The 66,123-nt window shown below is 38.3% G+C and overlaps 1 protein-coding gene across 1 annotated transcript; it reads left to right on the top strand.

The window, feature by feature from the left end:
- The first annotated feature begins 235 nt into the window (after nt 1-235).
- Nucleotides 236-49,808, top strand: LOC132130713 (ephrin-A5b-like). Its single transcript, XM_059542507.1, has 5 exons — nt 236-1,073; nt 38,678-38,970; nt 46,682-46,747; nt 46,900-46,971; nt 47,094-49,808. Exons 1-5 carry the CDS (start codon nt 949-951, stop codon nt 47,216-47,218), a joined length of 681 nt encoding a protein of 226 aa, XP_059398490.1. The 5' UTR covers nt 236-948; the 3' UTR covers nt 47,219-49,808.
- Nucleotides 49,809-66,123: the final 16,315 nt, after the last annotated feature.

The following is a 66,123-nucleotide window of genomic DNA, read 5'->3' on the forward strand; positions in this document are numbered from 1 at the left end:
AATGACATGTAGATTTTGGAAGGCACTTAAAACGTGAACCACACTTATTCCTGCCTGCTGCCTTTGACGAGAAAAGCAATAACATAACGTTAAACAGCTATCCGCTGAAAATGTGAGTATTTTCTTGAGAATTACACCAGCTTGGAGGCGGGATGTCGTTTTTGTGACCGGGACGCCCATCATCCGAAATACAGACCAATGAGAAAGAGAGCGAGCGCTGGAACTGTATCGTCTCTCTCTCTTTCTGAGACAGCATGGCTCATACACTCTGACCAACTCAGCTGCCTGGGAGTTTACAGTCGTGGACCATATCTTACCACTGAATCTTGAAAACGCTTGAACCTTTGTGCATTTCGTCCAGAAAGATAGTTTGGCTTCCTTATCCTAACCTAAAGACAGCGCTTCAGGAAGGGGTCTACATTCAGTTCATAAACGTCAAGGTCTGACCATACAACCAGAGCACAGGTCTTCATTCACATGTTGGAGAATGAGTGCCAGTGGACATACACTGTTGTTTTCATTCACTCAAACTTACTCGAGTAATCAACCGCGCAAGATCTGACGGGGTTTGGAATGAGAAGTGAACATTCAAAGGACCTGCAGTTTGTCTAATTGTTTTCTTTCCTGGTGGAAAAGTAAGTCGATAAAACGCAAGAAAAGATGTGCTTGAGATGAACGCTTTATCAGCCTGGACTACAGTCGGCGAGAGCATTAAACCGGATTCTTAGTGTTTCTTCTAATAGCCTAATTATGTACATGTAACTGTGACTCTTGAATGACTTTAGCATTCCTTGCACTGCGGTCGTATAGATCTGTCTTCATCTTTTGTACTGTAAAAGAAACATCCTTTAAAGAGAAGTGGGGCATTCAAGGGAAATCTGACGGGTCGCGTACTCCTTCATCCCCGCAACGCTGTATCCAAGGAGGCTGCGATTGAAACTTTCAGAAATGCCGCAGGTGGAGATGTTTTATTTTGTGTTGATCAGCCTGTGGATGTCTGTGTTGGGCCTGGAACCGGCGTCTAAGGTTGTGGCGGATCGCTACGCTGTCTACTGGAACCGAACAAACCCAAGGTGAGTTAGTTATTTGCGCAGTAAATATATTAAAACGCCGTTTCACTTCTGTCATTTAGAAGCGCAACAGTCCGCAGGATATCGAGCGAAATAAAACGCGGATGCGAACTGAACAGCTTCGTCAGGATCGTTTGAATGAGTTTGACTGATGATACAACAGTCATAACAAACATATTGTATGGGAGAAACTTCTTACAAAATATCATGCGCGATAGAGACTTGATAGCGTTGTTTTACACTAAACAGGCAACATTCGGAAGAGCATGGCAAGAAACGGCGCTCAGAAATCAACTGAAGCGAGAATTGTTCTAATATTCCATACGTTGTTTGTTTGTTCATTTTGTTGTAGGGGTTTCCACTGATGCCAAGCTAACAAAGGCCATGTTTTAGTCTGGTAGTTCTCAAAAAATTGCTTCCTATTGTAGCTGGCTTAGTAGAAATACACACACACACACACACAAATATATATATATATATATATATATATATATATATATATATATATATATATATATATATATATATATATATATATATATATATATATATATATATATATATATATATATATATATATTATTTTACACACACATATATATAAATCCTGATTTGTTACGGGACTTTTTACCCCCTTCCAATAACTACATAACTTTAGGCCAGATTTATATGAGAAGGATTTCTTTGTGATTTTGGGAGATTGACAGGCAAGCTCTCTGCTCTTTCAAACTAAGAAATCATTACCCTGTGCCACTAGCTTGTCCTAGACATTGCGCTCTAGAAACATCATTAGAAATATATATCATGGCTCAATGGTCAGGTTTTCTTTAAAATCAAATTTACCTCTCTGAATGTGATTTTGCTTGTTATCATAATTCTAAAAGGCCACAATTCTATCGATTCATATTTCTTTTGAGGCATTTATAAAATGTGTGACTGAAAATGGACTAGTAATGGATTTTAACAAAGGCTTTTTAATAAGGTAGTACAACCTTGCTGTGCAGTGAAGGGTGGTAATGAAAAATAGCATTAGGAGTTGAGTGGAAATAAGTGCTTTTCTGGCTGAATGTGAGATACATGATGAGTTGGTTTTCAATATTCATAATATATTATAATTAATGTGAAAAAAAATTAACATTTAACATACAAGAAATATATTTAAATTGAAATTACATCTGGCTTGCTGTCCCCTTCTCTTTGCCGCAAGTCTTGAGTTGCCTGAAAGCGATGCGTCCGGCTCATCCCCATTCTCAGTTGTTCCTCTTCAGTTGCCATGGGGCTCTCTCTCTGCCCTGCACCCCAGCCCCATGCTGGTTTTACACAATGGGTCAAACCCAGAGAGGCATTTCAGGAGAGGCTGATGCCCAGTTGGGTGCATGCTCATGAGAGAGGGTCACACGTTCAGTGATAGCAGCACAAGGCTGCAGTTAACCATCATCGGACAGTATTAAGCTCTAGTTAGGGTGAATCTGAGGGCGAGCCTGGTTGGCAGAAATGTGTGTTTGTGTGATCATGAATATCTGCGTGTGTGTGTTGGAGGCTCCCTGCCTAGGTTTTGCCTGGGCAAAATGAGGCCCTTCTAGCAAATAAATGAGTTAGTTCAAATGAGTATTCGCATTCACATTCATACACTCACCCAATGTCCTAATTCAAATCTGGCTGTGCTGTATAATGTAGCAGCACTTTTTGGCAAGACCTTGGGGCCCTGAATGTCACTCATAACCCATAAAACAAGAAAACTTTTGATCAGAATGTGTCTGTCTGTACATCAATCTGATGTCTGACTTTTTTATGTAGACATTTATTTAGGCTATTGGACCCTTGAAAGAACAGTTCTTCGTAGCTTTTAAGACATTTGATTGGTGCATTGTGTTGTTTCGCATCTTCCTCTCTTAATGTTGCTCATTAACATGGCTAAATTACGAACATTAGAGACAGCTACGCTGGAGTCCAAAGGTTTAGATAGCTGTGCCATGAAATATTAATTTGTCAGAAAGATTGCCTGCATTAGAGCTTTAATTGAAGTTTTTAATACGTAGCTCAACGGAATTTAGTGACAAACAACGTACTATAATAAAAAGAATCTCAACTGTTTATTAATTTTTTCTCAAAGCCTGCAGACAGGCTTATCTCTTAATCGTTATTTTGCAAGGGAAGGAGTTACACTTTAGAGCGGCAGCAAACATACTGAGTGATTGCTAGTATTTTCACATGAGTGAGTACAGAGGAGTCTATAGAGATTCTTTAGAGGATTTAAGGGGGAATGGCTCCTTTAGTTTTCGGCCTGAGATTTGCAGCGCACCCATTCATATGTAAGCCTCTGTCTTGCTCTACATATGGTGGTCTTACAAGCTTCACTGGGTTTCGGAGGCTCTTTTTTTCCCTCTCCAATGCAGTCCACGCCATTTGCAATTACAAATTCAATTCAAGTTGGCAGATTTCCTCTGAAGTTTCCCAGCTCGTTCTCAGATTAGTCATTTCTTAGTTTGAGACATGTTTTTTTCACAGGCATTACTGGATTGGCTTGAGATAGAGAGCTTATTGTTTCCTTCTCTATCCCGCCTTTCCTGTGTTTCTGAGAAAGTGGTGTTCGGGTAATCCAGAGATGCGATCTACATCGCAAATATATTAATTTGTCAGTATTATTTTTGTGCTAGTTTCTGGAATTTTAAACTAAAATAGGTCTTATGTTGAAAATGAAACCTGTTTATTTGTTGTTGATATGGAGGATCAGTCAGGAATCAGTATTGAATTCCTATCTTAATCTTCTGGCTGTTTGTGTATGTGGTGCCATGGAAGCCGATTCCACTGTCCATCAAAGAGGTCTGTCAAATGGACCTAACAGCTGGGGAGAGGGATTTCAGCATTCTGACGGAGTCCCGTTTTAATCACTGATAATGCCTCTCAAATCTCTCAATAACAGATGTGGGACTTTTCCTACAGTTTTTGAAGCCTTTTCAATCAGGTGGTGTAGTGAATAGTGCACTCGGCCTATTTAGGTTTTTTTTGTAACATTTTACACTTAAACGCATTCTCTGTAGTCTTTCCTTGCTCATTTCTTCATTACAGAAATGGGAAATGTCATGGATCTCCTGTAAAGCCATCTCTTTTTCACCTCTTAACTCTAGCCTGCGCAATTTGACCCTTAGATGGTTTACTTTTTGTACCGGCTCAGTTTTAATCCCCACTTTAAAAACAAAGCTCATGGTTTGAGGTTTGTGGCCAGCTGATATTGTGATAGCTGTTCGGTGGTATTGTGTGGGGTTCAGTTTGTATTGTTCTCCGTGTTTACCCTCCTTTTCCCTCATTGGCACTTCTGGCCTCCTGCTGCTTGATACCGCTTGGATTTTAAATGAGTGGGGGGGGGGGGTCATGTCCAAATATTGACTGGTCTGAAGACCTCGGTCTTCTCCCACCCCATGTGAAAGGGTGCCATTGTTCCTGTCTTAGTGGATCGTTGCCAGAGTTTAAAGTATTTAGGCTCTTACATGCAGGAAGTGAATACAACATGGCTTGTTGAAGGAAATACAGGCAGACTAAAGAATGGAAAGAGTTACAGATGGGAACCGCAGGCCTCTCGGTTTGAGTCCCACAATCGCACCCCATCCCGATTAACCCTCCAGGGCTATATGGCAGTGTGCTGGGACTCTCAAAAGATTTGGGGTATCAGAAGACTCATTCCAGCATAGAGAAAGTTCTCCTGCAGGGTAACTAGAACATCCTGCTGTTTGATGACCCCAAACACACTGAGAGGTGCTTGGCCCCCTTCTTTCTGCACTGAGCTCTTGCGTTCCGCTAATAAACTTTCATAATTGCATCTCAGCCAGAATTCTGGGAGTGTCTCTTTTTTTATTAAAGTCAAACCGGTTCTCTTTTCATTTTATGAAATCACGCTTGAGTCATCACAGCGATCGCTCTTCCTCTCTGAACTTTTAGATGATAACTGATGCATTTCAGGTCTCTGTGTTTGCTCGAGGTAAGCTCCTCATACACGCTTAGTTTGTGAGTGGTGAAATGTCTTCGGTGGCGTCTTTGAAGGCTTGGCTGAAGGTATTAACAGAGAGGCACTAAAGGGCTTAGGAGGTCATCGGCCCATTGTGTAACGATACAAAACACTTCCTCTGGACCCCTTCACCCTTCTGTGTCTCCCTCGGAGAGCCACGACCTTAACAACAATTCAGATTAATCAGCTTCAGACCTTAATGACCCGATAAAGCTGCTGAAAGGACCCTAAAGTTTGCTAAGCCTCCTTGATAAGAATTGAAGGAAAATGTAGCATGCGGTAATGACTACTTTACGCATTCTTTCACTGTGAAAGCACAGAGCGGTTTGCTCTCTGGGCCCTTCATTACGGCACATTGACAGTTTTTCTCAGTCACTGGGAATTCTATCCAGTCTCTTTCAATCAATATCCCACATACAGTAATATGTAAATTGCATACATAAGCATATGGCATACTGTTCAATACAGCAACTGTCATCCAAAATGTTGCCATAGTTTACATCATAACATCCCTCTGGAGTAGGCCTACACTGTTATATTGACAACATGACTAAGCAATTTGACTGTCTTATCCGTAAACTATGACACAAGGACTTGTCATTCGATGGCACTGACATGTTCATTGACACAGATATTTATTTTTGAGAGATGAACTACGGATATTGAGCAAGAGACTGGCTTTTGCAGGTAATCCATGGTGTTTTGCTATTTGTACGAGTTGTTTTGAGAAATGCACTTACTGTTTTGCAAATTGTGAGTTTGATTCGAGAAATGTACCAAAGCGACTGAGAAAAACTGTAATCGCAATAAGAAATAATGAAGGAAGCATTTGTTTGACAGGCTAAGCTAATAAAAATGGACTGAATCTGCAAGAGTTAGAATAAAAGGAAAACAAGAAAGAACAAGAAACTGAGAGGGACAGGGAAGAAGGCTTCATAGCTTGAAAAACTTGTCTCACTGATTTGAACTTGGTCTGTACCCTTAAAACTGCTTTCACCTGCAGTTGAGGGACTTTTGGCTGAAGAATGCCTTTATCTTTCTTTCTCATCCATAAAGAACATACAAGGATTCTTTGAAGCTGCCTACGATTAAATATTTCTCATTTATCTCATTCAAAGTATTTTAAAAAATTGGATGATGAATATTTTTGCGCTGTGGTGAAGGACATACATCTTTTAAAAAACATTATTTGCCATTAAGTGGCTTTGGCAGGATTATTACGAACATATTGCAATTATGGCAATGGTGGTGGTCCAACGAAATCAACAGATTGTTATTTAAAGATTGTAGAGAAAAACACAATGTTTTTAATTTACCAAACTTTTTATGAATGAAATTAAAATGCCAAAACAGCAAAACCTCCAAGGATAATGCAGTAAGTAATAGTTAATAGTTCATTTTCATGTATAAACCCAATAATACTATTAAAAAAGGAGACATTTTAATTAGGCTGCTACTTGCTTAAAATTATTTGGCTGATGCTTTTGAACGTTGCACATTCTTGGTTTGAGATTGCGGAGCATTTTATAGATGATCAGTCTGTGGTAAGTGGTAAAGCATTTCCTTGTTATAAATTTGAGTACATTCTGAGCATTGGGACGCATAAAATATTAAACGCTGTTTGCGATCTCAGAGTCAAAACTCTGGCTAACCACCCTTCACACGCAATGTTGAGAAAATGAGGTCAGTGTGACCATCATTGGAATCTAGAGGTCAATTTTTTGCTATATTGCAGTGGATTACTTTTTTGGTAGATTAATTTCTTCTCATTCACTATGAGTACTGTAGATTTTACCACAGATTATTAGATCTTAGACATTAAATCATTTTCGGTCTGTTTTAGTCATTTAATGACACTTTCATTACATTTGTCATTATCTACGAGTTAGTTTCCCGTCCTTTCTTGTCAGTATGAGTAGTCTACTAGTATTTTTTCTAGCAGACGTAGGAGTGGCCACACAGACATTTTCAACCTTGCTTCCATTTTGTGTTTTGAACGGAACAGCGGCAGATCTGGAAGAAGGTTTCCTTCTTTTGTTGCCCTTTTCAGCATTTTTAAGCCTTTTAATGCGTTACAATTGATTTCCTTCCAAACTGTGTTTAATTTAGGTCTCGCAGTCAATCAATGCAAAAGAATGAACAGTTTATTTATTTCTATCAGTTTCACTCTAGAATGTTGACCCCATTCCAGACAAGTAAACTAGTCCTAAAATGTTTGTTACACAACACAAATCTAAATTTACAGATTTAATTTACGCCACAGACATCATAAACCAGATTCGTAGTCTGGTGCTCTGGCACTAGTATCACTGGTAGGAGGAACATGCTAGCAGATGGTGGAGTCATGGAGGAATCCACTCCTCTTATATGTATCTGCTGCGGCCAGGCCTCAGTTATTCTTGTGCATAATTGATGGAAAAGTTAGAATAGCAGAAGTAATGCGATGAGAGGGTGCAACGAAGCGGCAAGGCAGACAAGCGCAATGCTGGCAGCCGGGAGTGGGATCGCGTGCGTGGGGCAGCAAACATTGCAAGGGATGAGAGGGCAGCTGGAGTAACAGGTCATCACAAAGAAGCAGGACAAAGTGTCAGCCGTTAGTCAATCAAGCACTTCCTATTCCAAAAGTGACCTTCTAACTAAGCAAACACACGAAAGATGTGTGCCAGTCAAACTGAGAGCTGTTCGCCCAGTTGGTGTGACTGAAAACATGACTTTTTAGTTTTTATTGTTTTTACTTGTTCATTTGATTTGTAATGCAATCAAAATAGCATTTTGAATATGCAATTGGGCGTTTGCCTTTGTTTAGAATCCTTTGATCTCTCATGTGATTCGGTGAAACTGCAGGCATGCTCATGCTGCTCCTGTGACAAGTTGTGTGTCACACCTTGAGCGCTCATTACAAAGAGGTTCTAATGGGCGAACAGCCCTACTTTGTCCAATAGACAATGAGCCACTAACCAGTGTCATCCTGTTTCAAAGCAGCCATGCGACCATTCAGGGAGTCTGCAGGAAATTAAGGTTTCTTCCCCTCAGGCTTTCTTTGAATCACCGTAAAGCACTAGTTAACAGAATCGAATCATTATTGGTCCTCCCAGTTTGATCACTCGAGACTGTAAGAACTGACGTAGAGCAAAACACTGAAACTGGGAAAGGTGAAAACTGGAAGTGTCACATTTTATTAGACTGAATAGTTAACATTACATTCCTGTTCCAATAATTATTGCAATATATCTCAGGAATAAGGATGTGGTCAGTGAAAAAAAAAGCATTTTTTTGCTGCCTTTTTTGGGTTTGCAAACATTTTAAAGCGTGAAGCAGGGTTCCAAATGTGGTTAAAAACATGAGTAAATGCAAAGATAAATCTTTTCTTTTTAGGATTAGGATGGGAGCTTTTGTTGGTTTAGAGCTGTTGTGCTATTTATTATGAATTTAAATAACTTTTTTATGGCTATATACATGAAAATGAAACTTTCAATAATGTACATGATATACATGTATGTTTTAACATGATACATATTTACAAATATTTTATATTTTCATTTATGTTTAAATATTTGTATAATCTTTTTTTCTGCATTTAATGTTTCAATAAATTTTTCTAGCATTATTTTTTGCATTGAAAGATGCATATAATTCTCCAGTGTAATGAATAACTCTGCATGCACAGGCTTCATTAGACATCTTATCCAAAAGGCAATAAATTTTTTGTGCAACCACAAGACATGAACAGAAATATGATCTCATTATAGCTCAAAAGAAACCATCTGTCTTGGACATAAATATTATTGCGATGCCATAAAGACTTCCTATGGAAACATAAACACTAAATGTGCTCAGGAAACAAATAAACCACTTTTATGGCTGTACCTACGGCCCTCTGGGCATTTCTGCTCCCCTGAAAAGACACAAAGAAAATCCTTCAAATCATCACCTTCTAATGTCCTCAAACCTGCACGCGGAAATTTGCAACAATTTATTGTTTTAAAAATTACAGGATTACATTAATTACTCATAGTAAATGCAATGGTATTGATTTATTTATATAATACTTTTTTATAAAGATTTTTTTTTTTAATAAAAGGTTTTATATGTCAAGTTCAAGTATTGTTACAAATTTAATAAAAGTGTGACAAAATGTGTGATACTTTGAATCCAACCTTTCATGAACAGATTAATATTGTATGGTTTAAAAAAGGTTGTTTTTTCGTCAGTTATTTTCCACACATTCTATTATATCATAACACACACACAATTTATCCCTTGACATTTATTAATTTTATTATAATTTTTTTTTTACTGAAAGTTTGTATTTTAATATTCTCTATATGTTTTGGCATTTTTATTCCTTATAATTTTTAAACGTGATTTACACTACGCTACTACGAATGTGCCTGTTTACTATTGAAAACTAGGGCATGGAACAAAGCAATCGAGGGGAGTGGTTGCCAGAACCCACCAATTGAATCATCAGCAGGGGCTCTGCAGATCTGGGGAAACCAATAAGGTTTTGATGGGTTGAGTATCTTCAGGCAGATTAGCATAGTAGAGTAACTTGGAGTGGCCTGAATGCAGAACATATTCCTTCTTTATTAGCCTCAAGTTAACTTTAGGTTCAGGTGATTTGCATGCTAAGTTCACTTAAAGATCGATCACCCTTAAAAGCATGCCACTGTATTTCATAAGTGGACAGAAAGACCACTACCGTCAAATTTACAATGTTTAATAGTTGGGCTGGCGCTGGTCCCTGCCAACAGAGAGTGATTCATAAGTTATGTTCTCATATTAGCCTTCATATAATTCATGCGCACTTCGGGACACCTAAAGTTTGCTCCGGTATGAAAGTGAGAAGGTTACTGGATACACGGGCCCCCGTAAAGTCGCTCCCCTCTCCCCTTTCTTTCTTTGTCGCCAGTTGTCTGCCACGTCCACGGACTCTGTTTTAAGGGCTGATATCAGATACACGGTGGGGATGAAATGGCTGTAGTCTTGGCTTAACTGAGTTCTCACCCCTTTTTATTGTCTGCCTTAACTCTGATGTCATTTCCATACCCTGTTGAACTGATAATATCTTTTGTTAGCAAGTCCCTTGTAGGAATAATCCCGATATGCATACCAGCCTTTGAAAGCAAGGAATATGTGTTATATGGGTGTTAGGATACGAGCACGCAGCCACTCTCAATTTTAGCCTTCCCACTGGGGGAATGAATCCACATCTGCCTCTGCCTCATCCCTGATGTCTTATAATGACTTTGTGTTTTCTCTTTTCTGTGTTTGATTATTTTGCCTATCTCCCCACTCCCTGCCTGGGTGCGATATCGCATGGTGGCCATTGAATTCGCCATATGGAGCCGGTACGGCAGAGCCTATTGAGCAAATCACTCAGTCCAGATGCTTTTCAGATGATTGTGTAGCACTGTGCGATTTTAATGTGAATCTCCGCTTTTGCCCAGACACACACTAATATCATTTGGTGTGTGTTCGATGAAGATGTGTTGTTGAAGACAGACCCTGTTGCGGCTGTGCTTATCTGGACCGGCACGTCCTGCCACATTTGCACCCTTTTAATCTGACATCCTGGACTATGGGTTTTTCACTTGTGGTGTGAACATTATTTAATGATGCTGAAATGTGATAATTTAAACAAAACAGCAGTTCATAATGTTATCACATGGCATTGAAACGTTATGTTTGCAGTCTCGTTTTCCATAGCCCCTTTGTTGTAGTCCAGAATTACGTTAAATTAAGGCAGCATTTGGTTTGTTGAAGCTGGTGTGGGAGTTCAGTGGGTTTAATTGTTTATGGTTTTCTCAGGGAGACAATGAAAATTGTGATTGCGAGGCCAAATAAAAAGGTTTATACTGACCTCATGGCACGTAGTTTGATGGCAAAGCCAGAAAGGTCACAACCGCATGGCTGCGGCTTTCCATCGCTCTCTTGACTTCAGTCCATTAGCACCTCCAGTCAGTGGGGTTCCAGCCCGAGCTAATCACCACTCTGAGATGTTTATGATGCATTTAGGATGTTTTATCTCTCAAATAAAAGTGTTTGATAAGTGTTTGAAAAGACAGCCAAGGGTAATCATTCAGGCCATTTCACAGACTCACGTGCTTTAGAAGTAAGTCTTGCTGTAAAGATCAAAGTCACCTCCAAGTTTTGTTTTTTTTTCTGTTCTCAAACATCTGCTAAATTATGATTCGAAGAAGAAAAAAGGAGAATTTTGGATTAGCTCAGATTTTGTCCTTTTAATGTCCTCTGCAAATTTGCCGATTGCACATTGCACAAGGTGTTTTTGTTTGTTTTGCAAGTGTGTCTGTGTGTTTGTGTTCAGTTATTTAAGGCCATTATTCAGCCCTGTTGGGTTGCGGTTGAACTCAGATAACCCTTAATGGAACAGAGATTTGCTGTGTCAAGGATAAATTAGTTTATGGTTTAGGATTCAATGAGGGCATAAAAAAGACAATAAAATAGAAATCAGAAATAGCACAAGATTTACTACAATAAAATCAGTATTTTTATCTATTCATCTATCTTTATATTTATCTATGTATATTTTTATATACTATGTAATTGTAATGGTAAGAACAATTTTTTTTGTCTTAATGTCTTAATGTCAGTGGTGGCTACCACAGTTTCCTTAGTTTAATGTAGTGGAAAAAAATGTAGTCAATTTTGGCAGATTAGATAATTAAAGATTGAATTTTAATAATCTATGGAATCAATCAGTTTAAATGAAATTTATTTTGTCTAAAAACTAATTTTGAATATAATATATAAAATGAATGGTGGCTTTTAATGACAGTAGTTTATGTAATGGTGGGGAAAACCATATGACTACCTGGAAATGTTGTCCACACCATGGGCATAAATCACATCTAGTTTATCCAGCGCCGTGAGTCATTTTAATTCCAAATCAAATTTGTAATCACAGCAACAACCTCTGTGGTTTTCTGTGTTCAAAACAAACGAGTGGAAATGAACTGCAGCACAGAATAAGAGCAGACCCAAGCTGAAGACTTTCCCACTTTTCTTTCAGGTGCTAATTGAATTGGTCTGTTTGAAAAAAAAAGAGAGAGAGAGATAGAGAGAGGGAGAAAGAGAGAAAGAGAGAAAGAGAAACTGCTCGGGCGCATTCCTACGTTAAGCCCAGGGGCATTTTTACAGGGCGTGAGGACAGTGTTTTCAGAGAAAATATGTGTAAGCTCTGATATCTGTGCTGGTTTGTGAATCATATGTTGTGCTCTTCCAGGGCCTGTCAGAAGAGCAACCTGTGACCTGCCACAAATATTAGGCATAAATAGCACACAAGATTTGATTAAAGTGCTTGTGGTCTTGTGCTATATATTTTATCTGCAAAATAAGAAAAAGATGCTATATCAGTAAATTATAGTGATCAATTGAACATGGATATGTGCTGGTGAATGATTTGCACTTATGTTGTTGGAACTATAGCTGTCAGTTAATTGAAAATGACCATTGTTATATATGTAATTACTAGATTTTTTTTGAGAAAGATATAATGAAAATATAAAATAATGAAATAAAAGGGAAATAACAATTAATGTAATAAAATATATAAAATACAAATCAGCAATATAAAATAAAAAAAGATCATTAGAGCCTTTAGATGGAAGGTATATATTTAGGCTATGTTTACATGACAACGATGTAGTTAAAAACTGAAAAGTTTTTCCCTTGCGTTTTTAAAAAGTTTCACATATACATGACAACATTTTAAAAACAATTCGTGTTTATACATGCCTGCGAAAACGAGTCCCGTATTGGGTGTTTACATGGGAACAAAAATGGTGGCATTTTCAAAAACTTAAACTCAAAAATATGCGTTTTCAGTCACCAAAACGCTGTTGTTGTATAAACGAACAGTTTAAACAAAGTTGGTACTTAAAGCTTGAAAATTGGAAAATTGGTTTATCACTGTATTTTTAGCTGTCCTGTTCTTGCCATGAAGATTTTATTGGTGCTCAAAGTTATCACACAAAGTTAATTTATAAAGTTGAGAACCCAAGTTTCTGCTTATCCAGTTTACTTAACTTGCCTATAGTTATAAAATAGCACTTACTGGCTGTTTAACATACCAGAAGTTTGTAGCTAGCACAAAAGTTGCAAGCTCTCTAGAGAGTTTTGGGTTCAGTGGCTGAGACTATAATCATGCCTGCCTTGTTTAGCTTCAAACTGAGGACTATTTCTTGCTTAATTATGTTTGGTTATGTCTGAGCGCATTCATTTCCAATTGAAATAGATGGTCTGTGGTAGCAGATGAAGAACTGTTGAACAAAATCTTTGTAAACGAGAAGAGACAAGTAGCGCATTAGTCCATGCGGTGAGCAGAGTCTAAATGTGTCTGACACCTCTCTCATTGGCACAAGTAGGAGGTTTCAGCACATCAGCAGGATCTAAGCGGTAGCCAAACTCTCACATGACTTGCAGAAGTCTTTTGTTTGGTTTATATTGTCGATAATGTCAAAAGATATAAATTTGTGTTTGGATTGATGTCAGCACCTACTGTAGTAACTTAGAACTTTTCTTCCATTAGCTGTGTATATAAATATCACAGCACTCCGTTTGCATTGTCTGATGGGGACAAATAAACGTGAATGTGAGTCAGAGTGATTGGAATCTGAGGCCAGAACGGCGGCTCCGCCCTTTTGTGTCTGTGTGTCTTTTCCCGCTGAGCAAGCAGTGCAGGCTGTTTCTCACAGATGGAGGAAAATACACACAGAGAGTGTGACTATCAGCACCATCACAGGGACTTTTCCTCTCTTCATGGCGTGCTCCTTCTCACCCTAGCCAGTGAGGGGGCCACTGTGAATCAAATGCCCCATGAAAGCTGAGTCGAAGGTTATCTGCTGGTGTAGACACATGATAGTCGGCAGCCTCGCTTTTAAAGCTGCCTCTTTGAAATTCACAGTCAGCACCTTAAATCATTCTGTCCTATCTGTTTGTTCAGTTTATCTACTGATCTACAGTTCTGACTAACAAGGCAAAAGATTTGAAACTTTTAATCTGTGTACAGCAGATTCATGGCAAAATTCAGATCTAAAGAATTTGAATTAAATTTGCCACACTACACAAGAAAGTTGAATTGGAATTTGAAGTGTAATAAGAATTTTACAGAATTGTAATTCAAATAAATTAAACACAAGTAATGTATTCTGGAAAATGTAATGTTCTTTCACACTATCTATCTATCTATCTATCTATCTATCTATCTATCTATCTATCTATCTATCTATCTATCTATCTATCTATCTATCTATCTATCTATCTATCTATCTATCTATCTATCTATCTATCTATCTATCTATCGTATATTGTTCTTTCAATCTATCCTCTTTCTATGTAGCATTCATTCTATTGTTATATAATTCTGTCTAACTGTTGTTCTATCTATTGTCCGACTGTCTATTGTTCTATCATTCATTCTATCAATCTTCATTCTATCTATTGTCCAACTGTCTATTGTTCTATTGCTATATGTATATCTTTTAATTTTTATTAATAATTCTACTTCCTTCCTAGAATTAAATACAAATTGCAATTCAGTGTCCTGTTTGCTGCTGCAATTCAATTCTGAATGAATTGAGAGAGTAATTGCGCTGTCATGTGTACCTAACTAATTGTTTGTGCCTAACAAGACCATTGCCGGTGACGACCTTTACAGATAATCACTGGGCATCATGCAAGTACTTAGAGTGCACCCTGTGTGACCGTTTCGAGTTATACTTTTAAGATACATCAGGCCTCTATCAACAAAATTATCCATACTGACCCCATACAGGCCCTAAAACCAATAAGAGCAGGCTAGCACAGTACAGTCCACTCACCAAGACATTTATCTCTGATCAGAACCAGACCTAGACTATTGCAGCTATGACGCGAGAAGATATTAGCTCCTTCCCTCAGCAGAATTTTCTGGGAATGAGAGCGGTTTACAGGCTCTGGTCTGCTGGGCTCAGGCTGATTGAGCTATGCAGTCCAGGCTTCAGTTGTGGCTGCAGATTGTCTGCTGGATGTGCATATAACGGCAGTGATTAACACGGCCTGTCATCGTGGCATGACGTTGTATGGACAGAGAGCTTCTTTTATGGCGCTGTATTTTGCTGAGTGAATCAGGTTATAAAACTGTCTCTGCTAAAGACCCCCGCTCTCAGATCTGTTTGCAGACTCCCTTTTATGTATGTTGCCCTCTTGGCCGCATATGTTTCAGTGTTGTCTGTTGTAGTCAAATGTCCTGCTACTGAAAATTGATGGTCAAAGGACAGGCATAGAGGGTGACCAGTCGCAAGGAAATATTTATAGTTATCAGAGCTGTCAACATTGTTAAGTTCAACGGTTTTCATTTTGTTACATGTAATTCATGTTTTGTTTTTTACTTTTGAAGCTGATAGAAACAATCCAGAGCAGCAGCTCTCATATGCATACACATGCAACAATACAGATTAATTACCGATGATGAAAGAGCCTTCTTATTGGTAGTTTAATTATAATTAAAATCTAGATAGGATGCTCAAAAAAGGTAAAGCAAATTAGCAGTTTATATGGCAATATTTTATTATAGAATTATTGTGAATTTGAGTTTCATGTTTGTATTTCATGCCTGTTTCAATAGAGTTAAAAATACAGAATATAAATATAGAATGACAAGTAAAGTGCACAGCTGCGCATATAAATATATTTTTGCATTTGTGTGTGTGTGTGTGTGTGTATAGAGAAAATATTCAATATTATAAAATACATGATCATTTTATATATTTACAAAAATTAATACAACCTATTAATTATAAAATTGAATCCTAATTTATTTATTCAATGTTCACTCAACACCCGGGTCAAAAACCAATTAGATTCCTTCTCACACCAGGCCTTAATATTCAAACAGTTTGAGTTGTGCATAATTCACGGAGTGTTAAATAGTGTTGCATGACCTCATATATAGAAATACTGACAGTCAGTCTGTGGATCCTCTTGAAAAAGGGACTTCAGGGTGAGCATGAATCACAAAATAAGCATGATGACTGAACATATGTCTATTCGCAGGGCTGTTGTCATGGTCACTGTAAACATGGTAACATATTTGTTGATATGTGGCGAGGCACTGTTTTGACAGACTATTTCGTTAGGCCCTTCCATTCATTTTACTGATCCTGGCCGCTGACTTTAACCTTTAAAAGTTCCCCTTAAACATAACTCACCCGAATAAGCTTTACCACAAGCTGAGTGACATGCTGAATGGACGTCTCTGTGTGTAAGCGTTCGATCCCAGATTTCCTGTGGGAATTACACCAACATTTTACAACAAAAACGATAGAATTCCTCACGCTTTAAAAAAGGGGTTGGTGTGCATGCAATTGTAGTCTCAGAGAGTATTGTGAGCTGGCCAGTGTCTTTCTTTACATTTCATGCTGAATGTAGTGTATCGCCTTTTAAACCTTGAGGTGCCCACAACATGAAAGGCCTCATTGTGACACCAAAGAAATCCTTGTGACAACTAATCACAAAATAAACCTCACACCAGTCTCCCTAGGTTATCTTGAGCGAGCATGACCTTTGTGACATTGATAGGATTTCACACAGACACACACAGACACGCACAAACACATAAATGCACTAATACTGACCTACGCAGTCACACACACGCGCTCACATCCACACAGACGCCTTTCATATGTCTGCGCCTCTGTGGTTTTGTGTGTGTGGAACTGAGCTCTTTGAAGCTGTGAGGATCATTAGGGCAGACATCTCCGTGGTGATGTGCTCTCCTGGCAAAAAAAGCTCTGCAATGACCTCAGGATTAGGGTTTAACCAGAAAACAATATTTTATAATATTTTATACAGCATTTAACTCACCGAAAAAAAGCATCTATTTTGCGTTTGATGGCTACTGTGCTTAATAAAGTTTGATGGGGCATTAAAAGTATTGCATGCCGGTTATTAATGTCTCACTGCTCTGCCATTGGCTGGATGGTGCCTAAATCAGCCTGGATTTGTCCCAGCCTTTCAATCCAACTGACATTAGCGTCTAAAGTTAGGCCAAACATGTGCTTTCCCTTAAAGCTGGTCTGATGATAACCTCCGGCGCCTTGCAATCAGATGGTCCTATTTTTCCACAAGCTGTAAATAAAATAAAATTTCTTTCTCTTTTATACATGCAGATATGGCATGTCTGTGTGTGTATGGCCAGATGAATGAGGTGTGTCCATCCTCGTCTTTAAATCTGTCAGAACTGAAAGCGTTTAGAGGAAGTCTGGATAAGCTGGTCACAGTAACTCAACCCTCACCTCATCATTGGCACAGGTGGAGTTCAGTGCAGAGCTCAGACCTATCAGACCCCCATCTCACTCCCACACAGAAATAAGGGCCATATATATCTCCTTCAGAGCCAATGAAATGGCTCGAGGCTTGCTGAGTTATGTCACGGTAATGTGTTTTCTTGTTATTTAAAGAGGTCTCATGATGCGATTTCAATTTGTGTTACAAGCTCTTGGTGCATAAAGAAAATCTGTAAGGTGGCAAAGATTAAAGTCTGAAATCCAAAGAGATATTCTTTTTAAAGGTTAAGAGTCAACCACTCCTACCCAAAATGGCTCATTCTAACACGCCCCCACATGTCTACGTCACATTGTGGAAAGATTTGCATAACACTGCCCAAATGTTCACAAAAAGAAAGAAGGTGTAACTTTGATTCTCGCTGTTGCCGCCGGCTCCATGTGGTGGAGACGCTGTGTGTTTCGTTGTGAAAGCTAAACTTTGTTTGGCCTTCCAATAGAGGACATAACTAGAAATCATTGGTTAAGTTGTATTTACAACACTGTTCCAGAAGAGTTCAACTAGTGGTCGATCGATATATCACCATGGCCGATAAGATACGTTTTTCTACTTGGCCGATGTGTTTGAGGTGGGACTTTTATTTTGACGGCGCTCCAGACTTTTGACGATTGCTTTTATATTATTAGTAATAGAAAGGTTAAACATTATAATATTTTCTAGTTTGCTGTCAGCATTAAAAAAATATGTATCTATATAATATAAACAAATCTTTAAGTGGCTAATGAACATTTAATTTCACAAAGCTTGCAAACTTAGTCGAATCCAGCTGTGAGATCTTGTGAAGTGTGCATTTTTTTTCTACATGATCGCGTGCTCTCTGTGTGATGGCTGAATGCTCACGATTTATAATTATGCTGCACTTTATGCATTTTCCCGCTGTCATATTCATATCATTTTCACTGTGTGCTGTATGTTAAATGAGTGTTACCTTGGCTTTGTTTGAAAAATATGATTCCAAATGCACACAAACTTCCCAGAATAGTGAGTGCCCTGTTCTTTGATCATAGTGTTTACTTCCTTTTTAATTATATATTTATTAAATAATTATTTGTGAAAAAAATACTGTCATTTAAAGTATTAGTATGTTTATTTTACACATTTATTTTTTAATCCATTGTCAAATGATTAAAAAGTTCTTAAATATAAAAAAATTATTATATATATATATATATATATATATATATATATATATATATACTGTATGTATATATATATACTGTATGTATATATATATATATATATATATATATATATATATATATATATATATACATACTGACTCACAGTAATTATAGACTGTGCACAGTCTGTAAGTACGTTTTTATATTTAAAGGATTTGCCACTGATGATTCAAATGCGAGTTTTGAGCAGTGTTGAGTAGCGCTTGTTGTTCGTCATTTCTCCAATCACAAATGCAGACTTATGTTTAAGCAGCGCGATACGCAATGCAACGCGTAAAAAGACAGTGTAAGTCATTATAATCAGTAATTATATCCCCACTGGATGCAACAAATGCCTCGTTTATAATGGGTTTTATTGTTTTTCTTGTTGTGCTGGGACTCACGTCATCACAGTATGGTAAGGGGCGTAACAATTCCCTCATACCCTTGAGGCATTCAGCCAATCATAAACCGCTGGATAGCTGGCCAATCAGCATACACATTGCTTTTCAGAAAGATGAGCTTTGTAAAATTCAATGTGTTTCAGAAAGGCTGGGCATAGAGGAGCAACAAAAATGTACATTATGTGGAAAATAATGTTTTTTTTTTACTTTAAACTGCATCAACACATTTCATTACACCAAATAAACAAAATAATGTTTTTTTTCCTAGCAACGCCATATGACTCCTTTAAAGAATTTAAGGGATACTTCATCCAAAAATTATGTTGCAAATCTGTAATTTAAGTAAGACTTTCTTCTGTGGAACACAAAAGTAGATTTTGAAGAATGTTTTCTACTGATTTTGTTTATACAATCTTAAAAATCAAGGTTCCAAAAGGGGGTATTCGCAACCAAAGAAACACTCTGGAGTAATTATTTCTTATTTGGAGAACATTTTATTTATCTAAAGAAACTTTTTCCACTATAAAGAACTTTTTGTGGAATGGAAATGTTCCATGGATATTAAAGGTTCTTCATGCAACCATAGATGCCAATGAAGAATGAAAGTAAACGGGGCCCAAAACAACATTTTTGTTGTAAGCACACACACACACACACACAAAAACTAAAACATTGAGAAAAGTTTCAAAATACCTTCTTTTGGGATTCGTGGAAGAAAGACATACAGGTTCGGAAAAATCTGAGGGCGAGTATATGATGTCAGAATTTTGAACCATCCCTTTAACTTCTGCTTATATCCATTAAAAAGTGAGTCCAGCTGTTTTTAAACCATCTTGCACACCTGTGGGTACTGAAACCCTGCAGATGACAGCCATACTGTATAATCTGAAACACCTGGACGGGTTTGTGTTGAAGAAAAACATGGGTTATCACAATCATCTGCCCGGCTGTCAAATCAAGCACTGTTTTTGTGCGACAGAGGTATTCTATATGGATCAGTAGTTCAGTAGTTTCGAATTGAACCTGATGCAGTGTCATACCGAGCCATCCGACTCTTATTATTGCTTGAGAAATGGTGTCACAGGAAACCGGGCTGTCTGACATTTTGACCTTTCCTCCAGTGAAATCTACCAGGTCTCAAATGTCACTCATCATAACATGACAATTGAGAGTCCTGTCCTCCAGCGCTGGAGGTGTGAATGTCAGACACACCGTCTTTCTGCTTGCAATTCTGCTTTTGCACTTGATCAAAAAAAGAGAGATAGGTTCAGGTACATGGTTGTGGTTCAGACTACTTATTCTTCTCTTTATCCATTTGAAAAGACAGTTGTTCTCATGCCAACCTTGTGGGCAGATGATTAGTATGTACAACATATCGCTAGTTCCTTTAAGAAATTCCAGCACTTGTAAGTTTTATTTTGCTCTGTTGTGCACAGTGTGAGAACTTTGGGTATCGTAGGCATTATCAACATTCCTGTCCATTTATGTCTCTTAGTCTTATTTACGTGCCATATCAGCTTCTGAAAGCCCTCTGAGTTCTAATTTACAGCTTGATGACATCAGGCTCAGATGGCTGAGGCCTTTGGCAGCAATGCCTTAGGTGAGGGGTGGAGCCTGGCTCTGTTTGCTCAACCCTTCTCAGCCTGATGCACAGAAACTGGATGAACCAGGATTCTCACTGGCTCTCTGAGTCATGTGGTGTCATTTAAGTTCCAGCAAAGGCCTGCGGGAAGCTGTGCCGCGATAGGATCAGCACCGTGGCTTTGTGTTTTGTTTGTGCCGGAGTGTGTGTCTGTGCTCCCATTCTCATTTTGCAGCTCATACGTCCATAATAATCCCATAAAGTCTATCTAAATGCATTGTGTAGCTTAACTATTGTTGTCTGGGTGAGAAAAAAGGCCCATATCTTCAGTGATGCCCCATGTGCTTTTGATGAAAGCCCTGTGTGTACAGTTATCTGCTCATAACGGTGAAGAATACGACTCTTATGCTTCCCCCTCCTATTATCGCAAAGCACCTGGATCATCCTTGTTATCTTAGATCTGTGTAATACTCACAAATAAAGCCGTATATCACAGAGATGTGCTCTTAAAAGTCTTGAACATCGCCAGTGAATTTCACCAGTGTTGAGACTTTTCATTTTAGAAATCTGGGCAGAATCAGAATCAGAATGAGCTTTATTGCCAGGTATGTTTACACATACAATTTTTTTAGTGACAGAATGAGGGCAGATAAGGACAGAAGGTGTTCTACACAGTTAGGAGAGAAATAAAAACAGGTTTTGATTTCCTCACTCAGGCACATCAGTGTGGGTGCAGATTCTGTAGTCTGTGACTTCTTAGTGCTGTAGATTTCTCTTGCCATAGAAAATTGCTTTTGAGCTACCAGTCCAACAGCACTGAAACTCGTAACACCTCTCCTTCACTACCTTAGTCTGCATATTGAATGGCTCATCATGGAAAACTGCACTTGGTGGGACAATATGAATCACTGAAAACCACCTATTTGGTCATCAGCAGAATATGTGTATGATAAGAGTGGAAGCGAAGAGAAGAATCGTGTTGAATGTTGTTGGAGTTGGAGTGATTACAGAATGCACTCCGCTCCACTCATGTATTCCGGTCATCAGAAGATCGTGACATCCCTCAGCTGAGACCATCCTGTTAGAATTTGGCATATAATCATCAAGTGTGCAGAGACAATTCAGGGGAGACTCAAAAAGCCCATCATCCATTTTCCGTGGACTGGCTTGTTATTTATGTCATAGACAGAATATTTATGATTCAGATTTATTAGCCTTGACCCGGCGGATTATAACATAGAGCTGTATAATGTCAGGATGGTGTGTGATGAGTGAAAAGAGGCCCCTGATCAATACTGCTCAAGTCCTGTCCATTTAGGTAATGGACACAGAGTCATAACTATCCACTCTGGATGAAGTTCCATAAGGTCACAGGGTGATCCTTTGTGCGAGACAGGAAAAGGATTTTCACCCACGCGCTGAGGTAGAGCGAGAAGTTCGTTCCTGCGTGAATTCCCGGCTCCCTATAATTTAACGCCATTCTCAATGGTTCTCCGACTGTAATGGGCCGTTGAAGTAACAAGAGCATATACAGCATTGTCGTTAATTTGTGAGTCTGTATTTTATTGGTTATTTGCTGTTATTCTCCTTTTATTTATTCATTTTTATTTTTTTAAAGCAAATGACCGATATACAGACGCCCACGTTTTTATATCAGTAGAATTTATAAATAAGTTTGCTGTATAATTTCAGTGAAACAGCAGAACTATTCAACTACTGCATTTCCCTTGTGCTTGAAATTAAAATGGAAATCAAATGCAAAAGCATAACCTGATAAACACAAAAAAAAAAAAAAACTTTTTTTTTTTCTTTGTCTCTCTATGTTTATCCATTTCGGGTGTCTTGTGGAATTTCCTGCTCAGGTAAGAAAAAGCACATTCCTTCGTGCCTATTATACTCTGTTGTTATAGAATTGCTTAAATTATATTCACCCTAGAAGCCCAAGGATAAAAGTTTGTGTATATTTTGTGTGTATTATGTCAGACTGCGAAAAAAAAACACTTATCTATATGGTTTTCCATGTTGACATTAATGCAGTAGCTATATTAACAACAAACAATATTTTTACGGCATTTATTAATCTTGGAAAATGTTATTTTCTACATATTTCTACATAAAATAAATGTTAACATAGATTAATGCCTTAGGAACCAACAATTAAAAAAACCAGCCATGTCCAATGTCATTATAAGTATAAAGTAAAATTAACCAAATAAATACTGTAAAAAGTACTGCTAATAATTTAATAATGCATAAACTAACAATCTTATTGTAACTTGTTAGAAAAAATAATTTAAGCAGTAATGTTGCCTTGTTGTCCAATAAAAATATCTAAACATTAAAAAAAAAAAGATTAGTTTACAAGCTCAAGAACAAAAAATAATCTTGAATTATTTTTTAACCCAATCCATTTTTTTAAGCATAAATAAAAAATTTAGTACAATGATTTTTAGCAGTGCGCCACCGTTTCCGCCCTGTCACCCATAATGGATTAGTTCATCTAGTCTTCTCAGGTAGAAGTTTCCCCTGTTAAACAACATCTGCAGCGTGTTAGCTCCATTCAGTAAAAACATGTGGAAGCCCTGTAATAAATAAGCAGCCCAAGGCCGCCCGCTAACAATCCCAAGCCCAACAACCTGCATTAGCCATGCCATGCTCTCTGAAAGAATACAATGCGTCTGGAACACCAACCAGCCACAGAGACAAGGAAAGCAGACGTGTACTGGCCGGAGGCTCCTCTGGCTCCCCTCTCTGAACCTGCATGATGTGGGAGTTATTGAAGGGTAGTCACCGTGTGCCGGCAAACGGTGTGGTCATTAGCGAGGTACTGGTGAGAAAGAAAGAGAGAGAGAGAGAAACAGTGGGAGGGTAAATGTAGGAGTGTGTGGGAGAAGAAAGAAAACAAGTCTTTCGCGACTCATTCATCAAATAGGTCCACTGAACTCCCCTTTGGACAGAATGAGAGAGTGTGTGAATAAAAATTATGGGTACATGACATACACTCTCTGTCTATCAGTCCTCACTTCTTAGGAGATAAATAGATAGTCCTGAAAGAGGGGCTGTGCTTTATGTCAGTAGTCAACTGTTTTGTTGAGGGTTATAGAGGTTGAAGAAAGAAGTGCATATACCATCCTTTGGGATCAATGCTTCGTCCGTCAGAAAACCAAGGTCTTACGTGTCTTTTATAAAAGGCACCCATTTTATGCTGCTGTCTGAAGTTCTTCTCTGTTTATACGCTGTTTGTTTCATGCAAAATTGATTCATTCAATCTATTTTTACAGCTCTGCCAAATTCTTCATAAAAAGTGAGTCCTCTCCCTTTGAAAGCACATTGTTGTTTTAATTTTGCTTTGTTCCTTGTAGAAATCGGACCTTATTTGCTATTTTGTGGTTTGTGAATTCATCTGCTCTGCTGTTTTACCCTCTGTGCTCACTTTAATAGGTCTTTTTTTCTCAGATTTAAATATCAGGTATCTTTTACTTAAATTGAGCTGCAGAATTTAAAGATTGATCTCTAAGGACCAGCATTAGAGCAAATGTTGGGCCAGCTGCCATCCCTTGGGCCCGTGAAGAGGCCATGAAGAGTTCTTGCCCGCTTAGGTCAGGGTTGGAGGTGTGGAGAGATGAGACTTTGAGCCGAGCCATTATCAGGGCTCATTGGTGCCTCCAGCATTCCCACCAGCCCGAGGTGTCCATCTGAAGAGACAAACTGTCAACGCGGAGGGTCCTTTCATGGGCCGCGGATTAAATTCCCACATTCCAAAGATAAACGCAGGGGTCAGTCCTAAATGTTGCAGAGTCAAATGCAGAGGCATTTGCAGGTCTGTTAACGAGGGTGTGCTAGCTAAAACGCAGATATGCGTATCTCCTTTTCATGTGTCATTGACAATATCTGTTTGTGTCCACCTGTCATGGACGACTTGAAGTCCTCTCAAGGAGGAGTGGGTATTTGGGGCCCTAGCTGCAATTTTTTTATTTTCTAAATTATACAATATTGAAAGGAACCGTTTGCTCAGAAAAAATATATATTATGGATTTCATGTTGTTGTTTTTTTTCATGAAATAAAAAAGTTATCTTGCCATTGTGGGAGTTTTTTGGGGGGGGATTTCTTAGAGACGTTACATATTTCAGTCTGCGAGAAGTGCCAATCAACAATACACTTTTTTATTAAAATTTTTACAGGTTACAAATTACACTTATGTGTGATTCATTGGCCAAAAATTTTAAACCATAAAATAAACTTGCGATTAACTGATATCATGATTATCCTGTAGTGAAAATCTGATATTGTGACAGTCCTATGCCATACGATATATAAAAGACCTACATTTTAAATTGTGATGATGTCTCCACCATAGCTATTAAAACTCGTTTGCACATGCGTTTAGTTCAAACCGTCAAACATGGTATGTCATAGTCAGTCACAGGACATTATGCTAAACATCTCCTGTGGTATTGCAGTAAAAAAAACATACAGTTTTGGAAAGAGACGGCTAAGTAATTTTCATTTCTGCAAACTGTTCCTGAGCTTTCACGTCTCTGCAGCATCTGATTTTCACAGTGTGCCACAGTGAAACTGCCTCTGCATGATTCATGCAGATAAATGAATGCTATTGTGCTTATTCATTCTTTTGACCTCTCGCACTCTCGCATACCATCATTCATCTTCAAACGTCCATTCGTGCTCACTCCTAGAGTTTAAATTACTGGAAATTCTGAGCAGTACATGTCACAAACGTGCATGGTGAATCACACCGACATATCATCCTCAAACTTTCAGCACCGGCATCATTGGCACACTTCGTTTCCTCGTTTTCAGTTTTTTGCCTGCAGCGACGTGGCATCAGATCAGTTGGTTTAGGAAACATTCACACCTGGAACAGTGTTGCATTGTTCTGCCACACCCGTGAGCAAAAAGAGGCTTCCTCTTCTCCGTCTGGAGTCTGGTCCCATGAGACCGCAGCATAGACCATTGAAAAAACACCCGCTTTCTATCTATAAACTCTCACTAGTTGAGCTCATCCCTCCTGCCTGGTCAGACTCAGGCTCGGTTAAGACTTTTCCATTGCATAGATTCCTGTTAACTTATGAGCGTATGTGTGGAACATGGCTTATTAGGCGTGAATGGAGGCAGGGACGTGCTGGGGAATGTGTTTGTGTTTGGAAAGTTGCCTGACACTCATTTGTGAGGCAGTGAAAAACATTGGCAGCCTAGAGGTGCCTGAGCAGACTTCCCGGTCTCATATTTCAAATCCTCTTAGATGAGGAAGATGATAGTGCTGTGAAATGGAGATGATTATGTTTACTCTAAACAATGCCTAACAACATGCACAGGGATTTTCTTTAAAGCTAGGAGTCTGTGGCATTCTCTCCTATTTGAATACAGTTTGGGGCATCACATGTAGTGTTCTCGCCCATTTTTACCTAGCATTACTGGTGGTGCGTTGTTTTTGGTTGACTTTACAGTGTAAACAATCCTTTAAGTCTTTAAATCTCCATAGAGAAAGAGCCATTTATCCTTACCTGTTGAGTGACAAGTATAGACTCAGAAAAAAAGAGAGTGTACTGAAAAGAGAATAAGCTCTTTCTATGCATGCTAGGGTGTTTCTTTCAGGCTGCTGTCATTTTGAACACATGTTGGCATTTTCAAGCCCTTTACAGAACTGGAATTCACTAGACCTCTTTTCATTTCATCTGTTTACATTTGGATTTGAGTAAAATAGCTAAACGTGGCGTTTGTCCTCAGTGAGAGGGTGTTTGTCTGCTGGTTGACATGTTTGGTCGAAATGGTGTTAAATGGCTCAGCAGGAGTGACTGAAAATAAGAAAGACCTGGCAACCCACATGTAAGCCTCCACACAGCACAACGATGCTCATTAGGCACTGACAGCATCTTCAGAAAGACATGAAGAGAAAGTGAGTGAGAGACTTGGCAGTAAGAACTCTGTATGGGGTCTGGTCACTGGCATATGTAACTAGTCCCTTTGGCTTGGGATTTACTGTAGCTTGACAATATATATAAGAGTAGAACTTTTTATGTCCTTTAACGTGCCTTACATATGTTTTGCATTTAAAACTTGAGACTTAAGACTAAGTTTTTCCCCGAATGCACTTCAGGAATAAATAAAACATTCAGGTTTTACAGCTGCATCTTCGTCTTGTTGCCAAGCTTTATTTTGAAAGGCCTGAAGGTCCAAAACCTGAACAGGAAGTCTTAAATTCAGGGATGTGGAGGAGGAGGAATTTGTGCAGCCAGATGGTGCTAAATACTGATTAAACCCTGGATCTTTGAACCCCATAGATCTCTCCAATTAGCCATTGTGTGGAGGACAGAGTGAAGTGGAGAGGGCCAGGAGGGCCCCTGTGAGTCCTTAAGCCCGGCTTTGTCACCTGACACTCCCCCCATGCTAACAGGCCTGCAAGAGTCTCTTCAGAAGACTTTAAAACATTAGAGTGGGTGAACTTCAGTGTGACAAGTGTAGAGGGACAAGAGCCAGCAGGAACAGAGGAATGCTGGGACTCTGCGATCAATGCAGGAGGAAAAGCACCAGTGTGCGAATGCATGTGTCTTTGTGCACTTTCCCTGTGTGGGTGAGAAAGCTCAATGAATGTTTGAATGTTCTATCTATCTAATATATATATATATATATATATATATATATATATATATATATATATATATATATACAGTATATAAAATCATATGTACACATAGATGAGGGACACAAATGTCACTGGATCTGTTGAATCCCCCTTATTTTCCAATGCTTAATGTCCCTTTTTACCTCACCTGTTTCTTTTTATAAATCCTGACATCTGTCCTCTATCATGTAGTATAGTGTCAAATCTCTTGTTAATGCTGACCTGCTTTCAATTAGTTTGGGGAGAAAAGAGGATTAGCTCCGTTTTACCTGCTGCAAGAAAAAAAAGCCACATTTATTGGACTGCCTGAGACAGCACTGCTTAAGATCTTTCACTGAGTCCATCAATACTGCACAGGGCGGCTTGCCAAGATCTGTTTCTCAAATAAGCCCATGTACCATTCACACTTGCTCATAATGCATCCTATGCCTGCCTTTGTGCATACCATGCCCCAAGTCAAACACACACACACACACACACACACACACGCACTCCTACAGGTAAATCCCACTTACCACCCATCTGTAAACTTCACCCTCCTTCAATATGTTGACTGAGAGTGATCGCTTCTCTTTCTGGGGCTGAAAGTAATTCATCTGAAGGGTAAATAAACTGGGAAAGCCTTTGTCTAGTTAACTCAAGGTCAGCAGAAATTGCCCAGCAGACTGCTCTCTATACCTGTTAAAAGAAAAATTCACGCTTGATTAAGTAGAAACCTGAAGCCTGGGGAACAAACAAGAATGTTTCCATTACAACACCCTAAAGACCATGCATATTCATAAAATGTTGTTCAAAAGGCTTTAGTGTATGGCTGCAACTAACGATTATTTTGATAATCGATTGATCTGTCGATTATTTTTACGATTAATCGATTAATCTTCATATACTTATATTTTAGTTTTGCCCATTTTTTCCAATTCAATTATTAACAAAGGGTCTTTATCATTCAACATAGACTTTAAGAGATGAACCATTTTGCATTGTCATATCCTCATCAAAAATATACCTTGAGTTTTGTTTTATTATGTGTTAGTAATTCTTTGTCAAACTCTTCTGCAATCAAAAAACTGACCCATACTCTAGCAAATTTCACAAGATTTCAAATAATGTTTTCACCATGGCAGTCCTTAGGGCTCCTAAAGTAGTTTAACATCCCGAACAAAGCTTATTAAGGAATCTTTCAGAAAATATTTTCACGAAGAATAAGAATAAAACAGAATAAATTTGCAGTAAATTGATTTTTTTTTTTTTCCTGTAAACACACAACTTATACCTGGGAAACAGCTTTATAGCTTATGCTGTGAAATTTTAAATAATCCTTTGAATAAAGTGCCAGTGGCATGAAACCTGAATGGAACTCACATGTTAAAGTAAAATCCATCAGAAGGTTGTCCAGAAAAAAAAATTGAAACACAAAAAACCTGCTGTGTGAAAAAGAGCAGTGAATACTTAGAAAAAAAGTGCATTTCAAATAAATTTAAACATTTACCCCTCTCATTCAATCATAATAAGGCTGCAAGACTGAATTATGAATTGGTAAACAACAAACTAATCACAGAACATGTTTGTAAATCTTTAAATGTTAACTGTTTAAAAGCAATGTTATCAACTTTAACGACTAAACATTTGCAAATCTGCACAAATAAAAGTCTTAAACAGTTAGTTCAGTAGTGCAGCATTTACAGGTTACTCTTCTTTTTTGAAGGCTCAAAGTAAAGTTCTCCCACACTTTGGATGACTTCGTTCGATTTTTTTATCTTCCACTTTTTTCTTTTTCTTTCTCAAACTTACTCCACTGTCGTCTGTCTCTACCATCTCGCTGCTGCAGATGCAGGTCGGGAAGCACGTGACATAAAACGAGGCCAGCTATTGGCTATTCGCTAATTCTCCTGCTGTACTGGCTGAGTAAAACATGCGGTGGCTCATTACTGCCACACTTTGGTCATCGCAGATTTAAAATATGCACAAAATGAGTCGGTTACGGCAAATAAAATTTTTTTTGCAACTAATCGATGACTAAATTAGTTGACAACTATTTTAATAATCGATTTTAATCAATTAAATCGATTAGTTGTTTCAGCTCTACTTTAGTGTGCTAGGATAAAGCCTAAAAACCTAAATATCACGACAGCTAAATTGCTCTCCGAGTCATTCTACAACTAAACAAGGATCTGTGTGTTGAGTTCCTGTGTTGATAGACACTCGGCGAACAGCCTGTTGAGAACTCCTGTGTGCGTATTAAGTGCACACTAAAAACTCAGTAATGTCTGTTGACTGACGCCTGTTCGCACCGTTTTCATGCTTCCAACAGCTTTCTAAGATGCTAAGGTTTGCAGAGCGAGGCTAAGTTGCTATCTCTTTATACATCACCAAATAGTCCTGACATTAAACCAACACAAAAGCTAATGCCCATGCTTTCCTTAGAAATGCGTAATAAACAGCTCCCCCACCACTCATGATTGTGCTCATTGAAAATCATCCATTGTTAATAATAGAGCAATTTTAAAGCATTGTCCTCATTTGTAAGTCACATTTGATAAAAGTGTCTGCTAAATGACTAAATGTAAAACCTGTTTTATTCATTGTAGCAGAATAAGTCTTTATTATGTGGGGTCAAGGAGGCCCTGCTTGCAGGCAAGAGCTGTAATACAGTCATCTGTCCGTTTCCATGTGGGGATGAACATGCCTCTCATTCACAGAGGTTGTGTATAAATACACTGCACTAAGTGTTAGCCTTGCCACCTCCTCTTCTGCCTCCCTCTGTGGTCCTCTTATGCTGTCTGAGGGCCAAGGCCACTCCATCAATCTGTTAAAGCGACAACAGTGGAGGCCTTAGCTGTCTAACAATAGAAAGGTAACTACCACATACCATGGAGACACACGAGACCACAGATCAAATCCGGCACTGTACTGGGATGCTAATCACTTTAGCAGCCCAAAACAGGCCACTGAAGACACAAATATGGATTATGATATTGACAGAGGACATTAATCAGGGTTGACGCCATATGTAATTTGATGGGATTGCAAACTAAGCTGTGTGTGTGTGTGTGTGTGTGTGTGTGTGTGTGTGAGCTATAATTGGTTATATAATTTACATACTTTTACATACATATTTCTTTTATCCCAAAAAGACTAAAATTATAATATATAATAATTATATATATTTAAATATTATATTATATTATATTATATTATATTATATTATATTATATTATATTATATTATATTATATTATATTATATTATACAAACCATCAAACAGGCTGTACTTCCATCCTTCATAGCTTCATTTCCATTTAATTTGACATGATAAACAAACCCATTTGACATTGAGTTATGTTCAACTTGACTTTAAAATGAACATTCAGAAAGCCAATCAAACTCTACATACATTCAGGGAATTTAGCATGACAATCACCATTGCCAAATATCACTCGTCTTTGTTCAACGAAAGCATCTCTGCCTTGAATTGGTTACCACTGCATGGCAGCCTTTTAGGGATGGGACGATAACCGGTTTTATTGATAACCGTGATAAAATGTGCTGAAGTTTAGTAATATCGTTTAAAAATGAATTATCATTAAAACCGTGTTTGATTATCGCGGTTTTAATAACTCACTATTAAATCATGTCCAGCCAGCAACAGTCTGACGCAAGCGCAGCGCACAATGTTTTTTTTTTGTTTTTTCGAGAAGGAATGGCGAAAGTCAGTGACTTTTCTATGCTTTTCTATGCTTCTACACTTTTCATTGTAAGGAAGGAAATGCCACAGAATTGAATCTTTCTTTAAATTAAGTGCATAGAGTTGCTTGTTTTATTAGTTGTTTGTTGATTATTAAATATAAAACTTGCTGAAATGTTTTCAGTGTGAGCATCAACTATTTTTGAACACTTTCATCTCGTTTCAACAAAACCGTGATAATATTGATAATCGTGATAATTTTAGTCACTATAATCGTGATATTAAATTTTCATACCGTCCCATCCCTACAGCCTTTAATTCATAACTTCAAAGAATACCGCAGTGTTCAAATATTCCATCATATTCCACTTCATAATCCAGGATTTTATGTTATGATGTCAATCACACAACCACAGCTCATAATAAATATTTTCCTCACAAGGACTTGTTGAACTTGGAGCCCTTGGCTCTTGAATGCATATATAAGAGGAAGCACCCGGAATGAAAAGAAAGCCCTCCCTGCACTAAAAACATTAAGTCCAGTCAAACATGGAACATCTTGCCGCAGAGCAATATATACACAACTCACTGTTTATTAGCTCGATCATGGAGATAAGAAACATCTGTGTCACGGTTCCATCCCTTCATCTTCAGTTGAGACCGAGGCAGGAACTCAGATTTATGGAAAGGTGTTCTTGTTTTACTTTAATCACCTGTCATCAGATGCAGATTCTAAATCCTGCTGATTATATGGGCTGGGGCTGCCCAGACTGCCTCAGTAGAGGGAAAATTTAATTTCCAGAAGGGTTCCTTCCCAGAATGCTATTTGGTGATGCTGTCCGTACAACACAATATGTGGTGCATCAGTGAGCTAATCCTTCCTGGTCGGTATGAGACGAATTCAAATGAGGTCTGAAGGTGTTTCTTGTTCAGAGTAATGAGACCATATCTACTCAATACCACTGGTGCGACATATGGTACATGCATACAATTTTTCCCCCAGGGAATACATTTTTTTGCTGCAGACTGCCATTTCTTGGGTTGTAATATGACACACTGATGATATCAGATAGTTATACTATGGAACTGTTTGATCAGGGATGTCCTGAACTATTCAAATAAATCTTAGAAGCACAGAAGGTTAATTTTAAAGGGATTTCAAATATACATTTTGTCTTGAAGTCAAGTGTAAAGAATTTAAAACATTCTCCTAAATTATGGCTGCATGCTTTTCAGTTATACTCAAAGTTTTCTCTGTCTGTGTGTGTTGCTGTTTGTTGGTTCTCGGCCCTGCAGGGTGCGTCGGCTAATAAAGGAGGCTCTGACAGGGCCGCTGAGGGTTCTGATGAACTGGGTTGGATAGGGGAGATTGAGAGCACCAGGTGTGTGTGTGTGGGGGGGGGGGGCTCTATGTTTAGATGTTACATTACGTTACATGTGCTGTTTTTTCTGGTGCTGCTGCATTTGTTAAAGGTAAAAAATGCTTCAATGCCAGCCTCTAGGCCACCCTCACTCTCTCTCCCTTCAATAATATAAAAACAGCATAGTTGGTCAGTGTGTGTGTAGTGTTTTAGATGCTGGTGGTCCTCATCATGGGATGCTGATGTGCTTCTGTCTCCACCAGGCTGCTTACCCAGCTTTTTAGTCAACCAGTTTGAAATAACAATATACATTTTATAGAACAAATATTGAATAGACATATTGGTTAACAACCTTAAAATAAAGTGTGACCAAAAATGGGTAAATTTTAAATGAGAATGTTTTTCTTATTTAAAATGTAATTATTTTATAATTGTATTTAATAATTAAAATATTTTATCATAAACAATTAATATATATTTACATTAGGCTTTATGTGCATGTTTATATAGACCTCTGTTAAAAAGTTTGGATTTATTTATAAGAAATTGATACTTTTATTCAAGAAGGATACATAAAGTGGCTGTAAAGACATTTATAATGTTACAAAAATATCATGATGTATCATGAAAATATCAGCAACAAAAATGTTACATAGCACAGCAGTTTACAAAAATAATTATAGGAAATCTCTCTTCAATAGCAAATCAGAATATTAGAATTATTTCTATGTGACACTGAAATAATGGCTGTTGAAACTACAGTTTTGCCATCACAAGAAGAAAATACAAATTTATTTGAGTATTTTATTGTTTATTTCTTTAAATATGGGTCATGTAAATCAGAAATTTAGTAGTGTAGTGCTTCCTTATGAGCAACTAGTTGTCTTTTCAGGGAAGCCAGACCTTCTTCGCCCACTCTTTTCTCTCTACTTGTATGGTCTCACAGCGCTATGCCACACTGATGATACATTAAAGTGTAACGTTCTGGAAAAACACCGTGGTAATACTCCCACACAGAACTTTAATAGGATATAAACAAAATGTGTTGTGCTCTAGACTATTTTAAGTCACCCGTAAATCAGAGGGAGAGCATTGTAGACAATTAGCAAGAGTTGCCTATTGAAGCCAGGCATTGTGGCTTGCTAACTGTTTCTCTTCTACTTTTAATTGATTCAACGCTGTCTTGATTGGGTGCAGAGCAGCTTTGCCCAAGGCACTGTAAAACGACCCGGGCAGTTCAAGGCGCGCAATGGCCCCTCTGGGAGAGGTCAGATCTCAAGCCTGCTGTGGAAGGCAGGTTCATGTTTACTTAGAAGTCCTGACTTTTATCCTTTCCTCTCTCACTTGTGCTGCTGAGCTGTTGCTTGTTTGTTTTTCTCAACAAATAATTTGTTCTTTGCATTTGTTTGTTCGGTGTATAAATTTCATGTTACACACTCACTAGATGAACGGCCCCAGGGTCACGCTGTCATTCTATTTGTTCTTTTTTGAATATGGATTCCTTCATTAATAATGGTCGATCCATGACCCTAGTTCTGACCTCACGTGGTCTCAATGTTGCATTAAGGCCACTAGAGTATATTTGGTGCCAAGCATTCATGTCAGTCTAGTTATTTGAGATCTGTAAAGCATCTACTCAATATTCAATTGCAGCAGTAAAGAGGATCCACTCAAGATAATGAAATTTTCAATCTAAGCAAGCATGTTATTTATAAGTAGTATGTCTGCTGCTTGCACTCATCCATGAAGTTCACAAGGCCACAGGGTGTCCCATATGTGACCTTTCGCCAAAGCATTAAAACAGACTCTTCTAGGGTTGGGTAAAAATATTGATTTTCTCATTCTCAATACTGATTCTTAAAGGGACAGTTCACCTGTGAATAAAAATTCTGTATTCATTTACTCACCCTCATGTCATTCCAAACCTGTTAGCTTTTTTTCTGTGGAACAGATAGAACAGATAAAGCTTTTCTGTTCTGAAGGAGGTTTAGAATGACATAAGGGTGACTAAATGATCACAGAATTCATTTTTGAACATTTATGTTTACGTTTTTCAACCAGTGTAACCCGATTCCCCCAAAAATGACACTGACAACATTGAGATTTTTTTTTCATATGTAACCAAACTGACATTACTGAAATATACCCAAAAGAAATCAGAACTCAATCTAAATGAATCAAAACCAGAATCAAGTGATTGTGAATGCCAGATATGAAGGTCATCCATTTTGATACATTTGTTTGAAGTGAAATGAAAGTGACATTCAGCCAAGTATGGTGACCCATGCTCAGAATTCGTGCTCTGCATTTAACCCATCCAAAGTTTACACACACACACACTTTGAACACACACTGGAGCAGTGGGCAGCCACTTATGGTGCAGCGCCCGGGGAGCAGTTGGGGGTTCGGTGCCTTGCTCAAGGGCACCTAAGTCATGGTATTGCCAGCCCGAGATTCAAACCCACAACCCTAGGGTTAGGAGTTAAACTCTCTAACCACTAGGCCACAACATCCCTGCCCTTTGTGTGTGTTTATGAACCCATAGGATTAACCACAGCATAGTCCTGTTGTTTGATGAGTGACATATACCATACAGCACTCCACTAATCACAACATCACAAGAGTGGAACGATTAAGCTGTGGCATCGTGAATATTTTCCACATATCATAATTGTTAGACAGGTAACAATCTTATTCAAGACAGGTAGTCCTGTTCTCACTCACTCATGATCGGTTACTTTCTTCTACCACATATCCATCCACAAATATCTACCTAAAACCTCAGCCTTATTTTCTAATCTTTTGCTGAATGTTCTTTGCCAATGTTTCTGAAATATGGACATGCCTCCCACAAACATCAATATGTTTTTAATGTAGAGAACCATATATTCTCCTCAAGAAAATTTCACAAGGAGTATTTTCCATGGGAAACTCTCTCTTATATGCATTTTTTCTCCCCTCTTTCACCTTCATCCATCTTTTGAGGCGTTTGCCAAGCCAGCACAGCTTGAAGTCCTGGCAGGCCATTGTTTGTCTGTGATGTTAATGCTTCTGGGCAGACATTCTTTTGGAAGGGGTGAATGAGTGATATCTGAGGCGTTGGGAGATGTACTGTTGCCTCCCCACTGAATGATAGGACAACTGCTCCCCGGCTGGCCCAAGAGCTGTAACCCGAGTAGGAGATCCTCCATCTGTGCCACTGTGAAAGGCCTGGAGGGCTCAAGGCTTAGCTGACCCACACCCCGGGATTCACGTCAATCATTGCCTCAAGCACGCCCTCTGCAGGAATTTGTAAGGTGGTGTGCCCAAAGGGATAGTTCACCCCAAAATTAATCACCCTAATGTCGTTCCAAACCTGTATGACATTCTTTCTTCTAAACACAAAAGAATATATTTTGAAAAATGTTTTTGTCCATACAATGAAAGTCGATGGGGTCTGTAAAATATATTCTTTTGTGTTCCATTGAAGAAAGAAAATCACATGGGTTCAGAATGTTGGAACATTTGAATTGTCATTTTGGTGAGTTTTCCCTTTAAAAACAATAATGCTGTTTTGTCCAGAGGCATGTCTATGTCAGCTTGATATTTTTTTGCCCATTTCTTCAGTTCTAGGGAAAATAAATGCCAGCTTTCTCAGAGTTCTTTTGATTTAATTGGCTTCCATTGGAAATTCTGGAGTGAAGAGCCTCCTTCATTTTTCATTCCATTGTTAAGTCTGAGGAATCTGACCTTGGGATGAACCAACTTTAATCATGTACTCCATGAGCCCACTGCCTCCTGGTGTCCTGCCTTTCTTTAGACTCAGGTCTGCCCCGGTCATCACCCATAACCCTCTGTTTGAACATGTAGAGAAAGAGCGATGGAATCAACTGAATAGGAGGATTATCGTTATGGGAGGTTTTTGTTGTAGGACTTGTTCTGATGCAGCCTTGTGCCATGTTTGTGTTAGTAGCCTTGATAGAAACAGCTAATGAGCTACTTTTTTAATCCTAATGATGAATTGACACAGCATGGTGTGGTTTATTGACCAGCTGGCCCATCGCTCTTCAAGCACATGAAAGAAAGACCAACATTGATGAGCTGTTTGTCTTTTATTGGGTTTAATGCGGTCAAATCTCTTTATAACCCACAGGAGTTCATCTGATACACATTGAAAATGAAATGCTGAGGTGGCATTTGATTTAGAGGCCACGTAAGAATATTATAAAGTAACACAATGTGACTCAACCCTCTCACTCATTGATTTTTCTAACACGGACATAGAAAAGCACTCTGTTGCCTTTAGGTGGTGTTGTCCAGAGAGCTTATATGTTGTTGTCTGGTCTTTAAACTTTGTGACCCAGGGGAAATAGTTATTTGGTATCCTCTAGCGAAGATATTTCACATGATAGATAGGTGAGAGGACATGTACTTTGACTCAAATCACATTTCACAGTGTATGGTGTTTGGCAGATGCTTTTATTCAAAGTAACTTACAGTGTATTGAAGATTCACTTTTTTTTAGCAGTTCACGTAAAATGAACCCATGTCCTTTGCGTTGATAGCCATGACTTTACTATTTTGTGACTAATTTAGAGGTTAGTTTAAGAAGATGAATGAAAAAAGGGTGACACTCTAAAGTAAGGGCCAGTTTGTTTACAATAGTTAATGCATTCTGTATCTGAACTAGCAATAATATTACATCAGATAATGTTCATTTACAAATATACTGTTTGTTGTCAATTCATGTTTGTTCATAATACTTTAAATAATCTAAAATTATACTACAGTTCGGGAAATGAATACAGGATCATGTGATACTGACTTAAGACTACAGGAATGACTTCTGAAAATTTGCCATTACAGGAATAAATGAAATTTTTAAATACTGTAAAATAGAAAACTGTTATTTTTGTTAATCTTACCACCCCAAACTTATGGTTTAACAAATGGTTGTGAATAACTCGAAATGTTAAATATTTGCTGGTATATATAAAATTGTAATTAACCAACAATTATAAATGCTAGTTTATTAAAGCTAATGCATTAGTGTTAAATAAATTACCTTATGTAAATGTGTTTTTCTTGTTTTGTAATGTTTTCCATGATCCTGTGCTCTGGACACCAGTTTTGAAAAACTGTAGAACTGTGTCGATTTTTTATTTTTGAACACTAGACTGAATCATTCTACTTTAAAAGATGACAGTAAATTAAATCAGGAAATAGCTTTGTTTTTGCCGGTACCCAATGACAAAGTAAAGAGATGTTTGCATGTTACACCCTTTCAAATACCAGATTTTGAGCTGGAAACATTGGACTGCATGATCACTCAGGATTTTTCACAGCTGAGATTTTGCTTTCCATTCAAATGATATAGCTCCCAAGAGTAATAAACAATAGTTGTTCAAAATAGCTCTAAACTGCTTGCAGATTTTGAGCAGCATCTATACGCATCCACACACACACACACACACACACTCTGATAAACTTGCATACACACTCATAGACGCGCACACAAACCACCGCCAAGCCGGCCAAACCTACAGGGAAACTCAGTATTCCAGCAGTGTGTTGGAAATCCACGTAATGATAATCTGATAGGTCTCGATCTCCATCTGCTCTCAATAGTCTTTTATTGTCCGTAATGAGTGGAAATCTCTGTGTCAGCTTGCCCAGCTGTGCTTCTGTCCACAACAGGATCGCGATGCTAACCTCACATGAGCCTGGAAGCTCATCTGGCTCTCCCCAGGGTTCCTGCTGGGTGTCCACTATCTTACACACTGAAAATTCCCACCGAATCCTGGGCATCCTTCACATTTAATCCATGTCGCCAGCCCACAGTCACGTTTGCTCATTTTTGTTTTAAATATAATATTTTTTTGCAGTGACTATAAACATAGCTGACCTGAGCATATCCATCTTCACTAAACACTTATGGAGCCTATGGGAGTATATGGTTTTTAAATCACTTTCTTGTCAAAATTAAGTCGCACACATTCCATTGACATTCACATTTGGTTAGATCCTCTAGAGGTCATCTCGATTTACACTAAACAAGACGTAAATCTGGAATAGTTGGCCGTTTTGGCACAAGTGATGCACATTTTTTCTTTTTCTAAAACATTCCTCAGAGTGCCATATTTCAAGCTGTCATCTCTGGCCCATGGAAAACCCATTCTTTCAGGCGTATTTAAAGCATCCACGTCAACGACAGGATTATGAATTTTCCTTGTGCTCCTCAGTGAGCCCTAGCAGACTAAGATTGGATGATTTACGTGCTTTCACATTTGCGGTAATTGCTCTCAAATAAGTGGCTTCCTCCAGAAGTGGCCTTTCTGTGAAGTAGGGGCTCGATGGCTCGTAAAACATACGAATGAGAGTAACTCAATCGTTAATATTTCATACCGTATATACTCACTGCGGCCTCTCGCTTTTCTTTTTGTCACAGGTTCTACCGAGGAGACTACCACATTGATGTATGCATTAATGATTATTTGGACATATACTGTCCCCACTACATTGACACAGTCCCTGAGGAGAGAATGGAGCGCTACGTCCTCTACATGGTCAACTACGACGGCTACAGCTCTTGTGACCAAACGGCAAAAGGTTTCAAGCGTTGGGAGTGCAACCGGCCTCGCTCGCCCAATGGGCCGCTGAAGTTCTCTGAGAAGTTTCAGCTTTTCACACCATTCTCACTAGGATTTGAATTTCGGCCAGGCAGAGAATATTACTATATCTGTGAGTATCATGTTGATTTTTCGTTCTTTTTTTTTTGCGCAGAAGTGATTCGTACCTCAATAATGTTTTATGATTTCTCTATCCAAAACCAGATGCTGTGCATGTTAAATAGATTTGTTAGATTGCATTTCGGTTTATATATGGAAAAGGTTGCATTGCCTGGAAAAGGATTTTGTATTAGCGTCCTCATGGAGGATAACGCAACTCAAGTCTTTCATGTAATGGTATACTTTTAAGACAAGTATCTGATTACGAGCATTACGGAAAGGAAGTCATTGCCAAGTATGACTTTGTTTTTCAGGAGTCTTGGCAAACAGGCTATAAGGAAAACGTGAACCTCAGGAAAAAACATCTTGGTCTTCCTCTAAAGAGTCTTTGTTGCAAACTCCTAGTCTCAGCTTTCGTTTGCTCGTGAGAGGGCTCTTAAAAACAAGCATCTAAACCCATGTTTTTACAACTGGAGTCAGATCCCTACAGGGCGGGAGTTGGAAGACAAAATAAGGCACAGGAGTGGTCCGACTGCTCGGACTGCTCAGGTCCACGATGGGTTCATTTATGCAGGCGCACACAGGAAATGTGGAGCATTTGATTTGGCGGAATCTGCCCTGATGATCTGACAGATCTCATGGGCACATAAAACGATCGACATGTTTGCATGAGATGTGAAAGGAAGGAATAAAAGAATGAAGAATGGGGAAGTGGTAGCAACAGTAGATAAGTAAATGGAGACTGAGAAAAAAAACAGATTGGAATGCACAGAATATAGCACTTAGGGGTTAGATCCCAGCAGGAGATATGGATGTTTTGCATCAGTGTGGTTGTCTATCTGAGATGTTGCAACATAGTAAAATGGACCTTTTCCCCGAAGGCTTGTGAGTAAGAATAATAGGATGGGAAACATCTCGACTGAAGTGATGGAGTTGTCAGATAATATGAGGGATTTTACAGGAAAACAAGGATTCAGAGCACACAAATCTCACTCCTGTGTGAATCAGTGTCATGACTGCACTGTTATGGGCTCTCTCAAAAGAAGAGGACATTTCTCCATTTGTACGGAATTACGAGTAAAGGGAACAAAATAAACAGCAGGTCAGTCAGCTCGAGTTGAAGCATAGCAGTTAAGAGTGATGGCAAAATGTTATCTCAAGTAGACTGCGGCTTTCAGTAACCTTGGTCATTTCAGAATCTGTTTTAAACTAAAAATAGAAAGCAGAAATAATTGAATATATTGTAAAACCAAGCTATTTGAATAAATTAACAATAATAATAATAAAAAAAAAAAAATATATATATATATATATAATTAAATAAAAGAATCAAATTTAAATAGAACATTTTTCATTATTATTTTTTGCTTTAGTATTTCTCTTTTTTTTAACAGCTTATAAAATAATTTTATAGAAAAATATAGTTTTTATATAAATTTATATTCTTTAGTGTTAAAATATTATTTACAATGAACAATATGTACCATTTAATTTTCTATTATTATGTTTTCCATTTTTGTATAATTTGTGTACATACTGTGTAGAAAATAATTTCACAAAATTTGTCGATATTTTGCTATAAAAACAGTTATTTTTTTATACAATTTGATACTGTATATAAAAGGTTTCTATAAATATTTTAAAATACATAATGATTCATTTTAAGTCTATTTTAACCAAGTTTTCCTGAATCATTTTCTTCATTAGTTTGCCTGTCATGATTTGGTTAGACAGAATGTCTTTTTTGGCTGGTGGCCATTCTGAGTGAGGGGTCGCTCCAGGAGTGCAGAGGGGTGACAAGCGCACTCTCTGTGCTGTCAGTCAGCGTGCCCGTCCGGCCGACTCAGGAAGCGATCAGGGGGATCAGAGGGCCCGGCACTGCAGGTCAAATGTGAACATGCTCTGATGACTGCAGTTGAACTCACAATCCTGAGTGGCTCAAGGCAGCATGTTTTTCCAATATGGCCAGTGTGGAAGTCTGATCTTAATCTCAGAGGATAGAAATCCAATTTCAAGGAAAGGTTTTTAGTCAGCCTCTCCCTCCTGCGCGAGCGGGGCCAATGGTAGTGCAGGCTGTCTGATATGACCCTGCTTCAAAAGCCGACAACTGCTATTTGTAGTCTAGTCCCTCCATCTTCATAATGCTTCATAAGGTAAACCAGAAACATTCCTACTTTGTGCTTAAAGCAAGACCTGATTTCTTTGATAAGAATCATGTACTTTGCGGTTTGCTTATAAGTGGCGTAGTCGCTACCTGAGCCAAAACTATTCCCCGCATTACAAAGCGCTCTCAAAGCACTCAAGAATGCATGAGAAAAGAGATAGGTGTGCATCTTAATTCAAAGACGGAGCATCAATTTAAGGGGAAGTTGTGGCCTAATGGTTAGAGAGTCGGACTCCCAATCGAAAGGTTGTGGGTTCAAGTTCCGGGCCGGCAGGAATTGTGGGTGGGGGGAGTGCATGTACAGTTCTCTCTCCACCCTCAATACCACGACTTAGGTGTCCTTGAGCAAGGCATTGAACCCCCAACTGCTCCCCGGGCGCTGCAGCATAAATGGCTGCCCACTGCTCTGGGTGTGTGCTCACAGTGTGTGTGTGTGTGTGTGTTCACTGCTCTGTGTGTGTGCATTTCGGATGGGTTAAATGCAGAGCACAAATTCTGAGTATGGGTCACCATACTTGGCTGAATGTCACTTCAATCTGTCTTCCCTCATTTATCAGTTTTCTCAGTTACATCGCATCTGATCTCTCGACTCATAGCTGGAATAGTGGTGTCTGGGAGGTTTTATTGCCCCTAGCTGTCTGCAGCTTGGGTGGAGAACTACACAGGGATCTGGTGTCGTCCGTGTGGGAAAGGAGACGTGGATGAGCAGCCTGGGCCGTGACAGTGTAGAGTGTCTTTGAATAAGCAGAGTTAGTGTAGTAGTCTAGTCTTAATGTCTGCCAATGAGAGCTCAGTTACTTGCCGCATGCTGACAGCGAGGGATTTCTGATGACTGACAGAATGAGAGTTTGTTATATAACCCACCCATGAAATCATCTTAATACAGGCGAGACTGATGATTATTGTCACAGTTTATGTAAAAAAAAAAAGCGAGAGCCTTGAAATTAGAGATGTGTCTTTCTTACTGGCACTGAGCATTCAGGCTGGCACATTTACAGTAATTAAGGCCTAAAATTAACACATGTCAAGAGCAATTTATAAGCAAAAAATCGGCTTCGATGAGTGAGTAACTTGCCAATGACGGGTAACTTTATAAGGAACTGTAAGAGTAACAGCCTGACCTTGAACAAAACTGTTTACTAAAGAAATGAGAAATATTTCTTGTGATGGTGATAAAAGTGATAATCAACCCCAAAATGAAAAGTCATTCATCGTTTACTCACCCTCAAGTTGTTCCAAACGTGAGTTTCTTTATTTTGTAAATCATAAAAGATGATGATTTTAAGAATATTGGTAACCAAACAGTTGATGGTCCCCATTGATTTCCATAGTACAGAATAAATTACTATGGAAGCCAATGGGGACCAGGATGTTTGGTTACCAACAAGCTTGAGGGTGAGTAAATGATGACAGAATTTTCATTTTTGGGTGAACTGTTCCTTTAAACATCAAGAAAATAAAACTTGGAACAACTAAATCATAATGGGTCATCTTCACATTTATATAACAGGCAGCAATTTGAACTTTGAAGACTGATCTTACATATGTTGCTGCTACAAAAAGCTGATATTTTATTTTATTTTGTAGTTGTTCTCTGTTTTATTGGTATTATTTATTATAGTTTATTAAGCGCTACACTTTGAAGTGAAATGAGTGTGATCACAGCTTTAAAAAACATATTCCAGATTAGACATATTTTGTTATTTTTCGTAGTTGATTGAAAACATGGGAGAAAAAAATCAGTGTCATGGTTTTTAAATACATTTCACTGAAATACTGAGAATGCTGAGTTTTGAATGTTTTTCTGTGGGTTCGCTGTGGTTGTAATCAGTCATGGATGCCATTATAGAGCAGCAATGGTCACTCCTGCACATCTTTAATCCGCAGTTCCCTCTCCAACCACACAAATGCCCATCTCCGGATGGCATCCTATTAGCGTCTCTGGGCAAGAAGTTAATTATGGACACTGACAAAACTGATGTTACATTATACAACACTTGGTTTGCCCATTCACACCAAGAAGCAACCTCCCGCTCCTCTTGTGAAGCCCATACAGAAGTGTCTTAAACTGTAATTCGTCAACTGGCCATGCAAAAGGGTGTCAATCCCATAGACTCCCTGTGTTAAACTGCCCAACTTTACAGCAGAAAAAAACATGTTTAGAGCCTGGTTCAAAAAATTATTTTGGTCTATATAGAAATTTTGCCCTTCGCGACAACTGTGAGGGGGGTGATTTTTTTTTATAACTCAGCAATTTAAATTATATTAAGCCTTAAACTCTGCCTAATTAAGGGCGCGGCCACTTGACTGACAGGTGGATTGCAGCTGCTGACACCGCCGTCGAGCTATGTGGGCGTGATTTCAGCAACCAGCTCCCGCCTTTTTGCCCATTTTCGATTATCCGGGAGTGACGCATGGTGACGCACTGCCAAGATGGTGATGGCTGCCTCCGCCCACTTTTGGCTACAAAAACGCTCTTCGGAAACCTATAGGTGATGTCACGGACACTACGTCTATGTTTTTATACAGTCTATGACTCACGCTCAGCAGATATTTATTGTGGTAGTAGTGACAGTAAGATTGGAATGTGCAATGTATTTGTGAAGTCGTGTTTCCAATCAGTATGGGATCCCATTCCAAACTAGACCAGACTTGAGGAATGAGACAAAAGCAATTTCACCCAAATCTAAGGAAATATGCTTGTGGGGATATGATTAAGGTTTCACAAGCCCCCAGTATGTCAGTGTAGAGAGCACATAAGCACATTGATTTAACCTAAGCTCTCCCCGCAGTCATGAGGGTGTGGGGATGAGAAGAGAGACAGCAGATTAAGTGCAGCTGGAGACCCCACACAGCAGGGAATCATGGCGGTCAAGGCTAGAAGAGCCATGGTGCATTATGGGACTGTCTGCAAGCTCAGAGATGAGCCAGCCAGCTAATGGGGAAAAAAATTATAATTCTTTCCTTCCGACATGTCTTTCTCTTGATTCTTTTTCTTTCCTCTATAGGCAACCGATCCTATTATAGCTTCATTTTCACACTTTCATGGGGGTTTAAAGTGTAAACAGATATAGGGGTCAATGACAAGACACTTAAAAAAAATCTTTTAATTTATTAAAAAGTACTTCAGAATGCACTACTTATATATAATGACAGTAAAACTCATTGAAAATTTGTGGATATTTTGACCTTTTTCTAACAAAACACAGTTAGTTCAAATTCTTAAATGAATTAAAAACTTAATGTTAAGGAATAACGGTCCATAATATTTGTATAGTTATATATCACATATAACTTTTATAACATTTTATATAAAATTTTCAGTTTAATGTCTCGAAAAAATTTAACAAATAACTAGAACATGTAAAATCATATTTCTTTACATTACCTTTAATGCATATGAATAATATATTTATCAAAGTAATGTGTGTGCAAATAATACAATAACATATTATATGTATATCATATAGAGTAACACATATTATATTTTAAGAAATCGTTTTTTAAAAATTAAATATTTTTAATTTTAAATAAGATGTAAGGAAATGTTACTACTTTTTCTTGATGCTTGTGATATTTTAAGTGTCATTTAACTGAAATTTTTATTGAAAATTAGATCATTTAAAACCACTAACAGTACATTTCTGAGAACTCATCAATTCAAACCCCTTTTTTTCCTTTATCATAGCCACTTATACTCACTGACCCATATATTTCCTCAACAAAACCAGTACAGTGAACTCATGAGGTCTGACCGGGAGGAGTCAATGTGAGGTTCAGCAGTTCATACTCAATGGCAATATGGTCTATGGACTGAACAGAACTTATTCGTATCATCACAGCTGATTACAGAGCTTTTAGTGGCAGGTGTTTCTTTCGGCCTGTGATCTGTCATTTGCAGCTGTTGATGTTACTTGCTGCCAGTACAGCTTTAAGTAGCAGGTGTTGATGTATGTAATGACCAATCTACATCTAAGAGGCTTGTGGAATGGTCACACCCATCAGAGGTTATGGAAAGATCTCGGAAAGGTTTAGCACCTATAAAAAAAAAACTGCTGTTAGTGATGTCTGTGGTCAAGATAAAGGTGTTCAATAAATATTTGCTGCCAGTAAACAAATTTAAAGAGAAAGACTAATTCATCATCCTGCCACTAACGGAGTGTGTGTGCTGTGGACATTAGACTTAGCTTATTTATCCTGAAGTATATTGTCAAATAATCCAAATTTCAAGCATCCTACCAGAAAAACACGACATCCAACTCCTATTTCTTTCCATTAGGAAAGTCACAGTGGAGTGCATGTCCACATCAGTGCAAGTGAGCCTCACCAATTGAATTATCAAGAAAACATATTGTGTTGGCTACAAGGACATTGCATTTTGTGCAGTCTATGCTCATTACTCTGAGGCTTTGAAGGAGGGGATTTATTGAAGTGCGTTGCATTGCTCATTACTTTGTCACCTTTATGTACAGTGTGATCTGTGGGTAAAATAACAAGCCCTTCTTTCCCCCTCATCCCACCGGTCTTCATTTGCATCGCTTCCTGACTATGCCAGATTGCATTACATATTGCATAAAGAGCGAATAGTGAAGAGAGAGGCTGTCTACCTGTTCCTCTTAAAGTGCTAATAAGCTTTTCTTTATGGAGAGGACAAATTGAGAAACATGGCTCATGGTTGAGATGACAAGGGAAACGGCATAGCCAAAGTAGCACTGCCCGTGTCTATCAGTAAGAAGCTAAATGAATGCTGATTGTACATTCCTCTGAGGCTGATGGCAGCATTTACATGAGGCCTTTGCATGTAAAAAGCCGCAAACGAAAAAGATAGGTAGCATCTGATGATGTACTAATAGAGTAAACCTGAAATAAATGATCCTAGTGGCCTTGAGCCTGTGGAAATGTTGCGTTGTCACCATTTGGAAAGCTTGTCAAAAATTATGTTCATTATCTAACTTCTGCTGGCTAACATGGGGTTTGTCTTGGTCATTCATTGGTCATGCAGTCATTTTCAAAGAACAGTGGTGCATGCATTCATAGTGCACCTGGAGTAACATCAACAATTTGTTATAATTTGTTACAACATTTGTTATAAATATAAAAATGAAAGGATTTTTTTATTTTTATTTTTTTACTTAATAGCTAGTTTTAAAATGTAGGTTTACTGGCCTTATCACTATGGAAATTAAACCGAACCCCAAACAAAGGCACTTCGTATAATAAATACAGATATATCTTGTGGGCCACTCTACAGTACATCACATTTGAAGCATTGTGCACTGTGAATATTCTGTCTCCTATGATAAATTACTTGTTGTTGTACCTCATTTGTAAGTCACTTTGGATAAAAGCATTTGCTAAATGACTAAATGTAAATGTAGATTAAAATGTTGGCAGTGCATGTAAAAAGCACTGACCAAGCCAGTAAAAAAAAACAACAACAAAATCCTTATTGTTGAGTCATGTTGTATATCTAAAGCTATAAAAATGACTTTGATTTATTAAACAGTGTGCAGCATGGATCGACTGAGCCTAATATTGACCATCTGAATTATTTCCACAGCGTCTACAGTCAGTGAAAACGGGAGACGGAGCTGCTTGAGGCTGAAAGTTTTCGTCAGACCTTCAAGTAAGTTTTACAAGCCCTTCGGGAGAGATCCTGGTGTGGCTTCTGACATAACGTGGTTGCAAATTGCATCGTTTATCACTGCTGGAATAGTTTTATGAGTTAAAGATGATGTCACAACCCTGACAACACCCTGTTTTATGTTTCTCCCACAGACAACTGCGAGAAGAGTCACGACCGCGTTAAGGTCAATGATGGAAGCATTAACTCTATAGAAGATAATAATGGTTCGTATTGTATTTCAAAGGCATTTCCATATTCAAAACTATCAGAAAAAGTCGAAATGTTTTTGTACACCCAAAGGTATTACAGACCTTTTTTAATCTTCCTTTTTTTTTCAAACATTTAGACGGAACGAGTCACGAATCTGCCGAACCATCCCGAGGAGATGTCAACGGCGTTGGACGCATTCAGACTGTAGGGCCCTTGTTGGCCTCAGTGCTGGTTCTTTTGGCTTCTCTCTCCTCCTTATAGCATCCCGCGCATAAGTGGTGACACCTGAAATACACAGGAGGACTCGTGATCGAGCACTTTTAAGGAACACTGAGATCTTTCTCTCAGCTGAAATGTAGTTTCTCGCACAGGAAGACTGGATGGTTTTCAGTGAACAAAAGCCCCACCCCTCGAAAAAAAAAACACCTCTCGTTATACACAGAAAAACCCACTAAACTATGACACGCACACTAAAATAGGTCCGTGTCCTTTTGGTGCCCCTATATGACGTTGGAGAGGGACTTGTAATTGGGGGCAGAGGAAGAAAAATACTCTTTTTCACAATGACTGCTTTCAGTGTTGCCATCCAGAAAAGAGAAGTCAGAACAACAGAGGAAGAGAGGACTGTCTGAGGGATCTCTCCACGTGCATTGTGGGAAAACGTCGTCACTGTGGACTCAACTGCTGACTTTACTAGATATCAAGGCAAATTGTTGCCTGATAGCATCCCTTATAAAGAGGGAGCTTTTTAATATCTCAACCGGAGTAGTCCGCGTGGACTCAGGTGCTCAGGTGAACGGTGACCATTTTTGAAGCGTTTTCGTAGACATAAGAAAAAGATAAGCATTGTGTACAGGTGTACATGGGACTTAAACACGGATGTGGTGTTCTTGAAGTAAAATGCTCAAGTGTAGCTGCCAAAATCTATGTTTTGTTAGGAGTACAGAGCATCACTTATCAATCGTTTGAGTGAGTATACTAATTTGTTTTTGGTGAATCATCCTTTTCTTATTTATTGTTCATTCTTAGTGCTCTTGGCACTTTGTTTTACTAGTCGTCAGCCAGGATTCAGGAGAAACGAACACAAAATGCCTAGCTGCAGTCAACTTAACTTGATTTAGACGAATAACAACTGCATTGCAGAATAACTTGGGGTAAAATTTTAGCAAGTCAATCCTTGAAATGATATCAGGGGCAAAAACAGCAGTCCGTCTCCATATCATGTCCATCAGGGGTCGTGTCGCTCCTTAAAGGGTCCATTATCATGGAAAAGAGGGAGGAAATGGTTTGCATTCATTTTGTAAATGCCATTCATTCTGTCTTTTTACCCTAGAGTAATACAGCATTAACATTTTAATTCGGTCAACAAAATGAGCTCATACCTTACCAATTGAATTTCTTTTTTTTTCTAAGCATGAATTAAAAGTAATGGAAATATTTTCTTAAAACCACAACATGGACATGGGCATTTCTTTTGTCAAAGTGCATTTCAGCCGTGCCGTTTTTTATTTATTTAAATAAGGAGCTGTGCGCATTAAACGCTCATCTGGGATTTACTGAAACAGTAGCGGAGCGCTGATCCACCCCGGTGGCAGCTGACACCCTAACATGATTTAATAGGCTCTTTGATGTTGTCCAAAGTGCCTGGCACGCAGACCACATACTGCGAGGCCTCATGTGGGTTATTCCTGGAATAAAAAAATAGACAGCAGCACGGGAGGAGCATGGTGTCCAGTTTAGCTGCGGGCTAGCGATATTCTGGTGAACTTGGCCAGAGATGGAGAAAGATGAGATCTGCTGCTGGGATCAATATTAATGGCCTTTACAGACACAAAACAGGGTAAATATTTGCCCTAGTCCAGGTTTTCCTTTCTTGAATGTTTTCGTGTTTTTCATTCGCATCTACATATCAACAGTTTGTAAACCAACATAAACGTATCTTTTGGCTTTTTGATAATATGTGGTTATGTTTGGTTTGCCATTATGTTTTTTTTTTAAATGATAACACAGGAGCACATGGATCCTATGGATGCTATGTATCTGTACGTTGTTTAGTCACTAGAACCACTTGTACAAAAGAAATGAGATAAATGAGGAATTAAAACTAATCCAGTCATAATATCAGACTCACTTGTTAATCTTTTTTTTTTCTGGAGATAAATGCATTTGCAAACTGATTTTTTTATTTATTTTGAGTAACATTTAAATGGTTCAATATTCATAATGACAACTAGGAATGTGTGCTGGTCCATCTTTAAAAGCACCACTGTACTATCATTGCTAAATCCTTAATCCTTTTTAAATCTCCTGTGAACTATTTTAAAGTCTGCAATGTTCTGTTGTTGCACTGCGTACGTTTATTGTCATGGGGACAAACCTAGAAAGACAGTGTTAGTAGGTTTAATTCAGGAAACGTTATTTTTGTAAAACAACTGCAGTGTCTGTTTTTGTCCATATGCTGAACTCCCTTTTGTTGAGAATTTGAGGTCAAAGGAATAAGGTCTCATTGAACCTGGGTTTTTCACCACAAGGCAGTTGTGTTCCTGTATTGTCTCATCGTCTTTGTCCCAAATAATATATCTTCAGTGTTAGACATAATTTCTCACTTCTTTCCACACATCTGCATCTTCATACAGCTGTGAAGACCATGGTATCTAAACCACCATTTCCCTTAGCTTCTTGGCTGTGTTGCGTGAATATTAGACATTTGCTGTGACTTCTCTGATGGTTCAGCGGTGACTTGCATTACGATATGACATGTTTTTATATCTTCAAATGCCATTGTTTGTAAATACACTTGCTGGAGCAGCTCAAATAAATGATTAAATAAATTTGTCATTGTTGTAAGAAACATGTTCCGCTGTCTTTTTTAATGTATCTTGGTTTTAAGTTATTATTCTAAGGTGTTCCAGGTGATAATACAATTGAAATAGCATTTCCATAACTTTCCATTTAATTAACAGTGTGCAAATATTTTTCCCCAGCAAATTCCATGTTTTATCCCAGTGTTGTATGATTTAGCTGAGATTTAAGAATCCTCCACAGTTTTCTTTCAAATCCTTAAACAGAGAATTATACCAAGGCATAAAGGGAATTATATCAAGGCATACAGGGATTTCTGATAACTGATTGTTGTATGAGTGAGGGATAGAAATGTTAATATTTGCCCATCATTATTATTACACTCAGGAGTCAATGAATATTAATGAGCAAGTGCACACTTTTGGGCCTTGGGCATTGGCCAGTTTAAACAAGAATGGGCTTGAAGGGGATTCCTTGGTGACTTGGTGTTGAATGGTGTTTAGTATTTAGTATTCTTGTTGATTTGCCTCTAAATATCTTCTGCCTTAACCCCCCACCCCCGAACTTTTGGATAAGCCAGACAAAATGTTTGAAATATATTCCTCACTATGCATTTCAGCAATTTCCTGCCTTTGACCTCAATTGGCCTGATGAGAAATAAAATATATATTTTCCCTACATCACTAGATTTTATTGTCATTATTTATATGCACAAAGGTTTAAGAAACTATAGTTATTGTGTGTCATAAAAAGCTAACTATGGAGAGAACCAACACATGCTGGAAATGCATTAGCCTTCAAAGCTCAGTATGCCCACTTATTGGCCTTTAAAGTGAATTGTTGTTTAAAAAAATGTGTTCATCTTTTTACAGTTATATGCAAATAAGTTCTTGATTGCCAAGGAACTGTAAAGAAAAGAGATATACCCCTTAACTCTGCTCAACTAACTTATTTTCTTTAGAGAAATGAGTCTGGATAATGTATTAAAGCTAGTTAAGATCCTGCATGTTGTATTTACACACTTGACCCATGTTTTTTGGGCGATATGAAGCATTATCCTCTGAAGAAAGAGATCAGTATGTGAAACTATAACATCTTAAACCCAGTGTACAGAATTTATGGAAAGAAGCATCCTTTAATTGTAAAATGAAACAGTATCTGTCTTTATATGGTGTATCTGCAACTCCATTCAGCATTCTAAAAATAACCACCCTCTACAGCTGAGAGGATTCATTTCTCCTTTCATACAGGGAAAGCCTGGGGCAATGTGATATTCCCAAGGCCAGAGATCATGCAGAAAATAAGGGCCATGGGTGACTGTATACTTCCAGAGTGTATTCATGTGAAGTCAAGCCTCTTTGACAATCAAACAAACAGCATGCACAGAAAACAGAAGAGCTGTATCACATGGAGAAAGAAAGGCCAAAGACATCTGAATCCAGTGCAGTTTAGTTTTTGTTTGAAGAATAAAATTGCGTCTGATAGAGCAACTGAATATGGCATATATATATATATATAATGCCCCCTTTTTAACTGCATTTAAGTCGTTAAATATTTGATTGGTTAAATGTAAACCCATTTTCATGCATGAAAACCGGAAGTGTTCAGATTACGCCACTATCTGCACGCAAATTCCTCAAATTAGTAAGTATTTACATTCAAAATTCTGCCTATTTAGTAGTTAAATAATTGGAAATTAGGGTAGGAAGGCAAGCTGCTTTTAGATTTTGGCACAGACATGGAAAATAGTAGTTTGAGACATGATTTTTCATGTTACCTTATATTTTACCTAAGGTAGTCTGTTTACATTTACGATTATTTATTTAGCAGATGCTGTCCACCTACTAAATATTTTTGCTTAGGAAAATGTCCTAATAACCAATTAGGTACAAGTCCTAAATAACAATTAAAACAAATGCATGAATGCTTTAGGTGTGGGACACAATGCGGCTTGCGGGACAGGTGAGCAGGAGAGCGCCGCAGGCATCTGCAGCAGTTGTCACAGACAGTGAGAGGCCCTTGGGATCACCTGGCTGATTACATACAGGTCCCACTGGCCCAGTTCAGCAACAGGACAGCTCAATTACAGCAGTAAGCAGAGACAACAGAATGAAATTAAAGCTTATAAACAGGACAGTGTCATATGCGGGACAGGAAGGAGAGCATCTGAGCATGTGTGTTTAGAGGTGAGGGAGATGTCAATCTGCTCTCAGGAGAGATCTGCCATGGGAGGTCCTGTGAGCAGAGGCATGCTGGTGTGTTAGCTTGAAACTGAAGGAAGTGTCTTTAACCATGCTGATCTCTAGAAAGCATCAAACACCAAGGGAGGTATAATTAAGGCAATTGCTTTAAGTGTGTTAGAGGAACATTATCCTGTCTGGTCCAGGCTCTTACGGCTCTATTGTGATCTGTTGAGGTTCTGCTTACCATCTCCTTTGTACCGGCTTTGCATGGGCTGAGAGGTGTGCCCTTTCTTTTCCAGTGTATATGATGGAATCAAGTTACTTAGTTTTAAGCAGAAAATAATAGCTCTACTTGCTTAATCTCTTTGTCGGTTTAATTTAGATTTTAAGTGGAAAGTGGACTCCGAACGTATTTTGGCCCATTTAAGATGTGACGTGACAATTAAATAAAATAAATAAACAAACTGCAGATAATGTGTAGACTTTGTGATCAGAATTTCATAGGCATAACTATTATATATTTATATAATAACTATAATATATTTTTGTATACATTTTTGTTAATCAAGTTTAGAGGTTTTTAAACTCTGGTTCAGGGACTCCCATTGTTGTTCAGGGGGGGTACTAGAGTGTTTATTGAAAATATATATTTGGGACTGTAAAATTATTGATTAATAACAATATCTGTGAAAATGTTTGTTTTCAGGTTAATACATATAACATTAATAGTGGGTAAAAAAAAGATGATTTAAATGTATGTCAGTATTTTTCAGATCATATTCTGATAGTTTGATTTAATAAAAAAAAAAAATCATAATGTCTCATGTTTTCTCAAAGTATTCATACACATAGAAATTTATAGTTGCCTTAACATTTTGGAAAGGGCGTCACTTCGCTCCATTTCAAAATGTACACCTTTGTACCATTTCTCCCCTAAATGGTGCATATTAGTACCTTAGAGGTACATATTACCTAAATGGTACTTATTAGTGCCTTTTGAAATGGTACCACTCCACTGACAGATTTTGTACTTTTTTTTTTTGAGAAATTTGCAAGGGGATTATCATATTTGTGGGTTCTTGGCGTCAAAGATTTTGAAAACCCCTTGCTTTTAAGTGCCTAAATCAAAACTGAACATTTTTCAAAGACTTGATCCCCAAAACGCTGGGTTGATACAATGAGTTCTTCAGAAGATGAAATGAGATGATTTGACAAAGTTTGGCAGGTTACCGCGAGCCAGTCAGATTGAAACTGATTGTTTCAGTCAGTGCTTGCTATTTTTGTGTACAATATGTATAAGATCAGACGGACAACAAACGGATTGTGGCCGAACATACGCTTCCCACCTGAGGTTGAGACTAGGTCTAACAGACCACAACTGAATTTCTTCCCTGTGTTAATAGCAAACTGTAGTATGTCACAGTCATTTGTTCATATAGTAAAGCTAATAAGCATTAGCATAAGCAAGAACTGCATTAGCCATGCTTAATTTAGCTTGTGGGTATATTTTCTATTTGACTACAGGTAATACAGCAACAAAAATACTGCAGGTACTTAAGCTCAGCATTACAACTAGAGCCAGGGACAAATCAATTTAGTCTAAATTGTCATTTTGTAGAGTATAAAACAATCATTTAATTTTGAACTGGGCTTACTTCATCTTAACAAGCTTGTGAATGATGGACATCCTAAATCTTTATTAGTGCTGCTTTGATGACTGTACTGGCACAAGAGACTGTTACAAAATAGCACTGTCAGAGCTAAATATTGTTTTTGCTCTGCCAAATAGTAAGACCTCATGACAGGAAGGAATTTGATCATGTATTTTGAGCCTGACATATAATGACCTGACCATGCATCTACTCGAACCCAGTGCTTATAACTCCTGCCAATTCTAGGATGTTTTAAAGTAGTTAGCAAGTTTTCTCTGCCAAGCTCTATGTATCTGTAATTATATGCAGTTGCATGGGTGGACTGATGAGTCGCTGGTGTGGTTTATGGTTTAACATTGACCAAGCAGCCAGATGCAATATGAAGGATGTGGTTTTCGGACACGAACTTCATATCATTATGGGAAAGAGTATGATGTTTTCTCTTTTTCTATCCTGATTTACAACAATCTGAATTTTCCTTTCTAGCGAGACCAATTACATCCTGAAGGAATATGTTCGGTAAGTACTGCTTCTTGGATATACTACAAAAAAAAAAGTACAAACTTAACCTTTCGCCTTCCGCTTTGTATAAACTTATTAAAAGATATATGCATCTTTTGATGGGTAGGGATTGCACAGAGTGAGCCTTTGAAAAGCAGATGAAGCTACAGCGTAAAGAAATAGTGTGAATGTAAACATTTCGCGAGAGATATTTTATCCCCTCATCAGAGGTCTTGATTTAGTCTAAACACCCTAGTCACACACAGTTCCTCAGTTTCAGTTTTTCCATATGCCGTCTCAGAGTGCCAGATTATCTAAACTTCTGGAGACGGCTGAAATGAATATTTATCTTGGCTCTGGAGTTGTCAGCATGAAATTAGGCGTTTGCTAAAATAACGTCTGGTGTCAAAGTTGTTCATTGTCTCAGGAATCTTCTCTCTGCCAAGAGGAAAGAGGTGTGAGGAAAGGGAGTTACCCTGCTGTCTTTCATTTAGAGCAGTGCTTCTCTTACTGGAGAGCACAGACAGCCCCAGGTGGTACACAGCAGGAGCCTGGGAATTGATTATTCAATTTAATTTAACCTGGTATTTTTAATTTTCTGTGTTTTATTTCTGTGTTTTGATGGAAACCCATTTTTGCCTCTGAGGGAAAAAAATTAAAGGTGGTTGTGACTTTATCTCACAGTGTATCTCATAGATGCAATTTTTTTCGCAAGTCTGATTTGGTAGGTCTTGCAATTGCAACTTTTAATCTCAGATTGTGATTTTATATCTCAAGTGATTTTGTTTCTCACAATTGTGACTTTTTATCTTGCAACGTGACTTCATATCTTGCAGTTGCATCTTTTATTTCTCATACTGCAACTTTATATCTTGCAGTTGTTACTTTTTTTGTTACATTGTATCTACATACCTTCAGTTGCGATGTTACGTTTCACAAGTGTGACTTTAAATCTCAGTGTGACTTATCTCACAATTTCAACTTAATTTTTACAGTGTGACCATATCTCACAATTGTGACTTTGTCAGAGTGACTTCAAATTTTGCAACTTTGTCAACTTTGTCTCACAAGAGCGACATTAAATCTGAGCATTTTTTTGTTTTGTTTCGCAATCGCAAGTGCATCTCTTTCATAATGTTACTTTATATTTAACAGTTGCGACCTTATATATTGCAGTGTGACATTGTATCTTTCATGACTTGATTTTTTTATTTTAAACTTCTCATAGTTAGCTTTTGTATTTTGTACTCTGAGACAGAAACAAGCTTCCATTCATTTCTTATATACAATTTTAATAAAGCTTTGTGACTAAAACGGGTTCAGGCCTATTTGGTAGGAAGTAGGGCTGTCTGTAAAACACCTCGGACGATACACAGAACTCATTTGTGCATCATGATACTAACAAAGCCTGTTGTATTATTTTCAATCTTAGAAACACTGTATCTCAATTTGCTTGTTGACATCTGGTAGTAGCATCATAGCGGTGAAATATTGATTAGACATTAATAAAACCGTGATGAAAGATGACATATCTGTTTGCATGTGGTTAGCAAATTGTTGCATGTCAACATCTGGCTTCCCCCACCCAAAACATGTGCTCCAAATGAGGTTTTTAATACATTTCCCTGCTATTCCAAGAGAGCAGCAGAGAATGTGATGGAGTGTTGCCTTTAGACTGCCAACATGTCACGAATCTGAGTCAGTGGAGAGTGAATAAAATCAATGCTTCATATCTCACAATGTGCTTCATTTATCTTCGCTAATCTTTATTTGTGATGTCTGGTTGCCTAGTATATGTCATGACTCTCTGAACCAAATATTCAATCCATCCCATCAATATTTATGAGATTTTTCCCATTTATATACAGCATTACATCAATATTGTGCAATTGCTTGTTCGGTTAAAATTTACGATGGAGACTGGGCCACATTATGTGAAGAATTATGGCCCATACAATGTTCCGTTACCATTTTTTGTGTCTCAGGTTTACCAACAAGGATGTTAAACCCAAATCCAACACATAAAACAATTTTCATTTCATGCTCAGATTTGCAACATTATGTCAAGCTCTACTTTCATCCGAGGCCCACAGAAACCAGCTGTGTTTAAGTCCAGGCTTTGTACAGTATCAGAGGTGCTGGAACTTTGTCAAGAAAAAGATGTAATGAGATCTGAGGCACTCAACAAATGTCCCTGGGAGATTTACTCTCGCCAAACGGCACAGGTTGACCATAGTTCAAACCTTCAGTCTGATTTATGTGCTACTTTATCTGATTTAATGAGCATTTCAGCAATTAGCTTTGCCTGTATCAGAGCGCTCGGAGTGGCCTATCAGTCATGACCTGCGAAAATACAGCTGCTTTTTTAACGATGGCAAACATGGGGTTTCGTTTTAATGGGCGGATCTCACAGCTCGGTCGCAGGCGAGGCTCATTATGCCATCTTGTAAGGGGAGCCATCATTTTTCCCCTTTTTTCACCATATCAGCCACTGACTTTTAGAGGAATACTGTATCATCTCTTAAAATAGCCCGCCCCACGCTGCAGGTAGGAGAGATCTCTTCTGAGGAAGACTGGAAGATCAATTAGAGCCACGAGGCAGCTTGTTGTCACTGATGCATCATTAGTAGCTTAATCAAGAGTAGTCTGATGCTCCTTCAACCAAAAATGAAGCATGGTGTTTTGATTCCTTTGGTCAATATCGTGTTGAAATGTGAAGGGGTCAGTGAAAGATTTCTTCAGTTCACCCCCTGTGTATATTGTGAAATGTAGTTAGGTGTAACATGATGAGGCTTTGTTGGGCTGCATGTCTATCACCGAGTGGGTGTCTGCAGAGAGGTGGAAGAACAAAAGTCCAGCAGCACCGCTGAGCTTATAGACTTATGAAATATGAAACTGCACACTGTCATGATGACATGTTGCTAAGCAACTAATAACAGTTTTTATGTTGATTTTCAATGCGTTGTGTCTTCTAAGGGAGGACATGCAGCTATGCAAGTTTTGAATCAGAAACATGAAACGTGTTACTGTAGGCTATATTTAATTCATGTTCAGTGTATTTTTATATATCATGGGGAAATTTAATTTTTATGTTGTACAGTGGTAAATTTAATTTGAAATGAACGAGTAAAGCATATTGGAAATGATTTTGAAAGGAAACGAATACAAATGTTACCAATAACAAAAACATCTTAAGATTTATCAGTATAACTCGGATTAATCCAGTTGTTTATCAGGCTTCTCTCTCCAAATGGATCCGATTTAACAGTCAGACCCAAGAAGTCGCGTAAGTCTGGAGTTTCTTTAGATTTTGCTAATTATGCAGACAGTCTAGACTCTTTCTAAAGGGATACTTCACTTATGAATGAAAGTTCTGTCATTATTTATTCATCCTCATTTCATTTCAAAGCTGCATGACTTGCTTTATTTGTGCCATGAAATAAGCTTCAGAAAAGGATGCCAAAGCAACCCAATGTACATTATAGTATTTTATTGTATTGTATGGTAGCTATTCGCATCTCAGCTTGTCTAACAGACATTTCTTCCTGGATGATGGACCATCACCTTCAACTCAACCTTGCCAAGACAGAACTGCTTGTGATTCCAGCAAACCCATCGTATCATCACAATTTCACCATCAAGTTAGGCACATCAACCATAACTCCTTCAAAAACAGCTAGAAGCCTTGGAGTTATGATTGATGATCAGCCGACTTTCTCAGACCACATTGCTAAAACTGTCCGATCCTGCAGATTTGTTTTATTCAACATCAAGAAGATCAAGCCCTTTCTTTCGGAACATGCTGCACAACTCCTTGTTTAAGCTCTTGTTCTGTCCAGGCTGGACTATTGCAATGCCCTCTTGGCAGGTCTTCCAGCCAATTCTATCACACCTTTACAATTAATTCAGAACGCGGCAGCAAGATTAATTTTTAATGAGCCAAAAAGAATACACGTCACACCTCTGTTTATCAATTTGCACTGGCTTCCAATAGCTGCTCGTATAAAATTCAAGGCATTGATGTTTGCCTACAAAACTACCACTGGCTCTGCACCCATTTACCTAAATTTGTTACTTCAGACTTATGTGCCCTCTTGAAGCTTGCGTTCTGCAAGTGAACGTTGCTTGATTGTGCCATCCCAAAGAAGCACAAAGTCACTTTTACGGACTTTTAAATTAAATGTTCCCTCCTGGTGGAATGACCTCCCCAACTCAATCCCCAACTCAATCATCTTCAAGAATCGGCTTAAAACACATCTCTTCCATCTTTATTTGACCCTCTAACTTTAACACTCACTATTCTAATTCTATTCTTTAAAAAAACCTACCTACCTTTCTAATCTTTTTCTATTCTATTTTCTTTTCATTAATTATGCAATTGTATGTGTGTGTATGTGTGTGTGTGTAAAGACCTCTAACACTAGCTTGCTCTATTCTTTTTTTATTCTATCTGTTTTCTTTATATTATATTATTTAAAATCCCATGCTATGTGTACTGTGTTAACCTAACTGAGACTTGTTATAGCACTTATATATCATTGCTCTTGTTGTTGTTTTTGATTGCTTCCACCATCCTCATCTGTAAGTCGCTTTGGATAAAAGCGTCTGCAAAATGAATAAGTGTAAATGTAAATGTATGACAGAGAATGGAAATTTAAGCTGTTATTAATTTCTGAATAAAATCGGCACTAGCCCTTTTATTCGTGAGAGTTCATTAAATAAGTAATGATTCATGAGTGAATCATTGTTTTGAGTCAAATCTTTAAATAAGTCAGTTGAATCTGAACACATTGGCATTGTTTGAGTTGATGAGTTCAGATCAGTTTTGGATCAACTGATTAATTAATTAAAAGGATTTGACTCAAAAGAATGATTCACTGATGGCCTTTTATATATTACCAAAATATAATGTGAGAAGGGTCTGACAATTTGAATTTATTTCTGAATGTAAAAAAGAAAAAAAAAGTTCACATAAAAATATTCAGTTATATATTAGTTAATATTAGTTTATAGTAACAATGCTAGACAATGTTTATTATATCAGATATGCCATACGGTGTAAAATTAGTATATTTAACTGCAGAAAGAAAGAAAGAAAATAAAATGCACTGCTCATGTCAGAAGGTGAACTTTCCACTGGATCTAATTGTAAAAGCACCATTTTCTTCCTCCCAGTACACACAGTAGAACCTGGGCCTACAACTATTTGACACAGTTAAATGAATCACATCTCCATGACTCGGGCGTCCCATGTGAGTCCCCACATGGTGCCAGCACAGACAGGATATTGGCACACTTGGAATGATTGGCAGATTGTCAATGTGACTTTTTCTGTTTTTGAAAAACCTAAACGCTTAATCTTTGCAAATACCACAAATGCCTTCAGAATATAATTTTATGGGTGTTTTTGTGATTTTTTTTTTCTTGAAGATAAATGATTTTGACTCATATATAAACAGGGCTTTTGATGTAGGCCTGATTAAAAACACTGTCATGGCAGTCTAACCGAGGAACGTCAAGGTTTATGAGTGGGCCACATACAATAATGATTTCTGGAGAAAGCTCAAGGCCGACGGAGTCATAATAGGCCAGTTTTGCCTCTCATGTGATCCTATCTAAGAGTGACTCATGCGATACTTAATCCTGGTGATTCAGGAAGGGAAACCCAACATTTTATGTAAAGTAAAAGCTATGAAGATTGTCCAGTGCCACTATTATTTATTTGATCTTTTACACCGACACATCCCGATCCAGTAATGCATTGGGTTGCAATTTGTCAGTGAGGAGCGATACAATCTCCTGTTCTTTATGTGCTCTGAAATAAGTATTCTCAACGGAGGACCATAAAACAACACATTGTGTCACTGATTAGCCAAATCCATTATGTGCTAATTAAATCACTATACTGCACATTACTGCTCTGAGCGCTGCAGTGGCCTTTAACACTAAAGCCCACAGAGAATTATTTGATTTAATTGATTAGCTTTTACTTTGCAGTTCTTTCTTTTTTTAGAATACAGTATTTTAGAGACATGCTCACTTTTTATTTTCCATATTTCTTTTAGCATTTTCATTTATTCTTGTTTAATAGACAGTGTCACTTCGGAGTAATCATGCACATGCCTAGTGAAAATTTTTATAGCTAATGTTTTGTTGTAACTGTTTATATTTGAAACAACCAACTGTAAAAATCTTACATTTGTAAATTTAAGACAAGTTGGAGGTTATTCTAAGGTTATTCTATTTATAATGATTTCTAAGAACTTTCTTTTTAAGAACATTCTAAAGACATGTTTTGGGGAATGCAGAGTATTTGTGACTTTATTCTGAAGATAGAAAATAAGAAGAAAAGTTGAGAAGAAATGTATTCTTCATAATCTTCCATGAATTTGGCATCTGAAATATTAGATTTAAATCTTAGAAAAAGTCTTATTAATCTACTAGCTAGATTGTGGATTTAAAAAAAGATTTGTGTTCGTTAATGTATTTTTTCTGTTAATTTAATTTGCTTATAATGTCTACACACACAGTAGACACATTAAGGCTTTTATAGTGTCTCCATGTCCAGTCTCAGTCCAGGTGGCTTAAATATCCTGACATGTGTGCACACTGCACCTTAATATACCAGAATATGTTTATTCTGAATGACACGTGCTGGGGGTGTATAAATTGAGACAGATTAACAGTAATTGGCAATTTCACAGAAGGCAAAATAATGAAAATAAATGAGAAACTGTACACTCATTCACTCGGACACCTCCAGCATTCCTAAACCAGCATGTCATGTGGCCATATCTGCCCAGCTAATAAATTTACCCCAAGCATCGAGATGCTGACAGCAGGTTTCTCATTGCATAGCTCTTACTGCACATTAACTTCTAAGTAGACACATGGAAATTGATTTTTAAATTTTTCTGCCCCTCTGCTCCTTTGGAACTTATCCCAGACAGCTGTGTCTCTTTGAAAGATTACACTGAACTGCAACCAAAAAAATAAGAAGTAAATTAAAAAATCACCTCTATTAGAGTCAGTCGAGATGTTAGAGAGATATTAACAGGTTAGCAAGGGCCAGGGTGTTTTAGACCATTTTAACTGCCACTGCCAAGATTTTTTTTTCCAGGTACAAATTTATTTTGGGATTCATGGTGCCAAAACATTGCAGGTGTTGTTGAGAAAATACCATCTGGTTCATTCATTTAAAGTATTCCAGAAAATTGCGGACCTCCCAAGGAATGATATATGACCTGAATGTATTTCTCAAGCAGACTTATCATTTTAAAAACCCCTCTGCAAAAAAAAAAAAAAAGAGGAAACTTTGGATAGCTTAAGTGTTCACAGCATGTGTAAATTAATTAGAGCCCCGCCCCCCCATAAAAAAAAGCTGCTGAAGAATTCATGGGGGGTTATGATGATGAAATAGGCTGACAGACTGTTGTCTAGTGGTTGAGAGTGTCACTGCCTTTTCAGTACTGACACCTGGACGTGACCTTTGGGGTCGCAGGGCAGTTCTGTCTTCTAAGGGCACCGTTTGACACGTTCACCCTGAAGGGCAGAGAAGCAGCAGTCTCCCACACTCTCTGATTAACCTCCTGTCACTCTGGGGAGGCAAGTAAGATCAGATCGTAAGATCGTTGCCAGTTAAATATTTCTGTTGTTTTGAATCCCTAAAATTTAGCCTGACGGTTGTTTATTTGGGAACATTGATCACACATTTACTTTATACACATTTTCTGTTGTTTATCTTTACTGTGATTTGTGCCACACCATTATTTAAATTCAAGACATAAAAATGTAAACGTAATTACACCAAGCCATTTAGTACTGTGATACAACATTTCAGAAAAATAACTTCCCTAAACTGCACGTATTTAATGAAAAATTATCAATGTTGTTATTTTGCATCCTATCGCAAATAGAGTTCTCAACAGGGGCCACTTAGGTCAGTTCACTTAAGATCTGTAAGTGAAATAACAAGGGCAGCAGAAGCTGTAAATACACATTTTTTTATTGGGCAAGGATGCATTAAAATGATCAAAAGTGACAGTAAATACATTTGAAATGTTACAAAACATTGTTTCAAATAAATGCTGTTCCTTGAACTTTCTTTTCATTAAAGAATCATGAAAAAAATGGTTTCCACAAAAATGTTAAGCAACACAACTGCTTTCAACATGATGATAAGAAATGCTTCTCAAGCACCAAATCAGCATATTAAAATGATTTCTGAAGGATTATGTCACACTGAAGACTGCTGTAAAGCCTGCTGAAAATTCAGCTTTGTCATCACATTAATTAGTTGTTTTAAAATGTACTAAATTGGAACAATATTTCACAATGCTACTGTTTTTACTGTATCAAATTAGTGCAGCCTTGTTGAACATAAGAGACTTATTTCAAAAACTGACCCCAAACTTAATGATATTAATTTAAATACTGATCTTAATTTACTATATTACAGTAAGATTTTTTTTGCTACTCCTTATATTAATTTCATAGGATTTTTAAATCTTTTTTTTATTATTATTATTGCAGGTCTGGTGTTAGTTTGTAGTGAAGGTTTTGGGAATGTGTGCTTTTGAAGTAAAAAATCTAGTGCACACTGTATGCTGCAGAAATAGAAATATGAACACTGTTCCAAATATAGGCATACTGTTACAAGTTCACCTGTAAGGTCCCAATACTAGTTGTTAACTAGGTCACCAATTACATTAACTGCGTATCACTGACAAGATTATGGCTGAAATCACAATGAGCAAACACAACGTATTCGGTGCAAGTTTAAGACATGCCAAAGGAATAAGATATGATGAAGAAAGTCTTCACCAAACGAGAAGTCAGGATTAATCCAAAGGTAACTTCTCTGATTTCACTCTTTGTTGATTTCAGCTGTGATCTTCATGTCATTACTCATCTGTGACCTTCTCTGGGAGTTCACATATGAAGCCATAGGTCTATGAATGCTCATATTTCGCACTCATCATAATGCAGAATGAATGCATGCACACATAGCAAAACAAAGCATCAGTGATTGCAATTCTACATCATTTGAAGGCAGGCCTAGGGATAGTGATTGCACTTTCCAGCCAAATAAATGCAGACGTTTGTGAAACACAAAATTAGGGATATTTTTGTAACTTGGGGATGTCGGTAAACAATGAAGACATTGTAATGAGCTATATAAAAAATATCTATCAGCGCAGATTGGAGCAAGCAATAGAAAGATGGTTATTGAATGTTCATGGGTGCTGCTTCCCCTCAGAGTGATGGATCTCGAGCCAGCGCTCCAGGGCTCACGCGACCCCGGCACATGATTATATCTGACACTCGTGACCGCAGCTGTCAGGGCCACAAAACGGATGGAAAACCGAGAGCGACAGACTAATTAGGTCTTTCCTGAGAGGTGGTTTATTTTCATATTTACTCCAGAGCGGTGAAGGCCAAATCCCCGCTCACCCCTAGAACTACCGTGCCACACAAACAGATCATAATTACAAAGAAAATAGGCCTGATTGCTTTTTGATTGGTTTAATAGCATATTGAAACATACTTCATTTGCTGGCACATGCAGGGGGTGAGAAAAATCACAGGTTGTTGGCCTCTGTTAGTACAGAAGACACACATTAATGGCTTTTAATGAATATTGTTTGTATTTATCTTGTCTGCGGTGAAATAGATTGAAAGAGTACGGCTGGGATTCCATTATCAGCCAAAATTGCACACAGAATGAATCATGGATCAAGAACGGCAAAGAATGCTGTAAATTACTAGAAATATTTGCTGATTTATGGGACTATCCTCCCAGTTTTATGGGTTTGTCGAGAAGATGGAGGGGATAAGCTTAACTTACTAGCAACTGACTCAAGATTTTAGAATGGCTGCTATCAGAGAGTAGGCTACTAAGCTATATAAAAGATGAGACATTCGAATGAGAATCAAAGGTTTATTTCTAAATTAAAAACCTTTTTTAAAGAACGTTTAGGAATATTCCACTCAGGAAACAAAGCTAAAGTTACAGGCAAACTTTTTCATCAACACTGCTAAGTTATATGCTAACAATGCTAGCAAACACTTTTCGGTTCATTTAAATAATTCAGAATTTGCGTGCATCAATAATTTCACTTTTATGAATGTCTTTCTCTTGCAATATAGACCAAACCATGCTAATGTTAGCATACAATATATTTAGCAAGATATTACATTACGTAAGCTATACTGATTTGTGTTCGGGATGTTTCCATTTTAGTGCCGCATTAATTTACGATTTATAGCACAATTTTCATGTTTTATTTTTTATCATCCACTAAACGTGTGGAGGAGAAGAATATAAACCCCTCTCGATTGATAATTGCACCCTCTTCTGGTTTACTGATGAAATACTCTTGTGGCTTTTTACTGCCACACAGGGTGCTAGCATGCTGTCCACTTAAATAAGCTTTAATTGAACATTATCTCCTTTTTGCTCGGAAGGCTATAGGGATTTTCCACTAAAGAGCATTTAGAGTAGAGTTTATTTCAATGAACGCAATCGCAGCCTGAGATTTGATGTAGTTTGCAAACAATTAAGCACAAATGCTTTTCCTGCTTGACCGCACTGCAGTTTGCTTATGCTATTATCACTTTTAGACATATGGTGCTATCACTATGTTTTTATCATGTAGCTATGTTTATATAATAAGGTTAATGCAGTGAGCTAATAACGATTTTCATAAAGGATGATTAGAGTGTTCCTTGTTTAATAGTAGGCTATTAAAGGGTGCATTTTGATAATGACATATTCTGTGGGATAAAGGGAGGAAGTCCTGGGGGTGGTGAGATCCATGTTTCCATCTCACTTGCTCTATCGAAATCATAATTTTTTCTGTGGCAGGATTTGTGCTTGATCTTCCCTCAAGTGTAATTATAGACTATGCTTTAGCCTTGCCTTCTGTGATATCCAGACCAATAAAATTACACTTCACTCAGACCATTTTTCATTCCACTGCCACTGTACTGTCCTCTAAATTTGATCTTAGGTCTGGTGAAGTTGAGTTTCCCATGCCAACCACAATACAGCGGTCCCAGATAGAGCCACAGTTGCTTGATTATAGCATTGCCATTGACCTCAAGCATGTACGAAAACAGAAAATAGCTGCAAGTATTCCCGATGCGCCTGCATATTTTGATAAGATTTAGATGTTAAGCAGAATGAAAGCAGCGCTCCAGAGGAACGACTCCAGACCCAGCAAACATGCCCCTTTGGGGCCCGCGTGGGCCCACTGTGGGCAAAAAATCTTGCCCGTGTGGGCAGTCCACTGTGGGCCCCAATACCGGCGTGAAATGCGGGGCACGTGTGGGCCCCACACTGCGGGGCCCGAGTGGGGCCCGAGTGGGACAGCCCAAAAGTGTGGGTTGAGTGTGGGCTGGCCCACACAAATCTGAGTGGGCCCTTAATAGGACCAATTGTGTGCCCATAACATGACCACAGGTATGTACACAGTGTGGGCTAGGTGTGAGCACAGTGGGAAGAGTGTGGGTACATTGTGGGCACAGTGGGAAGAGTGTGGGTACAGTGTGGGCACAGTGGGAAGAGTGTGGGTACAGTGTGGGCTGGGTGTGGGCACAGTGGGAAGAGTGTGGGTACAGTGTGGGCTGGGTGTGGGCACAGTGGGAAGAGTGTGGGTACAGTGTGGGCTGGGTGTGGGCACAGTGGGGAGAGTGTGGGTACAGTGTGGGCTGGGTGTGGGCACAGTGGGAAGAGTGTGGGTACAGTGTGGGCTGGGTGTGGGCACAGTGGGGAGAGTGTGGGTAAAGTGTGGGCTGGGTGTGGGCACAGTGGGGAGAGTGTGGGTACAGTGTGGGCTGGGTGTGGGCACAGTGGGAAGAGTGTGGGTACAGTGTGGGCTGGGTGTGGGCACAGTGGGGAGAGTGTGGGTAAAGTGTGGGCTGGGTGTGGGCACAGTGGGGAGAGTGTGGGTACAGTGTGGGCTGGGTGTGGGCACAGTGGGAAGAGTGTGGGTACAGTGTGGGCTGGGTGTGGGCACAGTGGGGA

This window comes from Carassius carassius, chromosome 47 (genome assembly GCF_963082965.1).
Source record: "Carassius carassius chromosome 47, fCarCar2.1, whole genome shotgun sequence".
Classification (NCBI taxonomy): domain Eukaryota; kingdom Metazoa; phylum Chordata; class Actinopteri; order Cypriniformes; family Cyprinidae; genus Carassius; species Carassius carassius.

What these genes read in the sequence shown, in the direction of transcription:
- LOC132130713 (XM_059542507.1), top strand. Translation starts at nt 949, where the DNA reads ATGCCGCAGGTGGAGATGTTTTATTTTGTGTTGATCAGCCTGTGGATG. An exon ending in TGGAACCGAACAAACCCAAG is followed by an intron (nt 1,074 to 38,677) that starts GTGAGTTAGTTA and finishes TTTTTGTCACAG; the next exon opens with GTTCTACCGAGGAGACTACC. An exon ending in CAGAGAATATTACTATATCT is followed by an intron (nt 38,971 to 46,681) that starts GTGAGTATCATG and finishes TTATTTCCACAG; the next exon opens with CGTCTACAGTCAGTGAAAAC.